The sequence below is a fragment of the Peromyscus leucopus genome, chromosome 23 (assembly GCF_004664715.2).
Source record: "Peromyscus leucopus breed LL Stock chromosome 23, UCI_PerLeu_2.1, whole genome shotgun sequence".
In the NCBI taxonomy this organism is placed as follows: Eukaryota; Metazoa; Chordata; class Mammalia; order Rodentia; family Cricetidae; genus Peromyscus; species Peromyscus leucopus.
In genome coordinates this window covers 14,669,243-14,730,190 of record NC_051082.1, presented here as the reverse complement: position 1 = coordinate 14,730,190, position 60,948 = coordinate 14,669,243, and the positions used below count along the sequence as shown (strand labels likewise).

The window sequence follows — 60,948 nt, the reverse complement described above, 5'->3', positions numbered from 1 at the left end:
CCCACTGCTGGATGGGCAGCATTGAAGGACACACAGAACAAGCTTTCCAAAAAAAAAAAAAAATAAGTTTTTTTTTATTGTCTTAGATGCAAATATAGTTTTAAAAATGCATTGTAGTGTTGGGTACAGCTGGTGGAAACGTGCTTGTCAGCAGCAGGGCATCAAGAGGACCAGGCTCAGGGAAGCAGTCCCAGGGAATCTCTGGATTAAGTGGACCCCACCCTAACCCAGGCGCAGCTGCCTCCTCAAAGCAGCCCTGTGCCATCCATCACCAAAGCACACAGCAGACTCAGCCTGTGCACAGAAGCTGAAACTCTCAGAACCTGAAGGAGGGGGACGTGTTGGTTCAGCCGGGGCACTAGAGCAGGCAGACAAGCCCGCTTTCCCTCTACAGGGCGAAGACCCAGGCGAAAAGTGCCTAGGGGTGGGAACTAGACTCCCCCCAAGAGAGACACAGCCGGGCTGAGGCCAAGGGACCTTTTAACCTACAGGTGTAAACTAGGAAATGTATAAAACGTCAGTGTCTTCCCTCCCCTGTACAATCTCAGCTCTGGAGAATGCCAGACTAGGAATCCCAAAGGAATTCCAAATTCACTATGCCTTGGGTTATAACCGGGGAACCAAAGTTTGGCGTGGAGATACAGGTGAATTCTGCTAAACAACTGCAAAGGAATTTCACAAAAATAAAGTTCCACTAAGTAAACACACATGCATACACACACACAGCTTGAGCAAGTGCGCGTGCACACACACGTTAACATTCACTGTGGAAAGTTCCCTTTTCTTTCCAGAAGCTTGAGTCTTACAAGCTCTGACAAGCACAGTCCTATCTAGTGAACAGCGAGGCCCATTCCTCAGAAAGAGCTGGGAGCTGACCTGTTCTTACCCACATCTCAAGAGGCACGGGGTAGGGACTGTTTCCTAAGGCTTCTCTCACACTCCTGGTATCTCCCACCAGCTGTCCATGGGACTTAAGATCACAAAACCTGGTCAGGTGGTGGTGGCGCACTCCTTTAATCCCAGCACTCAGGAGGCAGAAGCAGGCAGATCTCTGAGATCGAGGCCAGCCTGGGCTATACAGCAAGTTCCTGGACAGGCGCCAAAGCTACACAGAGAAACCCTGTCTCAAAAAACCAAAAACCAACCAAACGAAAATCTCAAAACTTGTTAAGTAGCTCCTGGCCAAGGTGAGCGCTGAAGGACCACACTTCACACATGCCCTGAGCGTCACGCTCTTCCACGGCACCCTAACTGCCCCTTTCTTTTTAGACACGCACAGACCCAGAACAGGCCCTCTGAAACACTGCAGGGCAACAGGGGCCTGAGGCCAAGGCTGCACTTCTCGGCAACACTGGCATTCTGGGCGACTGACCACGGTCTCACTGTCCGCACACCTCGCCAACAGACTGCACGATGATACTGGAAACCAAGTTCCATACATACACACTGGTGGGCTGCGACTGTGCCCTAGCATCTAGGTATCTAGGTATCGGCCATTTCTACACTCAGGAGAGAAAAAGGAGAGGCCCCCTCACACCCAGGCTCTCTTAGGAGGCCTCAGGTAGCAGGACTGAGCCTCGAGGAGCCAGGTTAGAATGAACAGAAAGGGATCTGACTGTGGAAGGAAGACAAGAACCAGTACGAGAATGGAGCTGAGGCCAGGTGACCCAGCAGGCAGCCATAGGAGCCAACACACCCAAGAGAGGCTGCTGGCCACTGTCAGCCCTGATGCCACCTGCCACTGGACTATACCAGGGAATGGGTGCCATGTCTTCTAAGAATCTAGAGGGCTGTCACTCTTAGTCAGAGCATGGGTTGGAGGACAGATCTTTAAAGTATGTACGTTGTGGGGATAACAGGGAGGTAAGAGGTCCTGAGCACACAGACAAGATCCAGGGTTCATGGTTGGGTTACATGAGCATTCATGCTTACCGGCCACTTCCAGCCTTCTACAAGACCCAGTGTGTGAACACCACGGCCTGGAGCTGAAGTGTGTCCTTTGGGCTGGGCAGACCACTGGAGGAGCAAGGCTGGTCTCTCCTGAGGGTGACTGCTGGTGCGTAACCTTCTGTTAACTTGGAGGAAGCCCCTTAGCAGGAGCTACCCTGCCTCTGCAGCACCCACTCATAGTGAAAGAACAGACAGAACATGCGCTGATGCCTTGTGAAGATTTCACAGAAACCCTTGCAGAGATTTCCCAGGTGGCTTTGTGGTTTCTCCTTTTAGGCCAATATTCTTCTTCTCCAAAGTGCTAACATTTTGAAGTTTCTTCTGTGTGAGTGGGGGCAGGAATGGGAGTGAAAGTTAAGTGTAAACAAACCCCGGTCCAACAGTGTGGTCATCGCCCAGTGGAGACCCCAGCAGAGTGGCCTTGGCTAGTCCAATGCTGACCTTGGTGTCCAGGACAGAAGTCAAGGCCAGGACCCTCTGATTGGCCAGGTTCATCAGGCAAGATTTCAAAACAAAAAAATCTCCAAGGCAGAATCATTCCTGGAGATTTTAAAGCATTGTGACCTCACAGCCACGGCAAAAGTGAGCACCAAGAAAAGGGAAATGGAGTCACTCAAAACAAAAACATGCACCTAATAGTCTGCCAGGGACACACACACACACACACACACACACACACACACACACACACACACTCACTCACTCTCTCTCTCTCTCCCCACCCTCTCCTCTCTCACCCCCAGTTTTACACAATCTAACAGCCTTAAACATCTGATGAAACAAGATGAGAGTAACTCAGCAAAATGGAGAGGTAGGCAAGAGAAGCAAAGGGCCAATCTTATACCCACGGAGTTTGAAAAACAAGGTTTCTCCCCAGCAAGGGAGGAGAGAACAGGAAGGAGTCCTCACGGCCACGGTGTGGCCTGTGGCCCGGGAGGAGGAAGGGCTGGGCTTCTTGAGGCCCTCACAGCAGCGGTTTAGTTTCCTCCTACCACAGTGGCCTTCGGCTTCTGAAGGACAATTTCACCTTGTTTTTGGGAAAGGAACGGGTGCCCGATGGAAAGTCCAGGGTCCAGCCTATGTGCCTTGTGTTCATCCCTCAACCTGTAAACACGTTTTTGGGGATGGCTGAGGAGGGCCCCCACACTATCCAAAACAGGACAGAAACCAGACAATGGCGCAAGCGTGCCGCCGGGGCTCACGGCATCAATGGCGGACTCAGCACATCAATGGCGGACTCAGCACATCAATGGCGGACTCAGCACATCAATGGCGGACTCAGCACATCAATGGCGGCGCAGCCGGCAGCCCTGCCCTTTCTTTCTCTCCACCTACAGTCCAGGGCAGGCCTCAGGCCTCAGCAGGCTCCCGTGGGTCACAACTTCAGGGAACATCCTGGGCTCCCCTCTTCGCGTGGTCCCCTCAGGACAGGCAGCATGGGGAGGAGGGGCAGGGCAGTCTAAGAACCCCGCTGCCTGCTCTCGGTGTCACAGCAGGACGAAATGCACATCCTTCCCGGAGGTGCCCTGGACTGGGCTCCCTGAGTGCTGGAGAGGGCACCTCACCGCCTGCAGCATCTCAGAGGCAGCAAAGAGAAGGGTGAGGGTGAGGGTCAAGGGCGCCCTACCCAACCTCTCCCTGTCTCTACCACTGGAACACACGCTGGGGCACTGGAACCTTCAGACACGGGTCACCCTCCAAACTTGGCCGGTCCAAATCTGGGCACAGCTCTTGGCCATCTAGCCTGGAGCCAGCTTCCAGGGCTGACTCTTGGCACGCTGCCATCAGCTCTCTGTCTCTTCCTCCTAACACAAGATGGGTCAGACTCTCTCTCGTACGATGACATCTTGGTCTGAGGACTGTCCTGGTTTGGAGCTCCCAAACTTCAGATGAAATGACCAGGATGACAGCAGCATCATGGAGTGTGACCTGCAAACGCTCGACCCAAGAGTGGGACTGACCCCGGAGTGTTTCCGCCTCTTCCACAGCTTCCAAGTGGAAGAGGGCGGGGAGCGGGCACGGGAGGGCCTCAGCTGTGAGTGGCTCTGGGCCACGTCCCTGGCAACGCTGGGATCGTCACGGTGCCTGCAACGCCAGGCAGAACCGAGACACAGTGGACGGACACCGCCCGGAGGGTTCCTGAGCCAGAAGAGCAGTTCTGCATGCCTGCGCCGTCACCTGGCCAGTCGGCCCCCACAGCCTGTTTCCCATGTGTGCTCAGGGTTTGGGAAGAAGATTTCCCTTCAATAGAAGACACCAGGGAGGAGGCGCCTTCCTTTCTGCAGAGGTCAGAAGGGCAGCCCAGAGGGTCAGCTGCTGCCAGGGTAGCAAGAGATGGAGACTTCACTGCTGCTACAGAGGCCAGAGAGTGTGCAGGGGTGGCCAGGGAGCACAAGTAGACAGCGATGTGACAGGGCAGTCTCTAAGTCTCAAGAAAGGACTTCTGAGGGACCCCGGGTGATGGGACCTGCAGGAACGGGCTTTGTCTCCTTGTCTGGCACTTGCTGGCCCTGGCCCCCAACAGGCCACCAGGAGGGGAGGAGCAGAAGAGCCATGTTTCCCTTTGTCTGGGCCACCCCAAATGCAGGGGAGCCTGGTGATTGAGGTCACTGAGTGAGAGGTCACAGCAAGGGTTCCCAAGATGGGATACTGCTGTGGGCAGGCCCAAACCTGCTTCAGACCTGAGCACAGCATCCTGACGGGGCAGTGGGCCACTGGAGTCACGGGCAGCCCTGAGGTGGTGTGTCAGGACGGGGACGGGGGTCTTCGGGCATCTCATGCAGTCACATGCCAACTGTGCTTACGACTCCCCCAGTCTCTTGCCCATCCTGGAAACAGCCTCTGAGGCCTGCTCTGGCAGCTGGGACGGGTCTGTCAGGATGGAGGTGGTGGTGCTCAGCTGCCGGAGGGTACTCAGTACCACTGTGGAGAGAGGAGGCCGGAGTTAGCCTGGGACACAGGGTCAGAGCGACAGGATGAAAACCTCACCCGTGCATCCCTAAGTAGTGATTCCCAAGCATCAAGGACGAGGCCAGAGCTCGACTGCAAGGAAAGGTGACCATTCCGGACCCCGCCCCACATGCTGTCTCCAGATCCAGCAGGGGCTGCACGGAGCCCAAGGACTCTGCGCTGTTGCTGCTGCTGCCCGAGTGCTCTTGCTCCACTACTGAACCTCTAACGTCAAGAGATGGCTGTGGCTTTAGAACTAAATACGGAATTAGGTAAGGAAACACCCAGTTCACCTACAGCAGAGTCCGGCAAATAGCAAATACTCAATAAATGTTAAGCTGGATTTGATTAGACTGCAGGCCTGCTGATAGGCGCTCAGGGACCCACGCGGGCGCCAACAGCTCTTCTGGTCTAGGATCCTTCCGTGTCCTTGGGCCTCTGGCCTGGCTGCGTGCAGTGGGGTCTACCCTTCCCTCAGCACTGCCCAGGGGAGGGTGTGAAGTCCCAGACTCTGCTGTTCCACACTCACTTGGCCTGAGGACAGGCAAAGAGCAGTGCTGGTCCAGCCAGGAAAGCGCCGTCCGGTGAAACTCCTCCAAGCTGCTGGTGGACACCATCCCCTTGAAAGACTCAAACAGTGGCTTGATGATCATGCTGAACTGCAGGACTCGGGTTAAGGAAAAGGCGAGCACCGAGGAGGAGGGCTAAGGAGTACACGGGCAGAGCAAGGAGGCTGCGGCAGGCCAGGCCTACCTGCCGACCTCCCTCAGAAAGAGCAAGTAATTGCCTACAGAGAGCTGACCAGACAGAGGAAGGGACAGGCCAGTTACTGCTAGGCAAGGCGGGCCCACCCTGCGATTCCACAGTTTGTTCTTACTGTGACTGCCCTTGAGTAGACAGAAGGCAGAAAAGCAAGTTTCCTTAGCCTGGTACAGGGGTGAACACCATGAGGTGAACAGGAGACCACAGGTCAGTCAGGTACAGGAGACAGCTGTGTGGACAGAGAGGCCACGCAGGCTGACAGGAACATGAACGGCACAACACTCAAAAGCAAAGTGTCTGTCTGGAGCCGGGCCTGACTTTGTGTTGTCCGCAGCCTCCCGGCTCATGACTTCCTGCAGAGCTCCCAAAGGATCCTGGGATGGGCCCAGTGGAGACAGAAATGTTTTTCCTGATTCTGATGCCTACAGTACCCACTTTGGCCTGAAAATGAAGAATGTGTCATTTTATTGAAGCAGTTCGGACACATTCCTTACGTCATGAGGCCCCACTAATGGCGGGAAGGAAGAGAGCAGCCAGTCAGGGACTCAGGCTGCTGTCGGCCACCTTGAGTCAGGCTGCGGACCACTGGTCGAGTTCTTACCTAGACAGTGTGTGGGGCCTCGAGTCTCATCCTCACTATAAATACAGGGCAGGCACGGTGGTCCGCTCAAGAGGAAGAGGATGTGCGGTGCCGCACCACAGAGCGAGTTCCCGACCAGCCCACACTACAATCGAGACCGCCTCAAAAGCCAGCAAGCAAACAAAACACACACAAGCTTGGCTCCTCAAGTACACACACTCCCTCACCACGCTTTCTCGCTTTCCAGTGACTGCCCTATGCCGCAGGCGACCTGCCACACAAGCTGACGATGCTCAGAGCAGACAGGCAGGAACCGTCCTGTAACAACAATGCTGCCATCTTGAAGGCTGAGATCAGAACAGCCTTGGCCAGAAGACAGGTCCTGGCTCCTGGGTGGACATGCTTCATTATGACACTCAAGACCAGGGGACACAAAGGCAGGAAAAATCGGAGGGAACAGGTTTCAAACCCTGCCTATAGCTACTTGGGAGGCTGAGGCAGGAGGATCATTTACGTTCAGGCGTTCAAGACCACCCTGAGCAGCCCTCCTGTCAAGAGGCTCACAACAGCATGACTGCAGCTCCAAGGGGCCCAACACCCTCTTGAGACTCTGCAGGCACTACACACACACACACAGACACACACACACAGACATACACACACAGACACACACACAGACACACACAGACACACACACACACACACACACACACACACACTTAAAAAAATAATTAACCCCCCCTCCCCCCACCAATCTGAAGAGCAACAACAACAAGAAAAGAAACAAAACCACATCACCACATGGGGGCTGGCCCCTCAGTAATTCAGTACACAGGACTGGCCCCTCAGTAATTCAGTAAGCCCTGGTTTCCACCTGTCACGGCAGGTAGGGCCCGCCCTCTCTGTCACTGAGGGGCCTGGGCTGGCTGTCAGGTTCCTCCCTTCTCTCTTGGCTCCTCTTCAGTTATCTAGTTGCCTTTGTTTGACAAAGCCTGGAGGGTAAAGCAGGCCATCCACCCCCACTTCCAGCCCCCTGGATGGCCTCCCCAGCCCCTAGGGCCGCCCTGAACCTTCTCTGCCTGAGACAGAAATCAGCACTGCTGGTCCTGAACTCTGACAACCGTGAGAACCTCTCCTCAAGGGGTGCCCGAGAGCACTGTCTACTGGGGAAGCGGAAGAGCAGGGGAACCCAAGGATACAATCCAGAATTTCCAATTCTGCAGGATCCTGCTTTTCACGTACTCCTCAAACATGTCTTTCATGTGGTCCGACTGGCGGCAGTTGACAGGGACCCCTGTGGCAGGCAGCAGCTGCTGGCAGGAGCTGAAACAACAGTCGCCAAGGATGCTCTGGGGCAGGTGATGGAAGAGGATGGGGGGGGGGGGGAACGGGAAGCTAAACTGCTTTGGTGCAGACAGCAAAGGCCACCAAGGGTCGCCTCTGCTTGAGACACAGAAACGCATGGAACCTCACATGATGGTGGTGTTGAGCTCCTCGATTTCCTCCCGAAGCCTCCGGGCCTCCTCTTGCATCTGCATCCGCTCCTGCTGCAGCTTGGTGATGTACTCCATGGTCTTCTGCAGCGTGATGGCATGGCTGGTCTGGGGAGGTGGCAGGACTTAGCTGGCCAGTGGCACCCAGGAGAGATGCACTATCACGCCACCTTGCCACTCGCGGGTAACTTACCTGCTTGGAATTATTGGAGATCAAACTGTTGAGGGTGTTAAAGCCCATCCTGATATTGAACCGCCTCTTCTGTTCAGCCGAGATGTGCTTCTGTCGGTTCTGTGGGGATCAACTGGTCACTGAGACACAGGCCAGGCCTGTACGAGCCACGGGTCCCTCCTCACTGCCCACCGTAACGCTGAGCAGCTGGAGAAAGACTGGTGTCTTGGGGCACATGACAAGCCGGGGCCAGAAAACTGTGCAGGAGAGGCAGATGGCTGAAAAGCTCCAAGAGGGGTCAGCGGGGCGTGGGCAGGACTCAGGGGCTAGGAAGCAGCATGTGCTCTTGTCCAGGCAGCCAGACGTACGATGCTGCGTCTCCACAACCCAGTGCTTACAGGCCCACTTCCAACTGGTGTGGCCAAGGTGGCATGTACCCTACTATGTCATGGGGGCGTGGTGTTGGTCCCTGGCCATGGGGGCGCACCCAGAGCTCTGAACAGGCCCCAATCTTCATGGGTTTGTGGTGGGATGGGAAATGGTCGGTCAATTTACTCTTGGTGTTCCTGGGTTTGCAACACCAGCCGGATCTGTGGCTCTCCTTTTCCTCCCCATCCCACCAAGGGAACCAAGACCCAAGAGAAATAAGCCATACCTTTAATGCAGCCATGTTTTTGGGGTCTGTAGATTTCCCTGAGCAGTTGTTCTGGGGAGACTGAGGACTGGGACTCTGTTCTGATGGGCAGGGAGAGGCTTGCCCTGAGTTGGGACATTCACGGCCTGAGGAAAAAGTTCTCTTAACAGGCAAACCCTTGGGAAAGGGGACTGGAAAAATAAGAAGGGAGGCTTCTTCGTCCTGGCTCCACAGCGGTCCTCCCCAACCAGAGGGACTTCGTGCAAGTCCATTCTGAACCTTTTATGGCTACCCCAGGGAGACTAGTGGAGATACCCTTCCCCATATCCCAAAGGGGATTTCTTGTTTCCAAGGCAACCCCTGCGGCAGACAAGTTAGATGTGGAACATGACTGAATGCTCCCCCAAACCAGGTGTCAGCAATTGCTCAGAGCAAGGGCTGAACTGCTAGCTCAGCCCCTAAACTGCCGCCTCAGGGCAGCCGGGGCCCTCACAGGTCTCTACGGTAATAGCTCCTAACCCACATGCTCAGCACACTGGCATCTTCTTTATTTTTGTTCGTTCAGTTCTACACATACGTGCTGATTCTTCCTCTCACTCGCTCTGAAAACGTTAAATGAAAGTATACCCCCTTCTGACCCACACAGACTAGACCGGAGTTCTGCTGTGACCCCCACGGGTTCATGTCCCACTCACTGGTGTCCCTTGGCGCCACTTCCTAGGTCCCTTTAGAACCTCCCTGGCCTGTTTCACCTGGTTCTAACAGATGCTCCCAGCTAAGCCATTTTCTGCTAGATTACGCGGCTTCAGTGCACGGCTCTCAAGGTCACATCCTGCAGTCCTCAGGCCAGGCCGGCTTCCCTTCCCTGGATAACTTGAGAAACCTGACTCCTGTCTCTTGAGTCTCTATCTTTCCAGACTGAAGAGTCTCCTTCTTCAAAACCGGCCCTTGGACAAGTGCACCCCTCTTATCTGGAAGCCCCTCCTTATCGTGTCCTCCTGGGTAAGACGCTGAGAAGCAGCCATGGTTTTAGCAAAGGAGAGAAGGCATTACGGTGAAGCCCAGTGACAGACTGCTTGCCCAGGATGTGCACACTGTTTCTAGCTCCTTTCCCAGTACGGCACCGGAAGGAACCCGCGTTCTACCTCCAGCCCAACACTCAAGTCCAGCCCCTCCAGCCCCTGACCTTCTGACTCCGCAAGCCACTAGGCAAAACCGGTACGGTCCTGACTGTCCTCAGTTGTGAGGTATGAAAATGGCTACAGATCCGCAGTGGTTTAGAGACTAGGGGAGATGGTACCGTGTGACGAGCCTGCTGTTGGCTTCAGAGCCACAGCCATCCCAGGCTCAAGTTTTCTGACTGCTGACGAGCATCTGCAGTCCCTTTCTGCATGGAACCGGCAGCTCTGAGCCAGGCCTTCTGAGTGTGGTTACCTGAGTGTGCCAGCTCCCCCTGTGAACACCTGCCACCCCGTGTACCTGTTCTGCTGGTGCGGCTACAGCTACCCTGATGCCCAGTAAGCGTTTCCCCAGCCTGTCTGTGCAGACTGAAGGTTCTGTAGGCCAGGCTTGATTCCGGGAGCCTGTGAATGGCCAGCCTCCGCACCCGGAGCAAGCTGCTTACTTCCTCCACGAAGCCCCAACCGGCCCACTCAGGAGAAGGGAGACTACTTACTCGAGCCCGTGGCAGGGACCTGGGGACTACCCCCATGCAGTGGGGCCTGCTCGCCCTTCACCAGGGCGTCTTGCACTGTACTCGGGGAGAAGAGCCGAGAGACGGGGGTAGGCTGGCTGCTTGTGCTGTGGCTGAGGAACTCGGTGACTCCAGAAGCCTGTGGAGACACAGGAGAGAGGTCATGGACACTGGCTGAGAGCCACACAAACAGGCCTCACAGGGAGGGACGGACCCCGAGGCCTGCCTCGGCTGGCTCTCCTTACCCTGGTGATGGCAGCAGAGGCGATGACCACGTTGGATGGGGACACAGTAGACGCCAGGATCCCTTCTCTCTTCAGAGGGGCTGACGTCATGATCACCTTCTGCGGCTGGCCTGAGAAGGCGGCTGTGGGGATGAAGAGATGTCAAAGTGAGGGGCCGGTCCTGGAGCTGCTACCATCCAAACCCCCGAGCCGCAGACGGCCAGGAAAACCCGGGCATCCCATTCCCTGCTAGTGAAGCATGCGGCTCCTTACCAAGAGCCCCAGGGCATCTGGAACAGTTTTGTGCCTTTTTCTTGAAAGAGTCCCACTATAACCCCTCGGGAGAGCTGCCCATGACCACGCGTTCTCAAACCGTGTTTTCACGCCGAGTTCCCATCTTCATTTACTTTAGGTTCTATTTTATTCACTCTGTGGTGTGTGTGTGGGGGGGGGGGGCTGTGCACGTGCCATGGTCCACGTGTGGAAACCGATTCTCCCCTTTCACCACGAGGACCCTGGGGATCCGACTCAGCTCGCCAGGCTTAGCAGCAAGTGTCTTTACTTGCTGCGACTTCTCGAGAGCCCAACTTGAGCTTCTTTACACAAGGTCTCATTATACAGCCTTGGCTGGCCTGGGGCTCACTATGAGACTCAGCTGGCCTCAAACCCCAAATCTTCCTGCCTCAACCTCTCAAGTGCTGGGTTCCCAGGTATGAGTCACCACACCCAGGTCAAGACTAGACCAATGTTTAAACATACAGAACGGAGAGACAGACTGCATGCTGAATTATCCATGTTGCTCTGTTCCATTTAAACAGGGAGGGAGGTGTCACGAATTTAAAGCCGTTGAGAAAGGGAACCATTGACCCCAGGCCACCCTGGCAGGCTCTAACCCACCTCACCTGGAGTAATGCAGGCGTTCTTCAACACCAAGGACACAGGCTCAGGTTTGGGAGCAGGCACTATTTTGGGGGGTTGCTTGGGTCTCACGCCAGTCAAGGACACAGGTTTGGGGTGTATAAAGGTTAAATGAGGCTGGGGAGGTCCCGCAGCTGATGGCTGGGGTACAGGTGACAGTGCCAGGCCGCAGGGGGACGACGAGGGGGCTGGGTGGTGGGCTGTGATAACCAGACCCTGGCTCTGGCTCAAGGTGGTGGCAGAAGCATCGTGGGTAAGAGTGGCCGAGGCCGTGTGGGTGATGACAGGGGTCGACTTGCTGACCCCGGCGAACTTCTGTGGGGGCAGGAAAGCTGGGGGAGCTGAAGGGCTCAGAGTAGAGGCAGGAGGAGAAACCAAGGGCAGTGGCGCTGGGACAGGGGCCGGGGCGGGGCCAGGGGAAAGCAAGGTCATAGTGAGGACAGGGAGGAAGGGCTGTGGGACACTCAGTGGTGGCTCCGAGGGACCAAAGTCTGCAGGCTGAATAAACGGGTCCACAGTCTGGGGAGTGCGTTCACAAGCCTGCCCGTCTGTGGGGTCCAGGGACGGGGAGGCAGAGGATGCAAGGAGGCTGTTGGGAAGGCTCACGGTGGGAAGAGCTGGGTTTGGCAAGATGTTCCCCTGAGGACGGAAGAGACGGAAGAAACAAAGCTATAGTTATATAACCAGCGCTCACTGTCTAGCACTACACAGCACACAGGCTGACTGTGGACATGGGGACCGAGGGACCGAGGGGCGGAAGGCTATCTATCTCCCAGGCCCGACACACTGCTCCGCTGGGGAAATGGATCTGTCCCCGGGTGTCAGCAGGGGTCTTGTTTCCATTAGGAACTAATGATAACACCGAGCTCAGACAAAGCTGGACGGAAGCCTGGGGTATCTGGTTTCTAGAGTCTGGCCCAGGTCTACCCACAGCCCCTGACATCTTCTGTTACAGAGCAGAAGCAGCCTAGACACAGCTGCTCAGGGGTTCTCCCAGGACAGCTCCAAGTATCGGCTTCCCTCAGGCTCTCTCTTCCCGAGTGGAAAGGCTATGAGGAAGCACCTGGGCAGATCCCAGTCTCTACAGAAGAAAGGACTATCTGAGCTAGGAGGGGAAGGTGCTAGGTTACCGGGTGACTAACTGAATAGAGCGCCATCTTGAGATCCCCCCAGGGCAGAGAACTATGCCTCACTCCATTCTGTAGCCCTAACACCTGTAATTATCTTTCATTAATTGTTACATAAAAAGTAAAAACAATACACAATGTATTTTTATTAGTGATCCATGTTTTTCTTCTGTAACTAATCTTGTCTTAGAAAAGAGCTGGCTGGGGGCTGAGGAGATGGCTCAGCAGTTAAGAGCACCGGTTGATCTCCCAGAAGACCTGGGTTCAATTCCCAGCACCCACATGGCAGGTCACAACTGTCTGTATAACTACAGCTGCAGGGCTTCTGACATCCTCACACAGGTATACATGCAAGCAAAATACCAATGAACACACACATCCCTCCCCACAAAACAACCCCCCACAACCCCACAAAAAAAGAAAGAAAAGAGCTGGCTGAACAAGAGTTCGTGGGATCTTGACCTTAGGTAGGAAAACAGTTTTGCTGGTTTGGTCTCCCACCTGGTGGGGAATTAAGGATGCTCAAAGAGGGTTCCATAATCCTCTGCATATGCACATGCATTCAGCGGGGATCCAGCAATGGCCCCAGTGTGTTGTCAACTCATGGTCACAGCATTTCCCTAGCTCTGGCTGTGAAGTTGACGACAGCCCTGTACCTGCCATGCCTGCACCCCAGCTTCCTCTACCTGAGAAGGTGGGCTGCTGGGATCTGGGGCAGGTACTGACGTAGGTGTAGGCAGCACGGAGCCAAAAATGGATCGGCTGGAAGAGAAGAGATCTGAAAAAGAACATGGGAGTCTTTTGAAGTCCATGAGCTTACCATTTTCTGGAAATGATGGCACATAACCAGGGGCCTCAACCCCACCTCACCCCTCCCAAAGACAGTTTTTTCTCTAGAAGGAGGATTCTGACTGGACCATTTGAAATACCCAGTGTTCCAGACCTGGACAGTGGCGGAGCTCAGGAGCCGACCTAACAACCTCGGGCACTTCCCAGGGAGGTGGCTGTGTCACAGCGCCCTCTGCTGCCGACCTAACAACCTCGGGCACTTTCCCAGGGAGGTGGCTGTGTCACAGCGCCCTCTGCTGCCGACCTAACAACCTTGGGCACTTCCCAGGGAAGTGGCTGTGTCACAGCGCCCTCTGCTGCCGACCTAACAACCTTGGGCACTTCCCAGGGAGGTGGCTGTGTCACAGCGCCCTCTGCTGCCGACCTAACAACCTCGGGCACTTCCCAGGGAAGTGGCTGTGTCACAGCGCCCTCTGCTGCCGACCTAACAACCTCGGGCACTTCCCAGGGAGGTGGCTGTGTCACAGCGCCCTCTGCTGTCCAGAGCAGGAGCTGCTCACAGTCACAGCAGAGCGGCTGCTCCCAGCAGGAAGAGGGCATTCTGAGAATGCTCGCCAACTTCCTTCCAACGCCCCAGGAAACCTCCCCAGGCTTTGCAGCTGTTATGAAAAAAATTTCAGTTTTGAAAAATTCTAAGCCTTTCCTTTACACCCATCTCCAACTGTCCTCTCTACAAAAGGGGCACCAGTCTGATGTGGGATGGGCAAGGGAGGTCCAAGTATCGTGTTCCCCTCTGCCCTCACCCTGGAAAGGTTCAAAGGTGTCCATGAAGTCCAGGTTGGGTTGCAAAGGGATCAGGCCTGGCTGGATCATGTCTGCATTTCCCAAATGTGCTGCAAGAATTGCAAGTGAGAGAGGAGAGTCATTTTACCTCAAATAAGGTCAAAGGAAAACATACAACTAGTTTTGGAACAGATCCTCCCAACCCTACCCATTCTAGAATCTTCCAAGAACTTCCTACAGGAAGCTGAATAGCATTTCTCCATTCTTGGGGGTTTGTGGCCATCCTTAGATAGCCATGTTCTCTCCAACCTCAGAAGCCAGGAAAGACAGGCAGAGGAGGATCACCATGCAGCTGTGAGCTGCGAGCAGCCCCAACCCTGCACCCCGCTCTACATCCCCACAGCCTCCGTCCCTGCTCAGTTTTCATCTGTGGCCTTGCCCTGAGGACCTGGAGGACCGAAGGCTTCCAGGAGGGACGTCACGAGTGTAGTACTCATCAGACACGTCCCACACTCCGAGAACAGTATCCGAAACAGTGAACGGGCTCAGATCAGAGCTGCTGCTTTCTCACAGTGGGACTAAAAGAAGACTGGCCACCCCTGCAAGGCTCCATCTCCAGTCTCTCATGCAGCTGCACAGGACCTCAGACAAGGGGCTTGGCAATCCTTCTCTTTTCCCTTGCCAGCCTAAATAAGTGCCAAGCTCAGAGGTGCCCTAAAGAAAGCCTGGCCTAGAGGAGTCTTCCCAGAGAAGCAAGCCAGCTGTCCGCGGACAGAGACTGATACCTATTTCCCGCGGGTTGGGCCAGGCCACTGGTTGGTGTGAAGACAGTGTGGAGAAGAGGGTGTCACTGAATTCCGACATGAGCATGTCTGTGTCCAGCAGTGAGTCCTCCTCCATGGGGACGGGGGTCTTCCAACCATCTCCATGTTTGTGCCAATACAGCATGTCATCATCCTGGCCAGCAGGGGCAGAAGAGTCAAGAGCAGCTGATTAATTATCCTCCGTCCAGGCACGCACGCATTAGAGGGTTGCTTCGTCAAAGAGGCAGGAGGGCGGCAGCATTCAGAGCTCCTCCTCCCTCAGCCTGCCCAGCAGAGAGGGCGCCTGCTTCCTGGCCACCTGCAGGGCCTCCGTGGAGGAGGAGCTGCTGCTGGGTCTGCCTTCCACTGCGGGACTCACTGGGGTACAGAAGTCACATCTTGTCAAGACAGGGCTCCCGGCTCGCTTACCTGGGCCAGACTCGAGAGGTCCTCACCCTTGTGCTGCTGCAGCTGTGGGCAAAGGGGGCAAGTGAGGCAGCCACCAAGAACCCTGGGTGCCCTAACTTCGCCTCCTGTATGCCAGGGGGCTGTATGGGAAGCGGGGAGCTGGGGAATGGGATCCCGCTGGCTGCCATCCCATGAATGCAGGCCTGAAGGAGGAAACGGCCCTCTTCATGGCTGAGGAAACCACAGCCACTGCTTGGTGTTGGGTACGGTATTCCCACATCGTGCTCCGGGACTGCCGGGGCAGCTGTGGAGCCCAGGGGTTCAGGCCACATTCTGAATTCAGCTCCGTCTCCGGCCTACCCAACCCCTGCCCCAGAGCTTCCAGAACACGTTCTTTGGGAGCGCTCGCCAACATATACCCTTTTCTTGAAGTAGGTCCTCCACTTGTGGTACTCCCGGATCACAATCTCAATGCGACTCTTCCAGTATTTGCCCTCTGTGGTGATGGCCTACAACCAAGAGGCCGAAATGAAAAGCAGGTCTTGGGTGGGATTCAATCGCAGCCCATGAATACCCAGCATCTATCACTGAAGTGGCCTCAGGTGGGTCTCAGGTCAGAAAGTCCCAATGCTGCTTCGGAGACGACAGCTTCACTCACAGGGCAGCTCCTCTCCGCTGAACTTCAACCTGGACCCTAGCCAAACATGTCTCCTCAGCACCCCAACACCCAGGGCGACTGCACACGGTACTCGGAGAGGAGCAGGGAGCTGCTTCCGCCTTGCCTGAGGATGCTAAGGAAACTCACGAGTGGCCTGCAGATGCCCCCTTCCAGCAGCACCTGCCCTGATCTCAGTGTGAAAAGGGGGCTGGGGAAGGCCAAGGCACCTGCCGACAAGCCCCACGACCCGAGTTCGATCCCTGGGACCCACAGGGTGAAAGGCAATGACTCTCAAAAGTGTCCTCTGACCTCCACACGTAAGCTGTGACACACACACACACACACACACACACACACACACACACACACACACGAGAAAACAAATAATCTAGTTTTAAAATTTTTAATTTAGTCTTTTGGGGAAGAAGGTATAGCTCAATGGTATAACATGCCTGGCATGTAAGAGATCCTGGATTCTATCCTTAGTACCAAAATAATAAAACAAAACACAGAAATAAAGCACTCTCTCTTCAACCTCTTTTCACCCTGTTTTTTCAGATAGGATCATTTTGGCCAGGCTGGCCTCCAACTCCCTATATATCAAGAATGACCTAGAACTCTGATTTCGGTGTCTCCCCCTCCCACACGCACGCTAGGACTGCAGTTCTGACACCACGCCCACTCTATGTGGTGCTGGAGACAGAAGCGAGGGCCGGCGTGCTAGGAGAACGCTCCGCCAGCTGGGCTGTATCCAGTGTGAGCGAAGAGCGCTGACTTCTAACTTTCCTGGAGGGGTTGCGCATGTGCTCTGCTTTATCTGCTACGGAGCCAGCCTTCCCTGACTAACTCTCCGAAGAAACACCAATTTTAACGGAAAGCAGAGAATGCGGCCCCCATGGTCGGCTTGTCTAAGGACAGTCTCCTGGAGGCTGGGACTGCGGGAGGCCACCGCTCCTCCTCCAGGTCACCTCAACTGGAGCACAGCTCAGGCTCCCCTATTCCGGCAGCTTCTCCCGCAGATGTGGCCCTTTGGTGGGCTGTTTCCGGCAGGATTCCCGCCACCCCCCTCCCTCCGGCCCTCTTCAGACACTTGCTGGTAAGCACCTCTGGCCGGCGGTGCTCATCTACGTCAACGGAGCCGTCCAGTGGGGTGACAAAGTGGCACACAGGGTTCTTGCGTTTCTCCAGATCTGGGTTGGGAGGAGAGAAGACACCCTAAGACCCTGAAGGAGCTCCAACCCATACTGCCACACCCAGAAGTGGTCTTCCCTTCTTCCGCTGGAGAAATGGAGAGTTCTGAGAAGTAAGAGCAGCAGCAGGCAGGCCCAAGGCAAAGAACGCCAGTAATATCTACGTAAGAAATAAAGCTGCTCAACTACACAAAGGCGGGAGAATCCGCTCTGCTCCTCAAACCCGCATCCTCCCATCCTCAAGCCCGCATCCTCCCATCCTCAAGCCCGCATCCTCCCATCCTCAAGCCCGCATCCTCCCATCCTCAAAGTAGCCAGGAATAAGAGCTCTACAATGGCACCCATGTCTTCTGAACCTGCTAGAAACAGAAACTGCTCTGTGGCTGCTCCAATGTCACCTCTTGGCTACATTCTCCCAACTCTCCTGAAAAGAACCCCTCACTCCTTAGGGCCCAAGTACCCTGCATGCACTATACACACTCTGGTCAAGGACATGTCTGTCCCTCCAGACTCCAGGCTTTGTTGGCTGACTCTGCCTGATGGCTGGCGAATACCCTGGTCCCTGGAATGTATTATCATTTGGTTTCTTAGCACAGGCTGCTCAGGCAATAGTTTGCTATAAACATCTTTTAAGAGCAGGCTATAGACTCAAGGTGCTCAGGCCTCCAAGATGTGGAGCCCGGACACTGCAGAATTAAGGGCCCTTGGGGCACAGCCCACGCCCTGCCAGGCTGACGACACACTTACACTGCATGTACCATGCCCGCCAGATGGCGTTGTTGAGCCGGATCTTGTCCCGCCACTGAAGCTTCAGGCCCTTGAAGTTTTTCCACTTTGGAGACACTAATTTCCCACTGGAAAACAAGACAAAGAGCGGACAGTCAGTAGCTCTTCAGAAAATAAAAGTGAACCCAATCATTCCAGACGCCAGAACCCTGGGTTGACCCATTACAAGGTAGGCCTGATGAACACAGTCACTCCAGGATTTCTTTAGAGCATACGGGGAGAGGGGACCATGACAACATTCAGGCTTGGAGGACATGCTGCCATGGGGGGTCAGACATGGGGTTTGTGCAGACTCTGGGCTCCTGCTTACCCTTGAAGTTTCTCATAACCAGACATTTAAAAGACATACTGCCAGGTGTGGTGGCATCCATCTTTAATCCCAACACTCAGGAGGTAGAGGCAGAGGACTGTGAATTCAAAGCCAGCCTAGGCTGCTATCAACTGACTGGAAACCAGGCTCTTTTTGCCAGGGCTTGGCTCACTTCTGTTCTCAGTCACCACTGGCCCATCTCAGGCCATTTGAGAAAGTGATTCTCCTCAGCGCTCAGAGGTGGCGGCTGGCGTAGCATCTGGGAAACTAAAGCACCATGAAGGCCATGACACCAGGGAGCTCATGCTGCCCGTCATCAGCCTAGTCTGGGGGTGCTTTCAATTCACTGTACAAGACCTTTTTTAGATTTATTTTTAAGTAAGAGAGTGTGTGTGTGTGTGTGTGTGTGTGTCTGTCTGTCTGTCTGTCTGTCTGTCTTTTATGTGTGGGTATTCATGGAAGGCAGGAGAGGGATTTAGATCTCCTGGAGCTGGAGTTACAGGTAGTTATGAGCCATCTGACGTGGGTGGCAGGAACTGAACCCAGGTCCTCTGAAAGAGCATCAAGTACTCTTAACCTCTGAGTCATCTCTCCAGTACCCAATTCTAGAAGAAATCTGAGGCGTACTCTTACAATCAAAGACAGCACTGATGGGGGCTTTGAGACCAGTCTTGAGCCGTCCATGACCCTTCTGCTCCGTGTCCGACACATGCTCCTTCCTCTTTAAAGAACTCTCCCTCCCTGGCCCCTGCTCTGCCTTCAGACACTGCATTAACACCATCTGCTCTGGGCCAGTGCTGGCCTCTCCTAGGCTGCTCCCTCTGATGCCTTTTTTCATATGGGTACCGAAGAGCATCTATCTGATGGCAGGTCACAGCCCTGCCCCTGCCCCAAACCTACTCAGACAGAACAGATGAGTGGCAGAGTATTTAAAAGAGGCGCCGGAATAACTGAATCTCAGTATATAAAAGATTACAAATAGATCCATATCTGTCACCATGCACAAAACTCAAGTCCAAGTGGATCAAAGACCTGAACATAAATCCAGTTACACTAAACTTAATAGAAAAGAAAGTAGGAAGCACTCTTGAACGCATTGGCACCAGAGACCATTTCCTAAATAAAACACCAACAGCACAGACCCTGAGCACAACAATTAATAAATGGGACCTCTCGAAATTGAGAAGCTTTTGCAGGGCAAAAGACACAGTCAATAAGACAAAAAGACAGCCAACAGAATGGGAAAAGATCTTCACCAACCCCACATCTGACAGAGGATTGATCTCCACAATATATAAAGAACTCAAGAAACTAGACATCAAAGCACTGAACAGTCCAATTAAAAAATGGGCTAAAGTGCCGGGCGTTGGTGGCGCATGCCTTTAATCCCAGCACTTGGGAGGCAGAGCCAGGCAGATCTCTGTGAGTTCGAGGCCAGCCTGGGCTACCAAGTGAGCTCCAGGAAAGACGCAAAACTACACAGAGAAACCCTGTCTCAAAAAACCAAAAAAAAAAAAAAAAAAAAAAAAAAAAGGGCTAAAGAGCTAAACAGAGAATTCACAAAACAAGAACTACAAATGGCTGAAAGACATTTAAGGAAATGCTCAACATCCTTAATCATCAGAGAAATGCAAATCAAAACGACTCTGAGATACCACCTTACACCTGTCAGAATGGCTACAATCAAAAACACCAATGACAGCCAATGTTGGAGAGGATGTGGAACAAAGGGAACACTCCTCCACTGTTGGTGGGAATGTAAACTTGTACAACCACTGTGGAAATCATATGGTGGTTTCTCAGAAAATTAGGAATCGAACTACCTCAAGACCCAGCCATCCCACTCTTGGGCATATACCCAAGGAATGCTGATTCATACCATAAAGATACATGCTCAGCTATGTTCATAGCAGCACTATTTGTAATAGCCAGAACCTGGAAACAACCTAGATGCCCATCAACGGAAGAATGGATGGAAAAAATGTGGTACATATACACAATGGAGTACTACTCAGCAGAGAAAAACAATGAAAGCATGAAATTTGCAGGCAAATGGATGGAACTAGAAAAAATCATCCTGAGTGAGGTAACCCAAACCCAGAAAGACAGTCATGGTATGTACTCACTCATAAGTGCATTCTAGATATAAAATAAAGAACAATCAGGCCACAGCCCATAGAACCATAGAGACTATATATATATAGTAGGAGGTCCCTAGGACAACTGTGGCTTATAATAAGTTTAGGTTCTACTCAATTATTGAAAAAAAATAGCCAAATGAATGGAAACACATGAACTATGAACCAAAGGATGAGGGGCCCCCAGCTGGATCAGGTGAGACAGTTGATTGGCTTGATCAGTTTGGGAGGCAACTAGGCAGTGGGACCAAGTCCTGTGCTCATTGCATGAGTTGGCTGTTTGAAACCTGGAGCTTATGCAGGGACACTTGGCTCAATCTGGGAGGAAGGGACTGGACCTGCCTGGACTGAGTCTACCAGGTTGATCGCAGTCCTCGGGGGAGGACTTGTCCTGGAGGAGGTGGGAATGGGGGGTAGGCTGGGGGTAAAGGGAGGATGTGGGAGGGGGGAGAATAGGGGAACCCGTGGCTGACATGTAGAACTGAATGGTATTGTAAAATAAAATAAAATAAATAAAAATAAATATTAATAATAATAAAAAAAGAGGCGCCGGAGCAAGACATTAAGTGAATCTGAGAGCCTGCCACAGAAGGAAAGTTCCCTACTGAATGCCTGGCAGAACTTTCCCTCCCCTCCACCCACACCATCAGGGCCCAGGCTCTGGATTACGTCGGACAGAAACCTGTGGCCCCAGGAGCTCAAAGACAGCTCAGCCATTAAAGAGCAACCACTGCTGTTCTTGCAGAGGACCAGCCTTAAGCTTATAGGACCCACATGGCGGCTGACAACAGCCTATAACTCCGGTTTCAGGGTACCAGATGCTTGTTCTGGCTTCCACAGACACCAGGCATGCAATGATGCATTTACAAACACACACATAAAACACATAAAAATAAAAAAGTAGTTTTGAAAAAAAGATAAAAGGAGAGCTGTGACCCACACCTAGACAGTGTCACAGCTCATCCTTTCTTTTCTTTTTTCGTTTTTCGAGACAGGGTTTCTCTGTAAAGCCCTGGCTGTTCTGGAACCTGCTCAGTGCAGGAGCTAAAACCGAAGCTAAGACCAAGGAGAAGAGGGAAGGTCCCCACTGCTCCTGCCTGGCTCGCCACTTGGCTGTGTTAACACAAATGGGGCCAGTCCAGACAAGGCTGCAGGCAGGGGTCAACAACGTCACCCCTCCTTCCCATCCTGTGCAAGGTCCTCCAGCAACGCCAGGCCTGGCTGGCGTGCGGTTCTATTACAAATAAAATTAAGGAACACAACTAAACTAGACTAAAAACTCCTTTTCTGGTAAAGCCCAGGATTCCATGGCTGTGCCATACGCTCAGCAGAACCAGAATCTGACTGAGTACTAACTACCTCAGAAATGGCTGTGATGGACCCAGGGTCCCGGGGAGAAACAGATGCTAGGGCCCTGTCAATATCTATGCTGAATTAATCACAAGCTGACTTACCAATCTTTCCCCCCACCCCCCAAGACAGGGTTTCTCTGTGTAGTTTTGGTGCCTGTCCTGGATCTCACTCTGTAGACCGGGCTGGCCTCGAACTCACAGAGATCTGCCTGGCTCTGCCTCCTGAGTGCTGGGATTAAAGGTGTGCGCCACCACGGCCGGCCTGACCTTACCGATCTTAGCTCTGCTGTGCACCTAGGAAAAAGAGGACTATCTTTCTCCATCACACTACGTGGCACCTTCAGGTAGGAATCGTGACGGGAGCAGAAGGCAGAGACAGATACCGAGATATAAACAGTGTGAGGATCTCTTGGTTCTCCCCACGGCTGGCTGAGACGTTTCTCTTGTTCAGGATACTTAGGGCAAATACAGTCAAACGTTAGCAGGAACAAACACACCGATTTCTGAACTTCCACCATCAAGTTTCTGTAACCTCTCTACGGCCAGCAGATGGCGCTATAGACACACACAGAAACTAGTCAAAAAGCAACCCCCAAAGCTGTCTGGTCCCCAGAACGGATGACTGACAGGTCCGACAGCATTGCTCATAGTTACACAGTATCAAAGGTCACAACGGCGGAGAGAGTGGGGGACACAGCTCAGGTATTACACATTTCTCTCCGTTTCTTCCCTGCTGGGCTCTTGGGCACCCCACAGAGGGAGGAGGGGCTGTGTGTACAGGAGCCCTTCTTACACAAGTCCAGTTTCCCACAGAACTAGGCGAGGCTGCTCTAAAACTTCACAAGGCAGCTGCAAGCCAGCCACTCCATGAGAGAGAGGACACCAAGAGCAGATGTTCTCATCAGACTTCTGCTTCCCACAGTGACCTACCTACAAGGACATCTCTTTCAGACAGTCCAAGCCTTCTTTAAAAACACACCCGGAAATACTGCAGAAAATGTGTGAGATCACTGGCCTCTTCCCAGCCCCGGGAAGCTTCTCCCAGCCCAGACTTCTGAAATCTGTCCAGTGTGTCACAACCCTGACTCCAGGAACACTCACTCACAGGGACTTAGCCCCACGCCCACCCACTGATAGGCTGCCTGGGGTCTAGCCCTGACTCAGCTTGGGACTGCTGGCCGAGTGCAGACGTGGAGGTGCTTTTAAACCAGGTATTCAACCAAGGCTAGTGTTCCCATGAAGAAGTCTTCATACACTCTGCCGCTGTCCCCTTCCTAGAAGGAGGGTTCCTGACACCAAACAGGAAGTTCACAGGACAACAGAGGCCCCTCTTACATTCTGTTGTGTGGAGCTAGCAAACCAGGAATTCTTCAGCGGTCTGGCAAGAGACTGCTTCAGAATGAAAATTAAAGTGCAAGCCTCAAAAAGGCGGCTCTGGATAATCAAGAAAACAGGGAGGGCAGAAGTGGGTCATGGACTCTGCTCACTGGGGTAGAATTAGACACGACTCTTGCTCAAGCCTCTCTAAGAGGAAGCAAACAGAACCAGTACAGGCTACCGATTACAGCTCTGGGTCCATTCATTCATCTGTTCAGTTCAACCAAATTTCACTTCTTCACTGTTCCTGATGTTTCCAGGAGGAACAGCCACTATAAAACACCCCAGCCCTAACTTGTCCTCTGCCTCACCAGTATAAAAGGAACCAGTCACAGGCGGTCAGGTCTGACCTCTCCTTTCCTGCCCATGCTCTCACCTTAGTTGGCTACTGGCCAAAAACAAAACAAAACAAAACAACACACACACACACACACACACACACACACACACACACACACACACACACACACCAGCTGACTCGATTACAATCCCATCCCCAGTGTGATTAGCAATAAAGGTGTTTGCTTGTTTTTTGTTTTTTTGAGACAGGGTTTCTCTGTGTAGTTTTGGTGCCTGTCTTGGATCTTGCTCTGTAGACCAAGTTGGCCTCGAACTCACAGAGATCCACCTGGCTCTGCCTCCCGAGTGCTGGGATTAAAGGCGTGCGCCACTGCCGCTCGGCTAAAGGTAGCTCATTTTATTTATTTATTCACTAGTTTTTTTCTTTGAAGTCTGGAGGCTTAAGTACAAGTCTAAATACTCCATATGAGATTTCCAGTTCCCAACTCTTCCTATTTTCCTGAATATCAATGGGCAGGCTTCACCAACACACAGGCTGCTCTGGAGAAGTTGGGTGCTTCCAGAGAAAAAGTCCTGCAGAATCTGATACTTATCTCAACCCCAGGAATGAGTTATTTGCCTATTCTGCCTGTTCACTAAAGAGAAGCCCTACTTACTGACAAGTTCCCAGGGGGCTACTTTAGAGTAACGATGCCCATGAACATGCTTCTGAGAATCACCAATTTAGAAGGGCCTCCAACACCCAAGAAGACAAAACACGCAGAAATAGTATCACAAACAGATAAAAAAAAAAAAAAATCCTTGTTGTGTTCTTAATGAAATAATTTCCAACTACAAGAGATATAGACAGGCTCTTCAAAGTTTACAAAGAGACAGTATGTGGGAAGGGTCAGAAGAACAGTAATAGCTGCAATTTTTCAAAGCAGCATATGATGTGGGGGTGTGGGAAGAATGAGCTTAAAAAAACAACAACCACCAAAAAACCCTTTAATTTCTTTTCCTTCCATATGTGTGATAAAATACGTAACACAATGTATAGTTTTAACCATTTTAACCATGTTCAGTGTGGTAACAACCTTCACACCCTGTGCAGCCATCCTTACTCCCCAGTTCCAGGACCTTCCCTGCCCTCCTCAAACTGCCCGACCTACTCAGTCCCTGTCTTAGGGTCCTGTTGCCGTGAAGAGCCACCGTGACCACGGCAACACTGACCTGGGGCCGGCTTACAGTCCAGAGGTTCAGTCCACTGACATCATGGTGGGAAGCATGGAGGCGGGAAGGTAGATGTGCTGGAGAGGCAGCCAAGAGCTCTGCATCAGGACCGTCAGTGAACAGGAGAGAGAGACACTGGGCCTGGCTTGAGCATCTGAGCTCTCAAAGCCCACCCCATGACACACTTCCCCCAACCAGGCCACACTTAATAGTGCCGATGGGGGCCACTTTCACTCAGACTACCAGCCTCCATTACCTCCTCCCTCGACAGCTGGAAACCACCAAATCTGTTCCCTGTTTCCACACACTTGTCTATTCTGGACATGTCATATGAACGGGATTGTTCAGTATATGGCCCTCAATGTCTGAATTCTCTTAAAACACCATTCTCAAGGTTCACCCGCACTGCAGCACTTACAGAGCATCCTTTCTTTTCAGGGCTGAGTCCCACCCCTTCCTACAGCTACAGCTAGGGTGGAGCTCACAGCAGAGTGCTTATCTGGTATACTCAAGACCTGGGCTCCTAGTACTGCCAAGGGGGCGAGGGGCAGGAACAGGAAAAACAGAGAAAGATTCTATTCTTTGGTGTTGTAGAATGCTGTCCTCTGGGCACAGCATGGCCTTAGAAATCCGAGTGGCTGTGACTTTCTGCACAAGGTCCTCACAAGATCGGGCCCATTAACGTTCCCCTTAAAGAAGGGCAAGTGGGGAGGCTCACAAGGCAGCTCACAAAGGGCCCAAGGAGGGCTCACGAGGTGGCACTGCAGACCCACAAGTCCCTTCCACTCCCTGAGGAGTAGGGTCGGGGAAGCAGACAGATTTTTGGTGGTGTGGCCACTGTAAGTATCTCCAATTAAACTCATCGGCTTGACAACGCGCATGTGAGCAGAATCACATCCCCTGCTCTGATCAGTGCCCCATCTAGGGTGATAAACATTTGGTTACATTTCCCAGCAAAAGCCACGCCACGTATGAACAGATTGCATTCTGTTTATCCATTCATCTTCAATACCTTTGAGATGCAGTAATTCTGGTAATTAGTATTGCCAGAAACAGACAGAAACAGGGGTCTCCCTAGGAGACTCCAGTGTTGAAGTCCTGCTGCCCAACATAGCAGGGTCGAGCTGGGGCTTTGGGGCAATGACTGGATCTTGAGGACTCTGTCTCAGTCACTGGATCAGTCCACTGATAAAAAGTTAGACTCTGATGGCATTGCTGGGAATGTCTAGGGGGGCTGGAGAGATGGTTCAGAGGTTAAGGGCACTTACTGTTCTTCCAGAGGACCTGAGTTTGGTTCCCAGCACCCACATGATGGCTCACAACCATTTGTAACTCTAGTTCCAAGGGATCTGATGCCCTCTTCTGGCCTTCACGGGCACCAGGCACACATGTGGTACATAGACATACATGCATGCAAAACATACATACACATAAAATAAAATTTAAAAATTCAAAAAACAGGAAGTGCCTAGAGCAGTGGTTCTCAACCTTCCTAATACTGCGACCCTTTAATACAGTTCCTCATGCTGTGGTGATCCCCAACCATAAAATTATTTTAGTTGCTACTTCATAACTGTAATTTTGCTATCTTATGAATTGTAATATAATTGTGTTTTCCTATGGTCTTAGGCAACCCCCATGAAAGGGTCGTTCGACCTCCAAAGGAGTCATGACCCACAGGTCAGGATCCACTGGTCTACATGGAAGAAAGTGATCTGGAGAAACCCCAGAAAGACCCTGTTCCCAGCCTCTTTCTGTCTCTCTGGACCCTGGCCACCACGAGGTGACCTTTGCTCCACCATGTCTTTCCAAACCTCTGGGAAACCTGGACCGAGATAACTCCTAGCTGAGCATTTCCAAACCAGTTCAGGACAGGGAAGAGGGGTCTCATCTCTGAGCTGCCATTGAGGACAACGGTGGACAGAAACAACTGAGTCTTCCTGTTGTGCAAGCTGACAACTGTCTCTTCACACTGTATGTACATTCCTTTAAGCCAAAATCCCTCCTGCAGGAGTTAATTCTGCAGATCCATTTAAACATGGGCACAAAGCCATAAAGGAATAGTAAACTGTAGGAAGAGGTTGGAAATGAAGTACATGTTCAATAAAAGAGATTAATTAAAACACAAGTATAACTACATAGTTGAACACTCTGAGGGAATCTAAAAAACACAAGTGTGTTGATATATAATGCTGGTATTTAGGCAAAAATCTATATGGGGCATTGCTAAATGAGAACAAAACCAGTAATGAATTATATAGTATAGCTTCTTTTTTAAAACCATGCTGGGTATTGACCCCAGGATCTTATGCAGGTGCAGTTCCACTGAACTACACAGCACGGTTCTATTTGTTTTTGTTTTTTTTTTTTTTTTATTTTTCGAGACAGGGTTTCTCTGTGTAGCTTTGCGCCTTTCCTGGGACTCACTTGGTAGTCCAGGCTGGCCTCGAACTCATAGAGATCCGCCTGCCTCTGCCTCCCGAGTGCTGGGATTAAAGGTGTGCTCCACCACTGCCCCGGCCCTTGTTTTTATTTTTTAAGATTTGCCGCGGCGGCGGCGAGCAGCGGTGGTGCACGCCTTTAATCCCAGCACTTGGGAGGCAGAGCCAGGTGGATGTCTGTGAGTTCAAAGCCAGCTGGTCTACAGAGCGAGATCCAAGACAGGCACCAAAACTACACAGAGAAACCCTGTTGAAAACAACAACAACAACAAAAAGATTTATTTATGTGTATATGTGTATGTCTGTGCATGTGTGCATGAGCCCATGCATACACACACACACACACACACACACACACACACACACACACACAGTAGAAGAGGGAGTCAGATTACCTGGAGCTGCCTCTAGTGGGTGTTGATACCTGAACTCAGGTCCTCTGTAAAAGCAGCAAACTCTTAACCACTGAGCTGTCTCTCTAGGTCTCCAGATACATGGGGTGTGTGTGGGGGGCTAATTAATTAACATAGGAATACATTATTTTTTAAAGTAAGGATAAAAGTCCAGGCACAGGCCATGACCTTACAGGCTTCTAGTCAATCACAGAAGGCAATTAGCCACACAGAGAGATAAACTTGTCACAAACCCAGATGGGCAGCTAGTGGTTATTAAACGCTGCCTTTAAGGAGGAGCTGAGGGATAATGTTCCATCTTGTCTCTCCTCCAGTACTCCAACTCTTTTTCTTCAAAGAGTCATTTCTGTTGGCTTGTCCTGGGATCTGGGCTTGATCCAGAGGCTATTATTAGAGCCAAAACTAACAGGCTGCAGAGGGACAAAGGCTCATTGAGGACCAGGACATGGGGACCAGTTACCCCGAGGACAACGCAGAATCATCCTGGCACCTTGTAGCCACCTCTCCAGCAGAGGCACCTTCCATAGAAGCCAGGGAGATTTCCAGAGCCACCCTGTGTGTCTGGACCTCATCTTCCCAGGCCACTTGGAATCCTTACTTTAAAAATGAAGTGTAAGTGCTGTGGAGAAGTCGGCTTTGAGGACTGAGGCAGCAGGGCAGGAACACGGAGTCCAGACCTGTCCTATCTCAAGGGCGAGAGTACACAGGTGTGCTGGGACACATGGGTGAAGACAAGCTCACATGTGCTAAAATATCTGTGAGGATTTCTGTTTGTACTTATATGGCAGAAACAGGAAATTAGCATTTCCACAAGCACAAAAAGTACAGCAACCTGAGTGAAAACTAGAGAGTCTGCCTAGCCAATGGCATGATCTCACTCCATCCCTTCGCCCTGTCCTTTTTACTGACCACCTGTGGTCTAGTCCTCCACGTGGAGACAGACCACCCCAGACTCATGCCACTTCTAAGCAAATGCAGAGGACACTGAGGCTGAGGGGCAGGTGATACGGCCAGTGGTGGAGTGCGTGCCTAGAAAGCAGAGCGGTCCATTTCTGAACAAATCACCTTCTACGAAATGGTGATTCTATCCACTGAGTGGGAGCACTGGGTGGATCACGCACAGGTGTGGGTTTGGCACAGAGCAAGGGCTGTTCCTGTTCCTGGGGGCATTACATTCTGGCCCTTGCTGGACTCACAACTCGGCACCACTTAAAGTCACAGTCAAATGATCATGCTAGAGGTGTTACTCAGTGATGGAGCATGTTTGCAGCATGTACGAGACTCTAGGTTCAGTTCCGAGCAAGAGAGTTGTGGGAGGCTTATGGACCAGGAAAGCAAATTTGAACCTAGAGCCCTGGGTGCTCCTAATTCCTCTAGAATAGGGACAGAACCAGTCTTTGGAGGAGGGGTGCTCAATGTGTATCATTTGCTATAAAGAATTTAGTAACTAATTCACTCTCTGTAAGGCTGGGTGTGACATGAGTTCCTGTAAACCAAGCACTCAGAAGGTTCAAGCAGGAAGATGACCAGGAGTTGGAGGCCAGCATAGGCCACATAAAGCCAATAGCAAGCCAGACAGGTACAGAGCAAGACCCCGTCTCAAAACAAAAAACAAAACAATAAAAAAATCTCCAGGTGAGGTCTTGTAAGCTGGCTCAGCAGATAAAGCGTTTGCTATCACTAAGGACCCGGGTTTCATCTTTGGGACTCATAACTGAAGAAGAGAACTGAACCCTGAAGTTGCCCTCTGACCTCTATTTTTGTCCTGCACACATGCACACATACCCCACCCCAAACACACAGTAAATAAATGTTATTTTAAAAACATCTTAAAACCTACCCGTGTATTTCTGTGCATCTGTTTCATTTAGGAACGCCTTTTCAGCCCTCTGTCTTATTTTTAATGTGGAGGATGGAGTGATGTGTTTGTTTTTAAACATTTATTTCTGTGTATACATGCACACATGCGTATGTCTATATGAGCCATCCTGTCAGCTCTACTTTCTTATTCAATTTCCACCATCCACTGAGATGTTAGTCCTTTTTCTATTTGTAAACTTGCAGTGATAATTACCATTTGTGAAGTTTCTACGAATGTTCCAGCTAGCTCCCCCCACTTCCCCTTTTATTCTGAGCAGGCAATTTTAACCAAGTCCTCGTGCACAGCAGGAAAACTGCCCCACTGAGCTGGCTACACACCCGCCTGGATTTCTGATGGTCTTCTACTTTCAAAGCCGTCTTAAGAGGCCCCACATTTGTACAGTTAGATCTCCTGGCCATCACCATCTCTTATGGCTCCCCTCCCTGATCCCCTGCCCCATTCAGAGATTTACTTGTTCAATTTACACTCGCCATCTTGATAGCCCTTTTATTTGTTTTTGTCATTACTACTAATTACGACCGGCCTGGAATTCCTGCCACAGCTTCCCAACAGTCTGATAATAATCTGAATCCTTTCCCCAGCAACAGATTGTAACAGTGATAGTTCTCAGTGCGTTCTCTGGGTCCTTCTAGAGAACCAATCAGGACAGTTTTGTAAGTTCTACGATGCTGATTAGGCATTATTAAAGTCAGCCTGTCCCCTCTAATTTTACATATTTATCGAATTGCATGTATGTAGTGGGTAGCTGTTTAAGACACTCTGTTTGGAAGTTTGTCTTCTTCCTGGCACATAACGGCCTGCTGGGCAAAGAACTGCCCTTACCTCAACTGCTGACTGTACAAATGCTGTCCTTTCTGGACGAGCAGGACACAAGGTAAAGCGACTACTGAACTCTGCCAAGACAGGGTAAGATGGTCTTTCAGAATTCCTCCTTCTGAAAATGGTCTGTCAGATACTCTAGGCCTGTAGCCAAATTGGATGCCCCAATGATGCTGAGAAACTTTAGGCTACCAGTTGTCTCTGTCTATCCTCACAAGATTTCCGAAAGTTGCTTGCATGCATTTCCCGTTTTCTCAGTTATTACTATATTCCTTCTCAGGTCTTTGATGGGGTTGAAGACTAACAGTTACAGTTACAATCTTCTCATATCTTAGCCAGAACATACTAAGTACTGGATTCAGATTCTCCAGGATAGGACAGCTTTTGGAATAATCTCTCTAACATACCGTTTACCTATGTTCTGGACATCTCTGGATTTTAGTATGTGTCTCTCATTTGATGTTGTTCTTGTTGGTTGTAGTTCCATTTGTTTATGTCATTACCCTTTACTTCTCCTTGATAATCATTCCTATTGTGTATATAGTTCTGTGTTAGGTTAGAACTCTCTTATTTAGACTAAAGGGGGGGTTGTAGTGGGCAGCTGTTGGAGCCGTGCCCTGAAGCACCGCCCCAGTGAGGCAGCTGTAGTTGTTACATTTGCCCATGACCTTGAGGTACCTGCCCCTGGGGCATGGCCACGGGGGATCCTGAAGACCCGGGATGCACACAAGCTATCTCTCTTGGCTACCTCATAATTCTGGATGCTGAGATCTTGGACCAAGCTGTTCAGCGTGGGACATACATAGCTCAGCTTTCCTGGACCCTACGATAAATCTCCTGTAGTGAGTTTACCCTCAAATAAATTCCTTTGATCATTAAATAGACTCTGTAGATTAATCCCATTATATATATTCAGATAAAGATATATGAACAAACTTGTTTAAACATATGAAATAATGCTTTACTTTTGTTATTTTTGAGTGGGTGGGGTGTTAGTTTGGGCTTTTTATTTTGTTTGGCGTTTTGAAACAAGGTGTCACTATGTAGCCCTGGCTGGCCTCAATTTTGGCAATCCTGATGAGGACCACAATGATCAGTTCATTGATTTGTTTCATAACTCAATTTTCACTTGTATGTCATATCTTACTATACCAATAAATATTCTTTTTTATCAATTATAGAATATTCCTATCTACATATTTGCCATAGTCTATTTAACAACTCTCCCATAGTCAGAGGCTTACAGGAACAGATTTTGCTACTGTCAGCAATGCTGTGATGAACATTCCACTATTTATACCTGTATGGGACTGCATGACTTATCTCTAAAGTTTATTAACTCTTAGAAATGTGCCAGAGATGCAGCTGAAAAAAAAAAACCAAAAATCAGGGATTAAAGGCCCAGCACCTTGGAGGCAGAGCCAGACAGATCTTTGTGAGTTCGAGGCCAGCCTGGTGAGTGAGATCCAGGAAAGGCGCAAAGCTACAGAGAGAAACCCTGTCTCGAAAAACCAAAAAAAAAAAAAAAAAAAAAAAAAAAATCAAAAATTCTTTGTTCCTGTTTTTTCTGTCATACTTTAAAACTTTCCCTATGTTAGTATTCAGTTGGAGCCCCCAGCTCGCCCCTGCACAGTCTGGGAAGCTCCATTCCCGTCTCTCTTTCCAAACCCCAACTGCTCAAGAGTCTGTGAACAAAGGGAGGGCACCCAAAAGCCCAGTTTCGCATTCCTGGTGGCTCCTGCGGCTTCCTCCCCTGAAGAGGCAGCCGCCCAAATCCCCTGCCTAAAGCGCTCAGCTTTTGACCACACTTGGGCACAAACCCAGCTTGTGGTGGACACATCAGCACCCCTCACCTACAACCTGTATAATCTCCCTGCTTTAGTTCAGGCGGGTGGCTTCTCCAGCCTCCATCTCTAGGACTGGAGAACCCACCCGGAGTTGCTTTGCTCAAATACACCTGTTGTTATACTTTTTCAATTCAGTTTGATCTGGCTTACTGAGTAGGCGGAAAAACCTATTATTGGGGGACAGAAAACCTATTATTTAGTACTTCCTATTTTTGATTGTTTGTCTTTTTGTTTGTTTTGAGAGAGGGTCTCACATAGCCCAGGCAGGCCTCAAACTCATACGTAACTGAAGATGATCCTAAACTCCAGATCTTCCTCCAAAATACCGGAATTATATGTATGAGTTATGAGTGGTTTCCTTTAGTACTTTCATACCTTAATTTTTTTTTTATTAACTCTTGGATGCATGTGGAATTTAGTTGGTGGGAAAACGGAGGGATCATGCTTAAATTAGTAATTCTTAGCAATGTAATAAGTCATTCAAGGTTCCTTCTGAATCCAACATTTCATCCTCATGCACACCACCTTCCCACATACTTCCCTGGGCCCATTTCTGGAAGTGCTCCATTGCTTATGACAATTGGACATATGGGTTGTTTTTGTTGTTGTTTTGAGTCAGTTTTACTATGCAATCTTGGGTGGCCTGGAACTCACTCTGTAGACCAGGCTGGCCTGAAACTCACAGAGATCCTCCTGCCTCTGCTCCCGAGTGCTGGACTAAAAGTGTGAACCACTGCGCCCTGCAGAACATGTTTTTTTATGATTTCAATGTTTACATGTCAATCTGATTAATGGAAAGAAGGCAAAATCATCGTGGTTCTTTTTCCTGTCCTTGTTTGCTTATGACAGTGCCTCCCTCAGCAGCCTCAGCTGCCCTCGGACTGTGGCCGCTCTACCGCCTTAAGTTTTTGAGTGCTTGAGAATACAGACATGCACCACATGCCCACCTCAACACGGTTCTTTACAGAGTTCACAAGATCAATTCTGAGTGACTAACAGACTTTCTCAGTTACCCCTACTAATTCATAGCACTTCCACAAACACCCATGAAACGCTGCCATAGACACCACCCGTGGTGCTCTGAGGAAGAATGGCCCCCCATTGGCTCCCACATACTTGAGTGCCTACTCCTCAGGGAGCAGCACTACTTAGAAGGATTAAGAGGTGGGGGTGGGCTTTCCCTTTCCCCTCTCCCCCTCCCCCTCCTCCCACTGCCGCCTGAGGACCGGGATGTAAAACTCTCAGAAACCTCTCCCTCCTCATGACTGCATGCTGCCACACTTCCTACCACGCTGGTAATGGACTGACCCTCTGAAACTGTAAGAGAGCCCCAATTAAACGCTGTCTAAGAGTTGCTGTGATCATGGTGTCTCTTCACAGCAATAGAACACTAAGACACCAGCTCAGGCTTTTACCACTGATTTGTGTCCAGTCTCCTACTGTTAACATTGTGACATGGGTAACATTAGAATTATATTTAGAATTCTTGATTATTTTTCTATTTGAACATGCAGTTCATGTTGTCGAGTCTCAAAAGAAAACTCATCCTGGGGGGCTAGGAGATAGTTCATCCATCAAAGTGCCTGCTGTACAAACGTGAGGACCTGTATTCAGGTCCCCAGCAATCACATCAAAAAGCAGGTGTGGGCCGGGCGGTGGTGGCGCACGCCTTTAATCCCAGCACTCGGGAGGCAGAGCCAGGCGGATCTCTGTGAGTTCGAGGCCAGCCTGGGCTACCAAGTGAGCTCCAGGAAAGGCGCTACACAGAGAAACCCTGTCTCGAAAAACCAAAAAAAAAAAAAAAAAAAGCAGGTGTGTGGAGAGCCACTGGGTATGTGGAGCCTGCTGGCCGAACACTCCAGAAAGGAACTGATAGCAACCTCTAGGCTCCAAATGCACAGATTCAAACAAACATACACTCACACATATGTCTACACATACATATAGAAATTTTTTAAAAAAAGAAAGAAAATTCTTGCTGGGTTCTGTGGTGTCACAGGTTATCTCAGTAACTGGGAAGGCTAAGACAGGAGTTCAAAGCCACTTGGGTTTCCAAAAATAAAGAAAAGAGAGAGACTAAAGACATGGCTTAGTGGTACAATACCTGCTTAGGCTATGCATAGGAAAGGGAGCAGGAAGGGAGAAGGGAGGATCTGAAGCTATTTGGTTTGAATTGACTTCTACTTACTGTCCACAGCACCAAGCTTTGGAAGGATAGTTCCACATCCACACACGATGTACTTTGGACAGGTCCTCCTACAACCCTACCCTCCCTTTCTCACTCTCTCCATCCTCGTTAACCCTTTCTAGGCAGTTTTCTCTCTCTCTCCATGTCATATATACATATGCTTGGTTTTCTAAAAAGTGTTTCATGTATGGACTTCACATTTCTGATTACCCTTACTTTAAAATAAAATATGAAAAAGTGTTAGTAAGTGAAATCAGCAAAACAAAATCAAGTCTCCTGGTCAAAGTGAAGGACTACCTCATTCATTGTGTTCAGTATAGCCTCACACGGATGGTAAGGGACCGCCACCCTCCTGGGAACAGGAAGGCTGAACCACAGGCACAAGCGAGCCGGTTCCATGTTCAGTGACTTCTCCACTGTGGGAAAAGCTACGATTCCACCCAGTGCCAGACACCTGGTCACAGAGGCAGTGAGTCCAGGAACAGAGTGCGCTGCAGAGAGAAGGCTCTAGAAAGGAGCTACGAAAAGGAACAGGCAGAAGTCATGCATGGAAACTGTGATGGCTGTTCTTGGCTGTCAACTTGACTACATGTGTCATTAACTAAAACTTCAGCAGCTAGATACTCCTGTGAGGGGTTTTTGTTTTGCCTTAATTAAATCATTCCAAGTGGGAAGACCCACTTTTCATCTGGATCTTTTGAGGTGGGAAGACCCACTTTCAATGTGGGCCACACCTTCCGCTGGCCGCCTGTATAAAGGACATGGAAGAGGGAAGCCGGCTCTCTTTGCCTGCTTGCTCTTGCTCTCTGTGGCGAGTCCACTCCTTCACTGGCATTAGTGCCGACTTCTTCAGGATTCTGGAGTACACTGAAGATGAGCTGAGACATCCAGCCTTGTAGGCTGAACCATTACTGGATTCTTGGACGTTCCGCGGTAGACAGCCATTGTTGGACTAGCTGGACCACAGTCTGTAAGCCATCTGAATATTATTCACCTGCAAGTTCTGTTCCTCTAGAGGACCAACCACAACTAATACCAAACATTTCTGAGCTCCTATGAAGCTAACATGTCTTCGCCATCATTAGTCATTTCAGAGGGCTGCCAGCTCCATAACCTACTTAGCAGTCAGGGAAATCTGAAACTGACTGATCAGTCTCAAGGATAAAGTAACACTCCCCAGGTAGCCAAGACCTATAAATAGGCTTCTAATGGCTTTTCTCATTTTAGACAAGAAAGAATTCAATTTGCTTTCCAGCCTTAAGAACCTGGAAGTGTACACTCCACAGAGAGGCTGGATGTCAGAAACACAAATGAGCCAAACACAGCAGCACACCCTGTGATCTCAGTACTCAGAAAGCAGAGACACAGACTACTACAAGTTCAAGGCCAGTCTGGTCTACTTAGAAAGCTGCAGGCCAGCCCAAGCTACATGGCAAGAATTCTTCAAAAACAAACAACAAAAAACACCTCACAAACAAGAGGTGCCCAAAGTAGGGGTGGCTGGGTAGATCACACTAGCTAACATTAAACAAAAAAGTAGTAGGTGGGTATATAACACCCTAGCCACAGTCTTTTGACTATCTCTCAGGAGAACAATTTAGTAAAGCAAACAATCACAAACCTTGCACTGCCTTCTTCATACAACCCAAAATTCCAATAAAATCTATCCTTCCTAGTCGGGCATAGTGTCACAAACCTGTAATCCAGCTCAAGGGAGGTACAGGCAGGAGGGCCATCCTGGGCTATATGCACCTGTCTTTAAGCACACACACACACACACACACACACACACACACACACACACACACACACCCGCGCGCACGCCCCAATCGGTCCTCTAGAGTATGTCACAGACGGCTTCTAAGACTTGGCTGTCGTCATAAACTCCTTCCTTTTCAACAATTCAGACAGCAGCTAGGAGGCAAACTGACGTCCAGTTTAATCATCATATCCCAATTACAACCTGAGCCCTTTGGATATTATTAACCCATCTTAATAGATAATAATAAATGGATATCTCCCATCTTAATAGATAATGCAAACACATAAGAAAAGTTTGTTTTTGGAGATGGTATCTCACTGAATCTGGAGTTCATCAATTCAGCTAGACTGGCTGCCCATAGAATTCCAGGGACCCTCCTGTCTCTGCCTTCCCAGTGCTGGAATTACAGATGCCTGCAGCAGCACCGAGATTTTTATGTGAGTGCTGTGATTCCGAAATCACATTCTCATGCTTGTCCAAACAGCATGTCACCAACTCAGCCATGCCCCCATCTGTCTGCTCTGAGACAGACAGGGTCTCACTGTGTCTGCTTTGAGACAGGGTCGTCTCAGTCTGTAGATGAGGTTACACTAAAATGTGCTGCATAGAGACCAGGTTGGTGTCAGACTTGCAGTGACCCTCCTGCCTCTGCCTCTCGGGTTCTGGGATACAGGCGTGAGCCATTATGTCTAACTTGAAGTGAAGCTCTGACTGCAGTTTCTGTAGCTCTGTGTAGCATAAGGGCCAGGATCACTCCCTCAGCCTACAGAAGAGCTTATCTGACAATCCCAGACCTGGCAGGGACCTGATCTAGTCCCCTGAGCCTGTCCTGAAAACCCACCTCACCTATCAGCAAAACCTCAGCCAGGACAGCCTTCACTCTTGGAAACACAGAGTACCTTCTAACCAGGAGCAAGAGGCAGCTTTTCTAATCGGAAGACACTGCAGTATCCTGCTGTCATGCGTGGCCAGAGGCAGAGGGGAAGAGGGTCATCGTGTCCCCACTGTCGCTATAGGGTCTGGGCAGACAGCTAACCTTTCTGAATTTCACTTGGAGACTGTGAAAGCCAAATTTCACAGATGTCAAATGGTTAGCACAAACTGGCTGTTCATCTGGAGCACACCAGTATCTCGGAGCAAGGATTTATGCCCTCAGGTGACAGACACTTCTTGTGCCCTCCCTCCAGGACTGTTAAGACAATTAAAAGGCATTTGGGCCACTGTAGCCAACGCAGAAAAGGAATGACCACAAGACAACGTCTTTCTTTTTATTAGACCAGTCACACACCACCAAAGAAGAAAAGCCACAGGGTGACACAGCATCACAGCTCTGTGACAGGACCCGGAAGTGAGGGTTTCCTAGCACTGTACCCCAACACCAGCACTATCCTAGCTTTTGTGGCAAGAAAATGCCAGACAGAGGTAGACCTCTGTGAGGTACCTCACCCAGCACCACCTGAGTCTTGTGTCTTCAGTGTTATTGCCCTTGCCCGGGTGTGGTTTTGTTGTTTTGTTTGTTTTGATCATCTCTATCACCCAGACACACATATCAGGTCAATACTTTGGATGATGTGACTGGACAGTAGCAGCTTTGAATTATTACAGAAAAGAAGCATTATCTCATGGCCATTTACACACAAATAAGTCAAAGGAATTCAAGATGATCAAGGTTTGCACACTTGACTCAGAGTTTCTAAGTCCTCACTATGAACAAGTGTGCAAACCAACAGACTGTAGCTGACTCTAGACAGAGAGAGGAAGCTGTGAACTCATTGCAGTGGGGAGACAGGCATCTGAAAGCCAGGAGCTGGGGTGTGACTCAGGGGAGAGTGGATGCTTATGTTCAGCCATGTGCAGAACCCCGACTCCCGAAGAGTCCAGGAGCACTGCACACAGACTCCCACAGAGTCCAGGAGCACTGCACACAGACTCCTGAAGAGTCCAGGAGCACTGCACACAGACTCCCGACAGAGTCCAGGAGCACTGCACACAGACTCCCACAGAGTCCAGGAGCACTGCACACAGACTCCCACAGAGTCCAGGAGCACTGCACACAGACTCCAGAGTCCAGGAGCACTGCACACAGACTCCCACAGAGTCCAGGAGCACTGCACACAGACTCCCACAGAGTCCAGGAGCACTGCACACCCCCCACCCCCCGACTCCAAGAGTCCAGGAGCACTGCACACAGACTCCCACAGAGTCCAGGAGCACTGCACACAGACTCCCGAAGAGTCCAGGAGCACTGCACACAGACTCCCACAGAGTCCAGGAGCACTGCACACAGACTCCCGAAGAGTCCAGGAGCACTGCACACACAGACTCCCGACAGAGTCCAGGAGCACTGCACACAGACTCCCACAGAGTCAGGAGCACTGCCCACCCCACAGCCACCTCCCAGCCCACAGAGTCAGGAGCACTGCACACAGACTCCCACAGAGTCCAGGAGCACTGCACACAGACTCCCACAGAGTCCAGGAGCACTGCACACAGACTCCCACAGAGTCCAGGAGCACTGCACACAGACTCCCACAGAGTCCAGGAGCACTGCACACAGACTCCCACAGAGTCAGGAGCACTGCACACAGACTCCCACAGAGTCCAGGAGCACTGCACACAGACTCCCACAGAGTCCAGGAGCACTGCACACAGACTCCCACAGAGTCCAGGAGCACTGCACACAGAGTCCCGAAGAGTCCAGGAGCACTGCACACAGATAAAAAAAAAAAAAAAAAAAAAAAAAAAAAAAAAAGACACAGAGTCCCGAAGAGTCCAGGAGCACTGCACACAGACTCCCACAGAGTCCAGGAGCACTGCACACAGACTCCCGAAGAGCCCAGGAGCACGCACATAAGAGTACACACATTCTAACAGTGGAAAATTCTTAGACATTACTCTATTAGGGGATGGGGAAATGGCTCCGTTATAAAATATTTGTCATACATACACGAAGACCACTACCACTACCGTCCTAGGAGGCCACCTCCACTCAGCAGAGTGCTTAGTGTTCTCCTCCTCTGGGGCTGGAGTCAGATTTGAGACACGAAACTGCACTGAGGAGTGGAGGTGAGCAAATGCACTCTGAGGTCAGCTGGAGCCCAAACGGGGCTCTGAGGCTCTCACTCTGCTTTCGGGAGCTCAGCCAGAGGAATTCCTGGCTTTTGCTGATTATCTCCGTAGCATGTACACAAGATAGCGACAGGCATCAGGCCAAAAAGTTGGTTGGGAGGTCAGCGGTGGCAGTGGGAACAGCGAGCAGACAGGCGTGCCAGAGCAGGTGGTCCTTGCACGAAGCAGGCCAGTGCCAAGTAAGGCCAAGGCCACCAACAGGCAGCATGATTCCCAGAAACTCGATGCTTCAGGGGCATTAATAAGCGGCAACACTGGCTACAGCCCGGCCAAGGTGCAGGACGGGACTGGGATGACCATGTGGACCAGCCACAGCTGTCTGCTCTAGGATGGCAAAGGAAATGTTCTCCCCAGGGGACTGCTGGACCTCCTTCCTCCAGGCCTGCCCCCCAGGAAGAGGGCAGTGGAAGGAGAAAAAAAGAAGCCAGTTTCAGGGCACCAGAGCGATTCAAACCAAACCAACTGGCACTTGATTCAAAACAATGGTGGCTTTGTCAGGAGGTTGCAACAGCCAACAAGAGCTGGTTGGAAAACCTGCCCGCCCCTCCTAATTTCTATCCTCTAGTCCCCGTGACTTTGAGACATCACTCTAAAAAAGAGGAAAACAAATTATGCACATAAACCAACATTAGCCGAGCCACAGGAGGCCTCTGAGTGCCCTTTGGAGATGACACATCCCCACAGCCAGCTGTTATGCACTGTCTCCTACCTCAGAAGCCCTTCTCGGGCTCCCAGGACACGTTTAAATCTGCCTTGCTGATAATTCTCCGGAATCCTAGCCAAGAGGGAGCAGGGCTCAAACATTATGGTCTCCACAGTACTGCCACCTACGTTATGAGCACTTGGGAGGGGAGCAGTCAAGACCTTGATGTGTGCTCTCGGGCTGGGGTGCCGCTCTCATCTCTGTCAGGGCCTGGAAGCTCTGCCTTGGGGTTTGCTAAGACACAAAACACAAGAACATTCCCTCTGGAGACGGGGGAGGAAAGCAGACGGCAGAACTTCTCACACCACACCCTGTTCTGCTCACTGTGTCCCCACTTTACCAATGAGACTGTCACCTCCTGTACTTCAACACCCAGAGCACCAAAGGAGCCAGCGACAGGCACAGGGACAAAGAAAAGCAAACAGGCTTATCAGGAAGACGCAGGTGGTCACACATGGCCACACCTGCTCCACTGCAACCTACAGGTCTCTGGTAGCTGGAGAGGCTGGGCATGGCACAGGCAAGCTTCACCTGCCTGGCTGCTCTCAGGTACTGGGTAAGGGCAACATCAAGGACAACACACAGCTGACTCGATAAGTGTGTTCTGTGCTTTTGTGAGGGCAGATTCGCCTGTTAACAGTTTCCTATCAGGGTTGGTCTCCTCCCCTCCCCTTTTTCTTTCTTTCCTTTTTCGCTCTGTAGCCCAGGCTGGCCTTGAACTCACAGAGATCCGCCTGCCTCTGCCTCTAGAGTGCTGAGACTCAAAGTGTGCACCACTGATCTGTTAGCGCTTCTCACTGAGGAAAAACCAGTGGATTTCACCAGTGGGCACCGGGGTTAGGGCTCGGGGGTAGATGGTGCCCTGGGCATGTATGAAGGCCTGGGTTAGACCACTAGCATCACACCCAACTAAGGGTGACAGAAACTTGTCGAGGAGACGAGGGCCATTCTAAGAGAGCAATCACTGAGCCCTCAGCAAGAAGCCAGGACAAGAACAGCAGGACATGGACACCTGGGCTCTGAACCTTTCCCCTGGGTCCTCACCTCAATACAAGGCAAGCCAGACAACCACAGACCGACCGCTCAGCAGCCCTTCTGCCCAGCACTCCCCCAGAGGGCTGCTGGCAGGACAGCCAATACCACACAACTCCTTAAGCAGCTCTCAAGATGGCTGCCAAAGCTGGAGGCCAGTCAGCGTCTCAGGACTCCTCCCAACGAAGCACTCAAATAGTTTCAGAGTTCAGTCGGCTCTTCCTTTCCTGAATCAGCCAGAGTGCAGGCTGGAACTCTCGAGAACAAGAACCTACAGCAAGCCAAAAGCACAGGTCAGCTAGCTGCCGGGCGGCCACTGTACCACTACACTCTTCATCAAAGCCTGGCCCTCCCTGCCTCTAGAACAATGGAAGGACAAGGGACAGTCCTCAGGGCCAAAGACACTGCTCCAGCGTCTCTGGGGTCTGTCGGCCATCAGGTCACAGCAGGGACATGAAGGCAGCTACTTGCAAGTGGCTGAGCAGCCACGGTCCCCAGCCCCTCTGCCAACTGCAGGGACATACATGAAAACACAAGAAGCTTCAAATAAGCCACCTAAGGGCACCAAAGAGGCCACTGTTCAGCTGTGCAACTAAAGCCACCAACACACACACACACACACACACACACACACACACACACACACACACACACACACACGCCCCTGCCCAAGTGAGGGTAGGGTCTGGTGACAAGGTGAGGGTACATAATGTAGTGATATGGGGTACTGCCAAAAATGTTCTCGGGGTAGAGGATCCTATCAGTAAGGAAGGAGAGGCAGAGGGGCATTTCAGAGAATGGAGCCAACTCGGAATATATGACAGGAATAAACAGAACAGGGCCTAACTCCGAGAGGTGGCAAATGCCAATAATTCCAGCACTAAGGAGAAAAGAGGCAGAAGGATCAAAGCCATCCTTGGCTACATAGTGAGTTCAAGGCCAGCCTGGGCTACATGATACCCTTTCTTCACAAACCAAAACCAAACAAAACACTAGGTGCCCTGGGGCACTACAAAAAATTACCATGAAAATATTCTCAAGGATCAACGGAGATTAAATAAATAATAAGATATCCTACAACGAGATTCAATGAAAACATTGCTGATGAGCATTTGGGGACTTGGAGAGGTATTCACAATCTGCTAAGAGGAAAAAGAGTGTACACTCAGCATGCCAAAAACAATTGAAAAACAAGGTGTAGAAGGATAAACACTGGGGAGCTGAAAGGTTATTCCTAAGTGCTCCAATTTTTAGCTCGTCTTTTATCTATATCCATAGTTTCTAAATTTTCTATAGTAAAATAAAAGTGCAGTTTAAAAGGAAAAGGCGGGTTTATAAAAGGTTTTATCTGTTCATTTATCCAGTTACATGTCACAGCAAGCACACAGAGGTCAGAGCACAGCTCTGGGAAGTCAGTTCTCCCACCATGTGGGTCCCACTGTGGGTCCCAGGAAGAAAACTCAGCTTGGTAGCAAGCATATTTACCCACTGAGCCATCTCTTAAAGTTAAAAGGGCATCTTTTGTTGTTGTTTTTGTTTGTTGGTTTGTTGGTTGGTTTTTCCAGACAGGGTTTCTCTGTGTAGCTTTGCGACTTTCCTGGATCTCGCTCGGTAGTAGCCAGGCGGTGGTGGCACACGTCTTTAATCCCAGCACTTGGGAGGCAGAGCCAGGTGGATCTCTGTGAGTAAAAAGCTATCTTAATGTTCAAAAATTACAATGGTTGGGTTGATAGCGCACACCTGTAACCTTAACAGTGAGGAGGCTGAGGCAGGAGGATTGCCACAGTTTAAGACAGGCCTGGGCTAGACAGTGAGTTTCAGACCAGAATGAGCTACAAAGTTAAGACCTTGCCTCACTAAAAAACAAAAACAGAAACAGAAACAAATAATTGAAATACTATGGATACAGAGAAATAATGCTGAGTTAAGTCTGGAAAGAGGCCTGAAAATGGAGCCAACTCCAAGTAAGTGTCGAAGCTGAGAAAAGCTACCCAAAATTCAGCAAACATGTCTCTGCAGAGAAAGCACTACATCTTTGATAAAAACAAATTCTATTTTAATCTTCTCAGAAGCAGAAGCAACGGTACTTATAAGTCATAAAGTTATTTGCCAACATCATTATAAATCAGATCAAAAAGATAGAAAGCCTAAGGACAGAATTTCTCGGAGGTGTGCTGCACAAGTGAATGTACAGTCAGGATATGTCGAGGGGACCCTGAGAGGGCATACCTGATGCTTTGTAAGCAACCCCAAACACAAGTGCATAGATCACGCGCGTGTGCGCGCACGCGCACACAACACACACACACACACACACACACACACACACACACACACACACACACACACACGGCAGCACCGTGCACTCTCATGAAGTATGTGGGTCAGGAAGTAAGCAGGAGTCCATCACAGCCTAACTTAAAGGTCACAGCTTTGCTTCAACTGTGACCAAAGGAAATCTAAGTTCTGACCACCCTACTCTGGTCACAAATGGCAATGAGACACAGATAATGCAAAACTAAGGTCAACTGAGAGTCTAAGAATTTGACAAAATGGGGTGAACCTTCTGTCTCTAGGGCAATACCATGGCTTTAGCACCTCCTAACTCAGTGTAATAATGGCCTCTGGGAAGCGTGCACATCTTTGGGGTTCACTAGATAGCCTCAGATTTATTATCAAGATTATGATCCTCAGACTTCAAACAGACAAGAAGGTACATAAACAGCAGGGACCCTACAGAATGGTCTTGTGCCAAGCCAAATGGTGGCAAACAGCACACCACCTCTACCATGCAGGTCAAGACTCAAACATTTACATCTAACCTAGATTCAACCGAGATTCAACTCAGTCGCCCCCCCCCCCAACACCCAGTATCCGATAACTAAGCTTACACCTTAGATTACAAACAAAAGCCAAAGTTAAAAGTAGAGTCCTCCTAAGAGTCTAGATTCCTGGGCCTGGGAGCCCTGTAGTCCAGGGAAAGAGCACAATTTCAAAAGGGAAAAAATATCCAGATTTATTCTTCCAACTTTTCAAATATGCCAGATTTAACACTGAGCTCATATTCCCGAATAGCAAGAATCCCCTGGAACGAGGTGGTGACTGCTCTCAGGCTAAGATTCTAGTTTACAACAGTTCCCATCATTTCCTGGGCCTTCTCATCACTGAGGCCAAGCTCCTGCAGCTTACACATTTTCCTAATAACCATTTCCCTGTAAGTGTGACTTCCAAAAGAGGGCAAGAAAAACCAGCAGAGGGCCTCTTGCTCTGAGATGGCCTGATGTATACCCTGGCCCTTGTGGACATTGGAGTTCGTGACTTCTGACCTAGATAAACAATATTACGAGAAAGGTCATAAAGGGATAATTTTACAGACAGTAATTTGGCAAGCTCCTGTGTAAGGTGCAGAAACTAATTCCCGTTTCCCTGTTCTAGGGGAAGCCTCAGACAAGGTCACTTCCTAACTATTTCAGTGCTCACTGCGTACCCCGAAAACAGAATAAAGGAATTTCTAGTTACTGACATATTGAGGACATCTAGTCTTGCATGTTCCAAGTAAGAGTCCATATAGATAATATTAAAATATGCAGACATCTGAACTGTTTTCTTTTTCCTTCCTAATTGCCAAGCATATCCCGGCACCTGTGAGGCAGAATGAGGAAGCTCACGAGTTCAAGACCAGCCTAGGCTACAGTGTGAGATCCTGTCTCAAAACAATGAAGTAGGGCTGGGGATACAGCTTAGAGGTACAGTGCTCACTCAGCATGCATGAAGCCCTGGGTTTCATCCCCAGCCCCACAAAGACAAAGTAAATCAAAGCAATAAGCAAGTCACTCGTGACTAAAAATCCTAGCACTTGGAGGGCTGAAGTAGAAGTTTCACTCTGAGTTTGAGGCTAGCCTGGGTTACAGGGAGTTCCAGATCAACCTGGGAGGCCAGGTGGTGGTGGTGACGCAGACCTTGAATCCCAGCACTCGGGAGGCAGAGCAGGCAGATCTCTGTGAGTTCGAGGCCAGCCTGGGCTACAGAGCAAGATCCAGGACAGGCACCCAAAATACACACAGAGAAAGCCTGTCTCAAAAAAACAAAAACAAAAACAAAAAAAAAACAAAAACAAAAACAAGAGAGCTAGAGGGATGACTCCAAGGGTAAGGCTCCTGCCATGCAAGTCCCATGACCTGAGTTCAATTCCTGGAAGGAAAGAACTGACTCCACAAAGTCTTCCTCTGACCTCCCCATGTGTCCTGCAAAACACACACACACACACACACACACACACACACACACACACGCGCGGCGGGCGCGCGCGCGCGGGTGGGTACATGATGCACTCTCACAAAATAAAAAAAAAATAAAGGTAGACAACAATCAAAACAACAGAAAAGCTATAAATCAGCATCATCCAGAAACACCTCTTATGTCTATTCCCAGTCAGCTTCTGCTCTAGTTCCTTCAATAGTAAATACTAGTTTTTCTTTTTCTTTGAGAGGGTTTTGTGTAGCAGAGGCTGCCCTAGAATGTATTATGTGGTTTAGCCTGGCCTTGAATTCTGGATCCTCCAGAGCACAAGCATTACAGGTCTATGCTATCATTCGCAAGTACTGATCTTCTTTAGCCCATTTTAGAACTGCATATAAATGGAATTGGATACTCTTCTGGGTTACTGTGTTATGTTGCGTCAAACACTTACAGTTTTTTGTTTTTGTTTTTGTTTTTTGGGGGGGAGTTTCGAGACAGGGTTTCTCTGTGTAGTTTTGGTGCCTGTCCTGGATCTCACTCTGTGGACTAGGCTGGCCTCAAACTCACAGAGATCTGCCTGGCTCTGCATCTCGAGTGCTGGGATTAAGGTGTTCACCACCACTGCCCGGCTTTTTTTTTTTTTTTTTTTAAAGGCAGGTTCTCATGATCCCAGGCCGATCCTAAACTTGTTATGTAGCCAAGGATGACCTTAAACTCTTGATCCTTCTGCCTCTGTTCCCTGAGTGCTAGGATTAGAGAGAGGCCTTTGCCCCATGGCCTGTGCATACAGCTGGAGAGCAAACCAAGAACTTAGTGAATGCTAGGGTAAGCACTCTACCAACTGAGCTAAATCCCCAGTCCCTTAAACTCATTTTATTCAACAGGCTTCTTAAATTCAACCATGTTGTTCCACATAGTAGTTACTTCTTATTTTTTATACATTTCTTTTTTTAATTTTTTTGGTTTTTTTTTTTTGTTTTTTTTTTTTTTTTTTTTCTTCTTTTTTTTATACATTTCTTTTTTTAATTTTTAATTCATTTTATTTTATGTACAGAGGTGCCTTGCTTGCATGTATGTACCTGCACTGTGTGTGTGTATGTCTCATGCCTGTGGAGACCATAATAAGTATCAGATCTCCTGGAACAGAAGGTTGGGAGCTACCATGTTGTGCTGGGAATTGAACCCAGGTCCTTCAGCAGAGCAGTCAGTGTTCCTAACATTGAGCCATCTCTCCAGTTCTACTTCTTATTAAAATATAGTTTATTATTGCATGTAGATGTATGTTTTGTCTGTACTTATGTCTGTACACATGTGTGTGCAGGTGCCTGAGGGGGCCAAAAGAGGGCGTCAGATCCCCAGGAACGGGAGTTACGGACAGTTGTGAGCTGCCATGTGGGTGCTGGGAATCGAACCCAAGTCCTCTGGAAACACAGCTCATGTTTAACCACTGAGCAACTCTCCAACCCTACTTTTTTTTTTTTTTGGCTGGTTGGTTGGGTTGGTTTTTAGAGACAGAGTTTCTCTGGGTAACCCTGGCTGTCCTAGAACTCAAGTCTGTAGACCAGGCTGGCCTTGAACTCAGATCCACCTGCCTCTGCCTCCTGAGTGCTGGGATTAAAGGCATGCACCACCACTGCCTGGCTTTTTGTTTTGTTTTTTGATAATTTTTATTATTTTTATTATTATTATTATTATTATTATTATTATTATTATTATTTTAAAAGATTTATTTATTATGTATACAGTGTTCTGCCTGCATGTATGCCTGCAGGCCAGAAGAGGGCACCAGATCTCATTACAGATGGTTGTGAGCCACCATGTGGGTGCTGGGAATTGAACTCAGGACCTCTGGAAGAGCAGCCAGTGCTCTTAACCACTGAGCCATCTCTCCAGCCCTATTTTTTTATTATTGAATACAATCTGTTCCTAGGACAATATCACTCAAAAATTACTATCTGTGGAAGAAAAATCAGTGTGGTAACCATGATTCTAATCTACCTTGCTCGTTTTTTCTCCCTGGACATCATGACCTAGAGGAGCCAAAGAAGAAGTCCCTACCCTGGGCCACATGACCTAAGGCTTCTGGTGCCATGTCATTTCACATGCGTCATGGATATTTTACATGTGCCCTGTGTCTTAGGGTTTTTTATTACTGTGAAGAGACACTATGACCACAGCAACTCTAGTAAGGAAAACATTTAATTGGGATGTCTCGCTTACAATTGCAGAGGCTCAGTCCATTATCATCATGGTGGGGGGCATGGCGGCACATGGGCTGATGTGGTGCTGGAGCAGAGAGTCCTGTATCTTTCAGCAACAAGAAGCTGACTGACTGTCACACTGAGAGAAGCTTGAGCAAGAGACTCAAAGCCCGCCCCCACAGTGACGCACTTCCTCCATCAAGGCCACACCTCCTAACAGTGCCACTCCTTTTGAGGCCATTTTCGTTCAAACTCTGTAAGAAAGCTCTTACCTGATTCCATAAGAGAATCATGTTACAGAACATGGAAAGTCAATATCCAAATAATGAAATACTTGCAAATCCTCTCAAAAACATGTTTGTTGAGAGCTGGGGAGATGGTCCATTTGGTAAGGTGCCTGCCACACGAAACATGAGGAGCTGAGTTAGATTCCCAGAACCCATATAAAAAGGCTAGGCAAGCCGGGCGGTGGTGGCGCACGCCTTTAATCCCAGCACTCGGGAGGCAGAGGCAGGCGGATCTTTGTGAGTTCGAGGTCAGCCTGGGCTACCAAGTGAGTTCCAGGAAAGGCGCAAAGCTACACAGAGAAACCCTGTCTCGAAAAACCAAAAAAAAAAAAAAAAAAAAAAAAAAAATTTTATATATATATATATAAAATTGAATGAATACTGCAAATGTAATCTATGAATACCACAAATGTGATTAATATCATGAGTGTAAGTAATGAATATCATGAGTGTAATTTAAAAAATAAATTAAAAAAATTCTCAAAAATATTAAAAAATTTGTTAAAAAATTGAAAAAAAAAGTTGTGTATCTATGAATGAAATAGCAATAAGAAAGAATAAAGTATGTGGCGCATTCACAACACAGACAAACTCTGAAAACATATAAAGCCGAGTATGGGCTCATTCCTTGTAACCTCAGCATTTAGTCGGTCAGTACAGGAGAATCAGGAGTTCAAGGTCATCCTTGTACTACATACATACTGAGATTGAGTCCAAACTGGGCTACATGAGAGTGTGTCAGAAACTGAAGGGAAAAAATAATAATAAGTAGAAAGCATTATAGTAAGTCAAAAAAGCCAGACTCGGAAGGCCACCTATTATATGGTCACATGGTTATGAAATTTCTAGAGGAGACAAATCTGCAGAGAAAGACTAGCAGTGACTGGAGCACTTGATGTGGCAGAAGACAAACCAAAATCACAGCTAGACTGCAGCTCTGTGGCTGGAGAGGTTCTGCTCAGTCAGAGAGCCACCTAGCCTCCCTCTCTGCTTCCTGCTCAAGCACTGAGATTGGAGACTCCAGGGTTACTTTGATAAGGCCAAAGAGCACTCGTGGTAACAGGAAGTTTATCAAGCTCTGCATGGCAACACTGGTCGTGCAGACTCAAGGGGACAGAAGCGTCTGCAGCACGGGACAAGAGAGAAGGAAGAGGGGCACTGGCAGACAGGAGCGAGACTCTTGAGGAAAGTCACTTGTTCTTCCTTTCCCACACAGGGTGTTCCTGCGTAGCCCAGGCTAGCCTCGAACTCAGAGATCCGCTGCCTCTGCCTTGAGTGCTGGGATTAAAGGCGTGCGCCACCACCGCCCAGCTGAAAGTCATTTCTTGATGGAACAGTAAAGAAGGTTCTCTCTCCTGCTGAGAATGAGGGCCACCTGGCTCCAGCTCCAGTCTCCACAGCCCTCTGGTAGCCCAGGAGGTGCTAAAATTGGTGTGGAATAACAAGTGCCCTTCCTTAGCCTGACATCAGAGAGCTGTGACCCAAACAGCTCGACCTGAAACACAAGCCTTTGCGGCCTGGAATTCTAACCACACAAAGAAGTTTCAACAGGAGACAGAAGATCACCACAGACACTGGTTGCCTGCACTGCACATTTTATACCCATCAGGTAATGTGATTCTGGAGAAGGAATAATCTGAATCTTTCATGGGCCATTATAGGAATCCTCCAAAACAAGACAAACCCATTGGGGTGTGCTGGCCCACGCTAGTAATCCCAGTACTTGGGACATAGAAACAGGAAGGTTAGGAGTTCAAAGTCAGCCAGGCTTAGTAGCCAACGCCTTTAGTCCCAGTACTTAGGTGGCAGAAGCAGGTGGATTTCTGTGGGGGGCCAACCTGGTCTATATAGTAAGTTCCAAGACAGCCAGGGCTATGTAGTGAAACCCTGTCTTGAAAAAACAAACAAACAACAACAACACAGAGTTCAAAGTGAGAGAGCCGGTGAGATGCTCAGTACTTCTCTTTTTTTTTATTTTTGAGACAGGGTTTCTCTGTGTAGCTTTGTGCCTTCCTGGGACTCACTTGGTAGCCCAGGCTGGCCTCGAACTCACAGAGATCCGCCTGGCTCTGCCTCCCAAGTGCTGGGATTAAAGGTGTGCGCCGCCGCGGCCGCCGCCACCGCCGCCGCCGCCGCCACCACCACCACCACCACCGCCGCCGCCACCCGGCGAGATGCTAGGTGCTTAAGAGCACCTGTCCTTCCAGAGCATCTCACTTCCATTCCCAGCACCCACACTGCAACTCACAACTGTTCATGGCCTCAGCTTTAAGGGATCTGACACACCCTTCTGACCTACAGGGGCACCAGGCATGACATGGTGCAGACATACAAGAACATAAATCTAAAAGAAGAAAAAAATTTAAAGCCAAGATATAAATTTTAAAAATAGTTAAAGGTCAGGCTGAGGAGATGCTTCAATGGGTAAAGTGAGGATCCCCATAAAGCTGGATCAAGAGTCAGCATCTGTAACCCCAGCACTTCTAGAGCAAGCTATGAGGTAGTAACGGGCGAATCCCTAGCAGCTTGAGAGGCAGGTAGCCTTGCACGTGCAGTGACAGACAAGAGACCCTGTCCCAAACAAGGCGGAAGACAAGAACCAACACCAAGAGAGGGCCATCTCCATGTGGCCTGAGTGTACACACGTGTACATTCTCTCCCACCCCCCCCACACACACTTGAGACCTTGTCTCAAAAACACAAGGAAATAAGCCGGGTGGTGGCGCACGCCTTTAATCCCAGCACTCAGTAGGCAGAGACAGGCAATTCTCTGTGAGTTCGAGGCCAGCCTGGGCTACAGAGTGAGTTCCAGGAAAGGCGCAAAGCGACACAGAGAAGCCCTGTCTCGAAACACCCTCCCACAAGAAAGAAAAAGAAAGAAAGAAGGGAGGGAGGGAGGGAGGGAGGGAGGGAGGAAGGAAGGCAAGAAGGAAGGGGGAGAGAGAGAAACAAACAAACAAAGAAAACAAACAAACAAACAAACAAAACCGCCAAGCTGAAGCTAGCCACAGTGCCTTGGTCTTATAATCCCAGCTATCTGGAAAGCTGAGACAGGAGAACCACAAGTTCAGGCCAGTTTGGGCAACTTAGTGAGACTCTGTCACAAAATAAAAGGTAAATTAAAAAGTTTGGAGATGTTTCCCAGAGGGAGAATACTTGCCCAGAGTGCATTAAGCCCTAGGTTCAATGCCCAGTTACCCAAACATAAACATCGAATGACTTTCTACAACACCCTATTACAGAAATTATACCAGGCAGAGAACAAGGACACAATACACTTTACAGGCATTTCCTTCCCATCACTAGAGCCCCCTGAACCAAGGTCCGATGCATTCAGCATAACGATCATTCCACGGTGGGCAGCATGCTCTTCTGTGGAGGAAGAGGGCTTGAAGACATTCTTACCAAGTTCAGTGAGTAAAAAAAGAGAGGTTAAGTGCTTAGAAACACTTTCTCAGTAGCTTATGCCAGGCTCAGTGCCGCACAACTGGACTATCTACCCTAGAGAGACAAAGACAAGAGGGTCCCAAGTTCAGTGAAAAGTTGTCAATGGAAAGAAGACAAAAAGGTGTTAGAAGGCGGCTGCGTGGCTAACAGCGTAAGAACACTTGCGCAGTGAGCCTAACGGCCTCAGAGTTCAGATCCAGCACCGCCTAAGAATGCTGGGTGTGGCCGTGCACACAACCAATCCCTGCACTGTGAGGCTCAGAGATCCGCAGAGCAGTAGGGTTCTCTGGCCTCAGCTCTTTCTCAATGGAATAAGTGACAGAGCAGGACACCTGACATCCTTCCTGGCCTCCTCACACCCGCACATAGACATGCACACATACTTACACACTCAAAGAAGAGAAGAAGAAGGGAAAAAAAAGACTGGGCATGATGATGCATGCCTGTAATCCCAGCACTCAGGAGACAGAGGCAGGGAACCTCTGAGTAGTGAGTTCCAGGACAGCCAGGGCCATGTAGAAACTTTTGAAAGCAACATGCCTTAGTTTCCTATTGGTGCTGTAACACTGGGTTACAGAAATGAATTTACTATTCCATAATCTTCACGGTCAAATATCAAATTCAGGTTTCATGGGCTGAAACCAGGACTCGGCAGGCCTGCATCCCTCCTAGGAGGCAAGGAGAGATGCTGCCCCCATGTCACCTCCTCTCTTAAGGTTACCTGCATCCCTTAGCTCACAGTCTCTTCCCTCCTCTTCTTCAAAGTTAGCTGCATCAGAATGAGTCTTTTCCTACTGGGATCTCTCCAGCTCTCTCTTCCACCAGTTAAGGACCCTTGGGATTACACTGGGCCCACTCAGATAATCCAGGATAATCTTAGCTGATCAGCAAATTTAATTCCATCTGCAGCCTTAAATCCACTTTGCTGTGTAACAACATTTTCACAGGATTCAGGAACTGAGACATAAGCATCTTTTTGTTGTTGTTACACTTATTTACTTATTTATTTATTTATTTATTTTTTGTGTGTGCGTGTGTAGGTCAGAGAAAGACTTACAGGAGTTGCTTCTCTCTCCTTCTGGGAGTATGTTCTCCCTTTCTACCACGTGGGTTGTCAGGTTTGGTAAACTGCCTTTATCTACCAAGCTGTCTCATCAGCCCCAACACAGACATCTTTAAGGGCACTGTTAACCTGCCTATCGTACCACCCAAGGAAGCAACAATACAAACACCCCCACAAAGGCTCGTCCTGTTTCCCTCCACACCAGCATTCCCTAAAGCATCAATCCACACAGTTATCTTCAAAGAACGGAAAGGAAGAGCAGCAGGATTCAACAAAGGCAAGTTTATAAAGCTGGTTCCAGACTCTGGAGGATCCCTTCTCAAGTCAACGTCCAGTTCTTAGCCACAGAGTCTGTGGTAGAGGTGCTAGCAGAATCCAAGGGACTCAAGGGTGAAGACTGATGTGGTTAGTCAGGACCACACCATCATCATCCACAAGACTGAATGACTCAAGTAAGAGTGGCGGCCTTCCAAAGGGTGTGAGGGTCATTCGCTGGAGGAAGCCCAAGACACTCACCTTCCCATCTGGGTTCCCCGGTGCCTTACAGCAGTAGAGGAACCGGCACCTTCATTTCCTCTACCATGGAATCCTAGGCTTTAGTAAGTGGATGAGTGGGGGGCTTTTCCGTTCAAGAGACTTTCCCTGGTCTGAGGGTGAAGCTCAGCAGTAGGCAATCATTTAGAATGCGTAAGATCCTGGGAATCAGGGCTAGCAAGATGGTTCAGTGGATAAAGGGGTTTGCAGCCAAGCCCAAGGAGCTGAGTTCAGTCCCCAGGACCCACATGGTAGGAGAGAACCTACTCCTCCAAGTCGTGTCTGACAGTCGTGTTTGACCTCTGTAACTATGTTGCAGTGGGAACAGCAACAGGCACATCCCTGGAGCTCACTGGCCAGCCTCTGAGTTCGGCCAGAAACCCTACCTCAAAAAACAAGGTGGGGCTGGGGAGGAATTTAGAAAGTAATAAGGTAGAGAGCAAACAAGGAAGATAATGGATACTAACCTCTGACCTCTGCATGTCTACACACACATGTACATGTGTAACTGCATGCACACACACAAACGCTACACATACATGTACACATACAAACAAATTCAATCCTTAACTTCCAGGTCCATATTTATTTGTTCATTTGTTTGTTTGTTTTTGAGGCAAGGTCTCCTGGCAACCAAGCTGCCTTGAAGTCAATGTACAGCCGCCATGAGCTTGAGCTCCCATTTCCCAAGGGTGCTGGGTCTCCAGATGTCTACCCCATACCGTAACTCACTTGCCAAATGAGACATCCTCAGCTTTCTTTCCAAGTCTGTTAACTCTTCCTCACCCTTCTGTTGGGCTGGCAATTAACCAGTAGACGCTACTTAAAATGGAAATTTGGACCTGGACTAAGAGGAACAGAGGCTTCTCTTTAGGGAAGGGAATTCATGATTTCCGATAATTAACACAGGGGAGAAGGGATAAGCACATCTAGCCTGTAACTAACATGCCCATTCCCTCATCCCTGGTTTCTGAGTGATTTCACATTACTGTCTCTGTAGCCAAGGCCAGTGCATACTCTGTGACAGCGAGCACACCGTCTAATGACTAAAGACTAAGAGAAAGAAAGAGAAGAAAAACAGCTTCTCGGTGACGTGGGAGCAGAGCTGTAAAACTAAGCCATTTCTATAAACGATTCCTATTACCATGCCTATCCTAAGATCCCTCTGGAGCAGTGGTTCTCAACCTTCCTAATGCTGTGACCCTTTAATACAGTTTCTCACGGTGTGCTGACCCCCAAATAAAAGTATTTCATTGCTACTTCCTAACTGTGATTTTGCTACTGTTATGAATCGTGATATAAACATCTGATGTGAGGACCCACAGGTTGAGAACTGCTGCTCTGGTGGGTTCTGTAGCTCAGTTGCCAGAGCACTTGCCTAGTGCTTACATCCCAGGCACGAAGCCCTGGGTCTGATCTCCAGTGCCACATGCAAAACAAAACAAAACAGGTGGGGTGGCACAAACCTGCAATCTCAGCATGCAGAGGCGCGCAGGCAGAAGGGTTAGGTTCAGGACTGGGGATGGAGAGATGGCCCAGGAGATAAAGTGCTTGGTGGCCACTGTGAGGTCCTAGAGTGCTCTCCAGGACCCAAGCACAACAAAGGTCAGTAATAATTCCAGTACTCCTGGGGGTCGGGGTGGGTCGGGAAAATCCCCAGCAGCTCCAAAGCTGGCCAGCCTGGTGTAGTCAGTGGCAAACAAGAAACCCTGTCATAAACAAGATGGGCAGCGAGGGAGAGACGGCAGAGGTTGTCCTCTGACTGCCACATACAAACCACGGCACAAGTGCGCTGGCTGCCACACACATCAACACGTGCACAAAACACCTGCATGTATGAACACACACACACACACACACACACACACACACACACACACGAAAGAAAAAAAAAAAGAAAAGAAATGATAGTTCCTTTCCCCCCCTCAGCTACATGAGATCAAGGCCAGCGTGGTTTATATGAGACCTTGCCTCAAAGAGAAAAGATTTCTCTCCTGGACATCTAAATTTGTAGGACATGGTGGGCTAATTCTTTAGTCTTTGCTATTCCTCAAGTCCCGCACAGCTTTCCACCCTGGGCCATGAACAATTACCACACAGGACACACACATGAGAGCTACATCCTGAAAACATACCCTAGATCCTAAGAGTTTCTAATTTAAAGATCTCCAGGGCTGGCAAGATGGCTCAGAGGGTTAAAAAACTTTGACAATGTAGGAGGCAGAAAGATCTCAGCTCTTGAGTGGTTGCTATCTGACCTACCTACCTACACACACACACACACACACACACATACACACAACTTAAATAGCCACTTGCCAAAAAACTACTACTTATGCCTAAATACAAAAAAGGACCATGTCTAGGTCCAGCAAAACGGCTTTTCAGACAGAAGGTGCTTGCTGCCAAGGCTGACAATCTGAGTTTGCTATCTGGGGTCTATACAACGGAAGGAGAAAACTTACAAGCTGCCCTCTGATCTCAACTTACACACAGACATACTAAATAAATAAATGTAATAATTTTTTTTTTCAAAAGAGCACTGACTACTCTCTGATATATACCAAAAGAAGTTACTAAAAAGAGAAGTGAAACCAAAACCAACCACAAAGAGCTACACACTAGATGTGCCCAGAGTGTGTATGGGGGGCGTACATGCATGGCATTCCTTAAAATGTTAAAAGGGCAAGAACCATGAACCGTGGTCTACAGTGGGCAGCTCCACTCTAGGGCCTTGGAGAGACCCAGGCCAATCAAGAACGCTTCTCCACAGTATTAGTTGGCAGGCCTTTGAAAGCTTCACTGAAAGACTCCAATTAGACACATTGTTTTCTTCCGTTTATAGATGAGAAACTCCAGTCTTGATAGATGTCTAGGTGGTGGTGGTGTTTGTTTGGAGATAGGGTTGCCCTATCTCCCAAGCTAGCCTTGAACTCATGAAGTTTCTGCCTTAGCCTTCCGTATGTTGCGACTGACATTATGTACCATCAGTCTAGCTCAACCATCAGTTGACAGAGGACAGAGTTAAAATTCTACACTTCGGGGGACATCGAGATCATGATGGGAGGACGTGCAGAGATGACCCGCCACACTAGTAGAAGCCCATGAACTGTGGACTGGTGGCCGTGGAGACCCCAGGGGACTGGACTAGGCCCTCTGGATATAGAAGACAGTTGTTTGGCTCAAACTGTTTGGGGGGCACCCAGGAAGGGGGGTCGGAATCCATCCCTGGTGCATGGGCAGGCTTCTGGAACCCGGTACCTGTGGTGTGACACCTTGCACAGCCTTGGTACAGTGGGAAGGGGCTTGGACCTGCCTAGGCTCAGTGTGCCGGACTCTGCTGACTCCCCATGGGAGACTTTGATTTGGGGGATGTAGGGATGTGGGGATGTGGGGTAGCTTGGGAGGGAGGGCTGGAGGGTGGGAGGAGAGAGGAGGGGGATGTGGGTGGTATGTCGAGTGAGTAGAAAAATGAAAAGAAAAAAAATAAAATAAAATTCTACACTGTCCACCCTTTACACTCAATTTTATAAATCTCCCTTTGCCTGTAGTTTGCCAGGTACCAGACACAATCACAGACATCATCACAGCTAATCCTCATTTCCACCCTGCAGGGAAGTTTTATCCATTTCATTCTAGAGCAGTAACAGGCTGGCTTAGGAAAGGTAAGCCAGGCTGCTCTTGCCTGTCATCCGTCACACAAGTTTGCCTTGAAGAGAGGCAATTTCTTTCCCCAAGATGTCCTAGAAATTGAACGCATGTTTTAGAACCAAATGAAGACGCTTCCCCACAGGGCTACTTACCAGAGTGGGAAGGACATGAGTTTTTCAAAAGCCCTGAGGAAACTGGAATCCCATCTTATGACCACTTACCAAGCAGACCAATGAACATATTCACAATCCCCAGGACCCCCAAACCTACTGCATCGCCAGAGTCTGCTCAGACCATTCAGCTACCTCTGTAATCCCAGCACTAGGGAGGCTGAGTCAGGAGGATTTCAGTGAGTTTCAGGCCAACCTGACCTACAAAACAAATCCAACTCCACTCCAAACAAAAACAAAAAACAAAAAACAAACAAACAAAAAAAAAAAAGCCTTTGCTAGGTCCTGCTCATGATTCTTAGACCACCTCTCAGGATTGGGTGAAAAATAACAACTTCCTCTGCACTTGGTTCCTCCTCCAAAAAGCTGCTGAGCCTCATCTGGGAACAGCTGGGAGCAGCAGTTAACAGGAAACCAAACCAAACAAAACAAAAAAAAAAGCACAGAGTGTACCAGAGAGCTAGGCAGTAGAACCAAGAGCCCACGGAACAGGCTGGAAGCTGGAGTTAGAAAGAACCCAGGCCAGAAACAGTCACACAGAAGACCCAGCTGGCCTTCCTCCCAGGCCAGGCCAAGCAGAAGAAACCTGGACACGAAGTGGAGGCTCTGAGCCTATGCAAGGGTAAGCCAGAGCAGTTCTGAACGCTTTCCTCCCCCCCTGGGAGCTCACTTCTCTGAAAGCAGCTGGTGGCCATGACAGGTAAGCTGACTTCAGAAACCCAGCTTCCTCTAGTTTCTCAGTTAATGTGTACCGAATGTCCATACTGCCGATTAAACTCAGCAAAGGCCACATCAGCCTCAGACTTCATAGGAAGTTAAGAGCAGACGCCCATCCAGGAACCTTTGGTGGTAAACCTAGGTACTAGTACCAGACATGAGGCTAGGCTAGACATGCGGAGCGGTAACAGAAGCCCAGAGGCTGGAGGGACCGAAGAGCAAGGTGAGCTTGCTACACCAAACTAGTAATACATTTTGCAATCAAGAAAATTAACTCAGTAATGGCCAGGTGCCAAAATATTTCTGAAAGAAAAGGGGAGGTGGGATTACTGTTGGTGTTATTTAATAATCCTTTAGCTCATCCAGATGGAGCGCAAAGGGAGACTGGCTTATTTTCCCTTGGCAGAGCTTACTAAGTGAGACCTTTCTAGCCCAAGCCTCCAATGGCTCAAGCAGCTTTCTTTCCCTATACATGGAGAAGTTTATATTAAAGTGAAAAAAAAAAAAAGAGGATTATGCTCTCTTAATAAAACTCATTCCTGTCTCCTGCCTCTGGTTTTGTTTGAAAAGCCTTTCGCAAAGAGTAGCTTATATTGTAATCGAACTGAGTCTGATTCCAATACAGGCGCTCAATGTAAGAGCCTGAAGCTGCCCAGGACTCCAACTCCACTGTCGTCTGTCTGTTTAAAAACAGACTATCTTCACAGGCTCAGTGCCAGCTCATACTGGCAGGGTCTAAGAACCAGAGCCAAGACTGACCAACGTGCCATGTGAGGGTGCTAGAGGGAAGAGCTAAGCCACAGGAGTAAGCCATCAGGGAAACCTCCACAAGAGGAAATGGGGTGAGGGTGCATTTCAGAGACACAACAAAGGAACAAGTTGACTAATCATTTATTCCAGAGGGGAAAATGCCATCCAGAGCCAACTATCTACTATTTTAACTTCAGGCAATTGAGTAATGCTTTTAATTTGGATTTATCGGGGCTCATTATCTATCTCCCTGAGAGGGGAGGGGGAAGGAGAGGGGGGAGGGAGGAGAGGGGGAGGGTTGCTTGAACCCACGAAGCTAAGACCAGCCTCCTGAAGCATGCATGACCAGTCTCAAAAACCAAAACAATAATAAACACCATAACGTGTGATATTTATGTATGAAAATGTGATACGAAACCTACTATTTTGCAGGCTAGCTTTAAAAATTAATTCAAAAGCAAAACCAAAACTGGGCTGGCCACGGCAGCACATGCCTGCTATCACAGCCCTTGGGAGGCCAAAGCAGAAGGGATCCTGCAAGATCGAGGCCAGCCTAGGTCATAGAGTGAGTTCCTGGATACACGGGTCTCAAGATAACACAAAGAGGACTAGGAATATTCCTACTCCTCCTTCCACGGTCTCTCGAGTCGCCTGGGAAACTTCTCCCCTGCTGCCAGCTGTGTAGGACTCACAAAGCCAAGGCTAGTACAGTTACTACAGCAAGAAGCCCCATCCGCAAGGATCCCAACAGAAGCTACAACACCACACTGGGCAGCTCCTGCCACTAGCAGGGATTCAGAGAAGGCCTGTGGCTGAGGGAGAAAGACTACCCGAACTGAATGCCTAACAGACACACTGGCAAAGAGGGAGAGGGTGGAAAGAAAGGTTAACCCTCCCGGGAAAGGCATGCCTGTGACTTTGAAAACAAGAGATCTTTATCCAAAACCCAATCCCCGTTTCGGGACAGTGTCTGGGATGTCAGACTTACAAACAGACATCTCAAACATACATCATTTTAGGGCCAACCAGAGAACCCTCGAGCTAGACCTGGGCATGGGAGGCATAGGTTTGTGATCCCAGAACTTGGAGAAGTGGAGGCAGGAAGGTCAGGAGGCGTTCAAGACCAGCCTGTGCTACAAAACCAAGTTTGAGAGGCGCCTGGGCTACAGGAGACCCTGGCTCAGAAGGAAAAAAAAGAAAGAAAAGAAAAGAAAAACCTTCCAACTTGCCAGGGAAATGGACTGCACCTCCAGCAGTCAGAACTACAAGTCCTTCTAAAGTGCATCAAGGAGCCCTGCCTCAGAACTTCCCAGCACATGAGCTGGGAGAGAACCCACAGACAATCAGGAAAAGTCACTAACATTTAAGGAGTGCCAAAGACACACTCCACCTATCTCAATCCACCCCTGGCACAGCCCTCTGGAGGTCGATACCACCGTCACCCCCTCTTCATAAACGAGGAAATAGGCTCCGAGGCGTTACACAATCATTAGATAGTGGCAGCCAGCGCCCTAAAAACACCCTGGACAGGTGATCTTAACCGTTGGGTGGTGCTGGAAACACACAAAGCAGTGGAGGGAAGGGGTCCACGGAGCCAGGTAAAACAACAGCACGCCAACTCTAGCTGCACCTAATTCTTGTCCAAAACCGGACCCACGGGCACCAGAGGAGGGGAGGGCCTGGATGGGGAACCGAAGCCGGAAGAACCCAGACACTGCTGACGGGGTTACAGGCCAGAACCCCGGCGCCTCTCCCAACGGGGGGGGGGAGACCCCAGACCCACAAATCCTCCTCGAAGCAGCCCCCGAAGGGACAGCGTGACGCTTAAACGACCAGGATGGTTTTGTCAAAGAGAAGCTGGAGGGAGGATGGGGGGCGCGGGGGGCGGGGAGGGGGGGAGCTCGGCCAGGTCCGGGCGCGGGGAGGGGGGCGTCACCGGGTCCCCCTACCTGTAGGCCAGGGTCATGCACTCGAAGAGCTTGGTGAGCGAAGCATCAATGGACAGGTGGCAGGAGCTGGTCTTGCCGAAACTATAGGTCTGGCACGTCTGCTTGTTGACCGTGTCGAAATCGTAGCCCTTCTTGGGCGGGTGCTCGCGGTGCGGGGAGGACACCATGAAGTGGCCGCTGTGGATGATCTGCTGGCGGCGCGGAGGCTCCTCGCGGCCCGGCCCGGCCCGGGGCGGCAACAGTGCGGCGCTCGCGGGGGCCCGGGCCGCGGGGGCCACGCCGGAGGCGGGCGGCGGGGACGGCTCGTCGGTGTCCGAGTCGTCGTCGTCCTCCGGCACCTGAGGCTTGAGCAGCCCCGAGCGGCCCCGACTGCGGGGCCGGCGCGGAGAACACATGAAAACGTCGGCAGCCATGAAGAGAGCCTGGTCCGGGGCATCCCCCGGGAGCCGGGACGACGTGGAGCCGGGAGGCTGCGGGGACCGAGTGGAGGGGGAAGCGGAGGTGGGGCGGGGGGTGGAAGAAGCCGGCCGCGGCCCGGCCCTCGCGCAGACTGCCCGGGAACGCGCGACCCGAGGGGGAGGGAGGGCGCCGGCCCCCTCGTGATGTCACGGCCCGACTCAGCCAATCAGATGCCGGCGTCTCCCTCTTAAAGGCGCAGGGGAACCTTTCCTTATCTAGGCGGACAAAAAAAAAAAAAAAAGCAGCCGGAGGCCACGCCTCCCTGGCCGGGCCCCTGGCTGTCCTCTCTTCCCCCTCCGGGCGGGCTCCCGAGCGGAGGGACGGGAAAGCCAGGCCGCCGCGCCCCTCCCAGGGTCCGGGCGCGGGGAGGTATTGGCTCTCCCCTCGGTCGGTCTCGCCCCAGCCCCTGCCCCGCCTCCGCCACGCCCGGAGCTCGGGATCGCCCCGAGGCCTCCCTGCTGGCACTCCACGTGGTGGGTAGGGGTGGGGCTACGTCGTCCTCCTTCTGGGTCTCTGGCCTGCTTTCTCCCTCCAGACCCGGAACTGAGTCCTGCAAAGCCTTCCTGATTTTGTACAGGGCGTTAAGACTCCCGTTCCCATTTTGTGGATGCGAAGGTTGAGTCGCCTGGACTCTTAAGCGATGTGCCTAAGGTTCCG

General features: G+C 49.9%; 1 protein-coding gene across 1 annotated transcript; it reads right to left on the bottom strand.

Moving 5' to 3' along the window:
• Positions 1–1,075: 1,075 nt before the first annotated feature.
• On the bottom strand, positions 1,076–60,407 carry LOC114704540 (MLX interacting protein). Its single transcript, XM_028885848.2, has 17 exons — positions 59,833–60,407; positions 17,881–17,987; positions 17,048–17,133; positions 15,705–15,794; positions 15,307–15,348; positions 14,860–15,031; positions 14,095–14,184; positions 13,189–13,280; positions 11,360–12,014; positions 10,479–10,600; positions 10,216–10,372; positions 8,562–8,686; positions 7,928–8,026; positions 7,715–7,842; positions 7,441–7,564; positions 5,429–5,558; positions 1,076–4,872 (listed from the first exon to the last, which is right to left on the bottom strand). Exons 1-17 carry the CDS (start codon positions 60,243–60,245, stop codon positions 4,751–4,753), a joined length of 2,754 nt encoding a protein of 917 aa, XP_028741681.1. The 5' UTR covers positions 60,246–60,407; the 3' UTR covers positions 1,076–4,750.
• Between the last annotated feature and the right edge of the window lie 541 nt (positions 60,408–60,948).

Coding starts and splice junctions, on each gene's coding strand:
- LOC114704540 (XM_028885848.2), bottom strand. CDS start 60,245: ATGGCTGCCGACGTTTTCATGTGTTCTCCGCGCCGGCCCCGCAGTCGG. Junction 15,349..15,704: donor GGACCTACTTCAAGAAAAGG/GTATATGTTGGC, acceptor CTTTGCCCACAG/CTGCAGCAGCACAAGGGTGA. Junction 5,559..7,440: donor AGAATTGGAAATTCTGGATT/GTATCCTTGGGT, acceptor CGAGTCCTGCAG/TTCAGCATGATCATCAAGCC.